Source organism: Triturus cristatus, chromosome 4_2, assembly GCF_964204655.1.
Source record: "Triturus cristatus chromosome 4_2, aTriCri1.1, whole genome shotgun sequence".
NCBI lineage: Eukaryota > Metazoa > Chordata > Amphibia > Caudata > Salamandridae > Triturus > Triturus cristatus.
In genome coordinates this window covers 527,303,107-527,375,195 of record NC_140586.1, presented here as the reverse complement: position 1 = coordinate 527,375,195, position 72,089 = coordinate 527,303,107, and positions in this window count along the sequence as shown.

The following is a 72,089-nucleotide window of genomic DNA, read 5'->3' as shown; positions in this document are numbered from 1 at the left end:
CTACTGCCACCCTCAGCCATAGGGGACCTGTTGCCCAGCACTACTGCCACCCCCACTCATAGGGCTTATGTTGCCCAGCACTCCTGCCACCCCCATCCATAGGGGACCTGTTGCCCATCACTACTGCCTCCCCCACCCATAGGGGACCTGTTGCCCATCACTACTGCCACCCCCAGTCATAGGGGACCTGTTGCCCATCACTACTGCCACCCCCACTCATAGGGCTTATGTTGCCCAGCACTCCTGCCACCCCCAGCCATAAGGGACCAGTTTCCCATCACTACTGCCACCCCCACTCATAGGGCTTATGTTGCCAATCACTCCTGCCACCCACAGCCATGGGGGACCTGTTGCCCATCACTACTGCCACCCCCACTCATAGGGCTTATGTTGCCCAGCACTACTGCCACCCCAACCATAGGGGACCTATTGCCCATCACTAATGCCACCCCCAGCCATAGGGGACCTGTTGCCCATCACTACTGCCACCCCCACTCATAGGGCTTATGTTGCCCAGCACTCCTGCCACCCCCATCCATACGGGACCTGTTGCCCATCACTACTGCCACCCCCACTCAGAGGGGACCTGGTGCCCATCACTACTGCCACCCCCAGCCATAGGGCTCATGTTGCCCATCACTACTGCCACCCCCACTCATAGGGCTTATGTTGTCCATCACTACTGCCACCCCCAGCCATAGGGGACCTGTTGCCCATCACTACTGCCACCCCCACTCATAGGGCTTATGTTGCTCATCACCCCTGCCAACCCCCCTCATAGGATGGGTGATGCGCCACACATCCATCATACTCCAATATTAGGTATGTCAGCAAAATACATCCCCCCTAACATCATGACAACAGTGTGTAGTCTGTGACAAATGCCCACAACAGTGATTATGACTTTGAACATACAATGTAACTAACAGCACATGTGTGACCAACAAATGAGTGTGCCCTACACAAGGCAAGCATCACTATAGCTCTGTGTCAATGTAAAAAGAACACCCCCTCACTGTGTAGAACAAAAGTTAAGTGTGGGCTTCCAAACTGCAGCAGATGTTGAGCATCGTGGTGATGGGGTCTAAACTCCCCCTCATTACAGTGACCAAAAGGTAAGTATCATCATGCTCAAAGCTGCAAATAACAAACAACATGTATGATCCCTGCTCCCAATACATTAAACACTTCTGGGGCGAAGTAGTGGTTGTGTCCCATTCCCACAGAGATGTGGTGAGGCTAACAGTGCTGTGAAAACATAACACACTCTCAGCCATGTGCAGACAGGCACCACACATGGGGGCTGACAATGCATACAGTGTACAATGACACAAGAGCAGAAGTGACCACCACAAAGCATACACACATCTCGAAAATAGACACACTAATCAAAACAACCTGTGTAGACTGTAGGTGTCAGCTCACAAACTCCCATTCCATGCCAGCAATGGCACCTAACAACCAGGATGAATGTGCACAATGATGTGGTATGACTCACAGGGACAGCAAGGAAAACCAAAGAGACATCATCCAGACAAAGGCCCACAACAGCAATACCAATGCACTGATGCAGATGCACAAACACAAACAGGCAACCCCACACTGCACATCTGACACAACATGTGTGTGTGTGTCTCAGTATCCCCAGGCAACTACACAACACATGAGGGGGGCTGAACCATAGTGACACAGATGTGGACACAGTGCCATACAAAAGTAAACCATCATTGGGACACCCTTAGTGGGCAATCAGGCATTGTGAGATGAGAGGGAGCACAACAGACACATGCGACACAAGCTTGAATGAACACCAACTAACACAGCAAAAGACTGACACACAACAGCACTACCCCCAGTGACCAGACATTTGGGTGACACAAGCATGCATGACACCTCCACTGTGATGACAAAGGCAGATGTCATACAAACTGGGAAACCGAGACATGTGTCCTGTTCCACAAACGTACATCACACATACACAAACACAAATCACTCAGCATGGCCCCTCATCCATGGACAAACGGGAGCTAGGGGACCATCCATGCAAACATGTACATCAGTCCACCCTCAACACCACACACCCTGAACTGCAACAATGTGCATCTGTGAAGCCCACATGGACAGGTGACATTGCACATGCACCCATGACAAACACAGGAATGTTGGGACGAACTAAGGTGCACAGACTCATCACACAAGGACAGTTTACAACCCTGGGGAATGACAGACATACTGCACAGTATGCAGTACATGGCCATGACATCAAAGCTCACGTAACCTTCAGAACACCTGACACAGTCCCAGGACAATGCAGAAGCCAAGTAGAACCACAAGGCACACATGCTGACACCTGCCAACATTGCAGCCCTGAACCTAACAAGTGGGAGCAGTCACATACACATGTCTCAATCACTGAAATATACCACATAGGGACAACTACATGATATTGCAAATAAACAAGTGCCTTGGGGACCCCTGACTGTGTCCCATCTGTGTCTGACAACATCATCACCACTCAGAACTGACAAATCCCACTGATGATACACCAATTAACAGTAGTGTGTCATGCACCCACACATCTGGTAGCCCATGGCAAAGTAGTGGGATGAACACAGTACCACCCAGCAAGCATCAACAACAGGAACATATCAAGGGAACACTGCCTGTGTATGAAAAGGGATGTGGACACACACACGTGCTCATACAACACACACCATGGGCCCAGGCTATGTCACGGGACAACACACTTCCTTGAGGGGACCCAACTCCTGTGGAAGCCCAGCTGTGCCAAACATATTCACAGCACATCTCAGTCATGTCAGCAGAACACTTGGTCAGTCAGCCATCAGTTACCACACAATGAAGGCTCTGGTCACAACAGCCTGGGTATGTGAGTCTCCCCTAAGTCATCTGCACATACTCAAAACATATGTCTAGCAAGTTGCACAGAGGACCCAGTTGCCCCTATACCAATGATGCCCACACCTGTAGGTCCAGTGGTGATGCGCACAAAGTCTGTGAAATTGACAAATTGGACAATGGGAAGCACATCATATGTGCATGGGTGCAAGCCAGAGATTTGACCATGCAAATGAAATGTTCACAGAGATGTCCACAAATAGTTGATCATGACACACCCAGGTAGCTGCAAAGGATGACATGGATACCCACTAGAATAGGATACATATCTCATGGACCACATGGAGTACCTCACATCAACACATCAGTATTCAACATTGGAAACCAAGCATTACAGGTGCAAGGGCATGTTAAACATCATCAACATAATGTACAGCTAAATCAAGTTCACAGGTGTAGGAGGTTATGATCTGCTTCACATGGGTACCCCACTTTTTGCTGGTGTTTCACTGTTTTTCGACTTTAGTCTGGCTGTGGCCCTGCTAATCAGGACCACAGCCTAGCTACTTCCTCTCTAAAATGGTTTCCATGTACATTAGGTACATATCTAATTGGATTCTGGAGTGCCTTCTAAGCCCCTAATATATGGTATACTATGTACCTAGGGCATAGGTACCTCAGAGGCCAACCAGGGACTGCAGCATGTATTATGCCACCCCTGGGAAGCACTCCAAAATGACACCACAGGTCTGCTACTGCAACCTGGGTAAGGGTGTGCTTGCACCCCTTACAGTGGTATAGGCTACCTATATCACTACCTTATACAGAAACATATAAACCCACAAGCCACTCCTATGGCAGGCCTTGACAATCCTGAAGGCAGAGTGCTTGGTTTTATGTGAGAGGGTGCCCAAGCATGAGATGAGCCCCTCTGCAGCCTTCGGAAATACTTCCGTATGGCTGTTCTGTGATACAGCCATACCATATACTCTTAAGTGCATTATAACCTCGCGGTAAATGCCAATTTTGGAATGGCTGGATCAAAACATGTCATGTTTGGTGTCAAACGCTTTGGAATACTACCCCCCCACCAGTTCTGGCGGCGGGGGTAGCATTCCACCCTTCTAGAGGGAGAGATATGTTCACACTGGCTAAACCCCTTTAAATCCTTTCAAAGGCCTGGCATCACAAAATGGATGCCACTGCCACAGACACGGGTCTGGCCTCTTGCTGCTGGGGTAAACCCTGGCAGGGGAGTCCTGGACAATAGGTTTCCTGTCACAGGGAGGTGTAACCACCTCCCCAGACAGGCTGATGTGTATTGGGGCAGGGTGGGTGCATTCAGTAAATGCTTTTGAGACACTGCCTGGGGCACACAAGGTGTCCCTGTGCATAGCCCGGTTCAAACTGGTTGCAGGGGCACTCAGCCCCTGCTCTGGCACGAAACTGGACAAAGGGGAAGGGGTGTAACCACCCCCACCCCAGGCCCACCCATAGGTGGAGTCTTAGAGGTAGTCCATCCCCTAAACCTATTATAAGTATAGGAACCCAGTCCCTAGGACTTTAGATTACCCAGGATGAACCTCTGAAACATATATCCTGGACCTTCGACTTTCTATCACGACTAGAAGACGGAAGAAATCTCCCTTGGGGTCAAGGAGTGACTCCCCTGCTTGGTAGGCACCAAAGAAGCAACTGACCAGTCTGCATTACTGAAGCTCCCGCTGGACGCCGAGGTCTCTGCATCACCAGAGGGAGATTTCCAGACTTCCCCGAGGCTACTCTGAGTCCACAGCAAAGCTGAGGCCCATGGCTATCGTGGGTAACGTGGAACTGTGACCCCTGGACACCGTGAACTTTTGCAGCAACACCACCTTCCTGGTCATCCTTGAAGTGGTGCTTTAGGCTCCGAGTAGCCCCAGCCTTGAGCACCTCCTGCACCGAAGATTGTTGGCCTCCACTCCAGGAGTGACCCGTGGGCCAGCTCCAAGTGTGACTGCTCGAGGCTCCTTCGCAATCACTAGCCCGTTGGCTAGCAGGTCCCCACGAAGGCAACTCCACTTTTACATGTGCTTTTCTGGTTGCTCCAGACTTGTGCTTACTTACCCTTGCTGGGTGAGTCCATCAGACCTTGGTGGTCGGCACCGCAGTCCTTTCTCTGATTTCCTGAGACTTGCCGTTGCCAAGGCTTGTTGGGTCCCTTCTGGTCACCGACACTGTAGCACTCGACAGACTTCGAGGGACAGCTTGAATCCGGCTCATGGAATTCGTCGACGCCTCCTGGACCTCGTGGCTGAAGAGTCAAGACACTCGACAACTCACCTGAAGCACCCGACATCTGTGGGCATTGGTCCATCCTGCCCTAGGTCACTGGCAAGGGACCCAGACACTGTCCCCTCTGCTTTCAGGTTCCTTACATCCTAGATCCAGGCTTGGATCTCTCCGGACACTTCTCTTCACGGCAGCAGCAGTTCTTTGCAGGCTTCCTTTGGAATCGACGACGCGTCCCGACACCAAAAGACACCTATGCACCCGCCTTCCCTGGGTGAGGTAACTCAAGTACTCTGGTACTCTCGAGGGTGCTAGCCCTAGAACTGTCTTTGTCCAAAAGGGTTCAGTCCTAGTTCGATTTGAAGTGTCCCTAATCTTTAAAATTCCAACCGCGACATTCCCCATAGAAAGTAATAGGAACCGGCCGTTGTGTTTCCACACTGCATACGGCTCCTGTGGGTCCCCGACGTCCCTACCTTGGGTGGTTCCTTGGGGTCCCAGCAATTCTAGAGGTGATAGGCCCCTTGCCTATCTCAGTCGTGGTTCTTATACCACTATTTTAGTATATGGTTTGGTACGCCCCTAGGGCCCAAACGTGTATTTGTGCTTTTACTGATGCTTAAACACTTGTAACTGTAGTACTTCGAACTCCAGTCTCATAAAGAGACTAGAGGGGTGTGATTTATCTTAAATACATATATTTTGAATATATACCTGGTGTGGTTGTCTTTTCATTTGATCATTCAAGAGATTATAGACTGGTAAAACAAGCTGCTTTACATTCCTTCAAGACTTAACCTGAAGGCTGCTCTCCATAGCTACCACTAGGATAGCTTTCACATAAGGTTGTCTTTAACCTATCACCATAAGGGGTTGTTTGGACTGATACAAGGTGCCCACTAGAACTAGTGGACAGCATATATCAGGCCACCTTCTCACAACAGGGATAAAGAAAAAATCTTTATTCAGCATATTAAAAGTTAAACGTCCGTTCAAACAAAAGGCCAATGGCCAGTCCATGTCCAAATGCCAAGGAGTGAACTAGAGTGACAAATTCAGTATATGAAAATCTAAACGTCTGTGCAAACAAAAGGCCAATGGCCAGTCCATGTCCAAATGCCAAGGAGTGAACTAGAGTGACAACTGTCACACCTTGCTTGCCTGCACTGCTAAGGACCGGGGTCATCCCCTCAGACGGGGATACATGGGGCAGGCCAGGCACCGCAGGGACAGGATCAGGATGCAGCAGAAGGAGGCAGTGAAGAGGTGGTGGATGCAGGCGAGACACTTGCAACTGCAGTGGACCTGACTGAAGTGGTGGGTGCAGTCACAACTGTCGAGCACAAGTCAGATGGGGTGGGTGCCGGCACAACTCCAGTGGGCAGGTCAGATGGAGTGGATTGGGTCCCCACTGCAGTGCCCAAGACAGACGGGGTGGTTGTGGACTCCAATGCAGTGCCTACATCCATGGGAGCGGAATGGGGTGCAGGTGAGTTCGGCAGGACAGGGGGGGACACGGTCCCCACATCAGTGGCACTAACCGTCTGACCAGGTGTGGAGGTGCAAGTGGTAGGGGGAGGGCCTTAGCATTTTTGGGATGGTGTATCTGTGGGTGGGGGAACTCGGGGCAGGGAGTGGCGGGGGAACCTCTGGAGTAGTGGCCTGGGGGATGGAGGGCGGAGACTTTGCCTTGGAGCTGCGTGGTGGCTCTTCCGGCTCCGGGGGACTTGCGGGTGGGGGTCTCAGTCTGACTGCACCTGGGATAGGGTGTCCGGGTGTGAGGGGCACTCCCCTCTGTGTGTGGGGACTTCCTCTTCCCCTTGTAATCAGGATCTGCTGGGTCGGTGGGGAAGAGGCCAAGGTCACAGAGGAAGAGCTTCTGGGGAGATGGGGTTGCAAGTGAGGCAAGGGAAGGGGGCTGGGAGGGAGAGGTTTCCGAGGACTGCAGAGTGGTTGTGGATGACTGTGTGTGTGTCTGCAAACCAGCCCCTGTGAGTGTGGTATCAGTCCCCTGCGCTTGCTTGTGTGCACGTCTAGACCTTGGTTTGGGTGTTTGTGTGCTGCCCATGTCTGTGGCTCTGTGAGAATGTGTAGGTGTTTGTGTGCTTGGTACAGGTAGACTGCTAGGAATCGTGGGTGGTGCAGAGGGGTAGGAGGGGTGCGGGACTGTTGGAGGAGGGACACTGCTGTCGTCAGGGAGGAGGCCATGGACTGATTGGTCCTCTGTAGGACAGACATGCCCGATGAAATTGTCTCCATGAACGACACCAGTTGCGTTAACAGACCTGTGTGTGCATGGAGGACCTTCAGCATCGACGTCTGCCCCACATGGATCTGTCAAAGTATGTCCACAGACTCCTCACTCAGGGCAGCAGGGGACAGAGGGGCAGGGGGTGTGGTGCCTGGCACAAAGGAGACATGCTCATGAACACGGGAGCCTACAGGGACCTCTGGGATGGGAGCCAATGGGAGGGTGGTGATGGTGGTGGTGGTTGCGGGGACAGCCTCACTAGCTGGGGTTTGGTGGCTGCTGACACCCGCCTCCACAAGGGAGTCATTCTCAGAGCTGCTGTGGCCCTCAGCTGGGCTTGATGGTGCTGATGACTCCTCTGTGTGGCTCCACTCGAACTCCGTGCCACTGAGTCCCCCCGACTCCTCCCCTTCTGTCCCTGTCAGGCTCTGTGGCTTCTCCTGGTCCGTAGAGCTGTCCCCTCCTGTGGCCGTGGATGTATCTGGATAGGAATAGGAAGTAAGAGAACAACATCAGTCACCTGCACTGACTGCACACACCACAGTGAGTACATCACATCACAGGGCAAGCCCTGGCATCATCAGCTGAACACAGCTCTAAGTGCCAACACTGTTTAGAATAAGCCAATTATCATTCTCAACATCAACCATGGCACACATATCCCTCCTTGACTTGCACACATATGTCTGTTGAATGTTGGATGCTAATACCCCAATGTGTCAACATGCACCACCCACACATTAGTTGGACATGCAAGTGAACATGTAGGAGTATGTCAAGATACACACAACACATCTCTTGCTACTGACTCAGTACAGGAGTCCGGATGAAGGGATGGGCAGAGAATCATTTCACATGTTTGTGATGCATGCCAGCAACACACACTATGATGTTCTCATGTCCTGATGGGCAATGCCACAATGGGGTGCATGGTGCACACTTGAACACAATGAAGGATCACTCATAGCAAGTTAAATGCCATGGCACTGGGATGCCTGGAAAGTCAGTCAACACTGTCTCCTGTCACAGGGGCAGGGCATCCAGACAACAACAATATGCACTGACTCACAATCCTAGCTCAGGGGTAAAGCTAACTCTGCAGATGACCGGCGCACTTGCCCATCCCCTGCAAACAACATATCCAGGACCCAGAAGACCCCACATCATGCAAATCAGACATATGAGTCTCTGTAAACACAACTCCCTGTACATTAACACATCACAGTCTGCCATGCATGTAACCCAGCTGCATGAAGGACACAGTTGCATACACCATTGTGCACTGTCAGATGATCACACACCTATATGTCACACAGGTCTTGTCTCTCAAAGTCACATCTCAGATGTCCTGCTGACCCTCTGAATCATGGACACCCCAGTTGTACGTAACAACCAGCCACACCATAATGACACAGAGGCAGACACCTGAGGGCACATGTCACTAAGCGTAACCTGCAATTTAATACACAGGAGTGGGATTACAGAGTGTTTCTAAATGCCCTTGAGGAGGCATGACTGTCCAGGTCTACGTGAAACAGTGTTTGGCCCTTGACAGTAGTCAGGTGGCTAAGCAAGTGTGACATACTTGATATACATAATCCTGAGGCCCCAAAATTGGAGTCCCCTGCTGCATGGGTTTGTTTGGAATACCCCAGCAACATGTGGCGAGTCAGACCAGCAATTGGAACACATCTCAAGGGCACACACAGATCACATGTCAGATCTCAGGCATTGGGCAAACAATTGACCCACCCATGAAACACACAACAGATGCTGTCCGGTAGATGAAGCATAGCTGACTGCAGGCACACAGTGCCCTAGTGACACAAGCAACAGACTGTAGGGGCCACACCTGTGGAACAGATGAGGAGGGTGCATCACACAATTGAGGGACCTGAGTAATGGACTACAAGAACTACGTAATGTGGAAGTGTGACCAGGCCAAAAGACTCCAATTTGCATGTCAGACATAGTACACAGATTAGGCATTGACTTACCCCCTTCCTGCTGCTGTCTGGCCTTTAGCTGCCTATCCAGGTCCGGGAAGACCACCCCCAGTATCCGGAGCATGTGAGGGGTTAGGGTCCGGTGTCCGCCCCTCCTGCGTGGAGGTGACAGCTTCAGCTGGACTCTAGCTATCTTCCGGGTCCAGCCCCGAAGGTCCTGCCACCTATTCTGGCAGTTGCGGATCCGGCGCTTGTAGACCCCCACCGAATGAACTGCCCAGGTGATGGTCAGCCATATCTCCTGCTTCTGGTGGGTATCATCCGGTGAGGATGACAAATTTAAAAGTCCATTAAAACACATGCCTCAGATTTGTGCTGGACACATTTGGATATACATGTCATCATCACAAAGGGAAATGAGTTACACAGGTAGTGCAACCATGGGGAAGGATAAATCTCCTGCACGTCTGACATGTTAACAATGCCTGGATAGTTTAAGCTTGCACTAATGCACTTTAGCAGCAGGACACCTGTTCATTACATGTACCTACACACTTTGGGGGATGAAAGTAGTCAGTGAGAATGCTTGCCACTGGTGTACACACTGCTAGTACTGCTAGTCAGACAACATGCATAATTAGGAAGGCAGTGGACTGCACACTCACCTGCTCCCCTGGTTTCCCATAGAGCTTGCTGTACTGCGGAAGGAGCCCATCCAGCAGGGCCTGGTTCTCCTCCTCAGTGAAGGCTGGGGCCCTCTCAAGAGTACGTGTGATAGCAGGAGCCAGAGGATGCAGAGACAGCAGCAGTGGTAGTAGGGATGTGGTCCAGGAGCATGTAGTGCAGGCAAGTAAGCTCCCTGAGGGCCAGCCAGCCTTATATCTGGGCTACAGAGACAGACTCTGTGCCATGTGTCCCCAGTGATAGGTCCAACACGGTTGCATTCTATGAATCTGGCCAATCCATGGAAATGTACGACTCGTATACGCCTTCCGCATCGTTCAAATCTTCACCTTAAGGAAACACTTGAAATTGCAACATTGTTGTAGGCATCCAACTGAATTTCCAGTGCACAACTCGTACAAGTTTTGAATCCGCATCCGTCTCCATGACAGTCCAGAGCCAATGGGTGCGCCCGGCTCGGTCAACTGACTGTACAACGTGTATTTTGAAAATACACACACACCCGCCTCCATTCGATTCAGTGGCCAAGGCGTACGCCTGTCTCTGACCATGCCTGCCCGACGCGTATGCATGATAGTCACCCGCGTCAGACCTCATTGCCGTCAATGACAAAGCGTACGCACGGCTCGGTCATGAACCGTGCAATGCGTACGTATTGTCACCTGCGTCGGACCTCATTGCAGTCAATGACAAAGCGTACGCACGGCTTGGTCATGAACCGTGCAATGCGTACGCATTGTCACCCGCGTCGGACCTCATTGCAGTCAATGAGAAAGCGTACGCATGGCTCGGTCATGAACCGTGCAATGCATAGGCATTGTCACCCGCGTCGGACCTCATTGCAGTCAATGACAAAGCGTACGCACGGCTCTGTCATGAACCGTGCAATGCGTACGCATTGTCACCCGCATCTGGCCTCATTGATGTGACTATTCGACAGATTCAACACACAGCTACTTGCCAGGGACACCTGTGTACACCTACCACACTACGGCATTGGCCACACAGTGTCCAATGGCATGTAAGGCTGCATTCCCTGGGTGTTTGGGGGGACCACATTTGGTTTGTTGGGTAGCACTTTTGTGCAGCCACTCCCAGGCTGTGCACGTGTACATGGGGGCAGAATCATTTGTGTGTCATGCACATTACCACTGTGATGTGCAATTGTACAGTAATGGGCATGAGTCACGGACACAGTTTCATGTTGGATATGTTTGGGGCATGTCACATACACCCTGAGTCCAGGGGCTGATGATATGTATGTCACAGTGAGACCTGTAGCCTCAATACTGATGTGCACCCACAGTCTGTGTTCATGTTGTGTCTCAGATGTGTCTGATCTAATGTGCCCAATGGGTGACAGTCTCCACATCCATGTGGTATATGCATAAACCTTGATGGTGTGTGTGTCTGTCTAAGAGACGTACATGTAGGACCTGCAGGAACAACAGTGGCCACTACCTGTGGGACTTACGCTTGCCTTGTGGTGTGTACGTGATACGCGATGTCCATGCCTGTGTCGATGTGGCAATACAGGGACCCTGGGTTTCTTCATGTCGAAGATCTGTGATGCCTGGGAGACATCAGGCCTCACTTGTCACTGTGGTGTGCGTTTGTAACATCACAACAGTACATAGATTGGGTGACACAGCCAGATGATTGGCCATTGCACTACATGGGACTCATGTGGACATGTGGAATTGAGATGTGAGGTGATGGTAATGTAGGTGACATATGTGTCCATGCCCAACAGCACACACCTCAGTACATTGTGTAATGTCATGATCTTTCATGTGATAATGAGCCTGGTCATGGCCACATGGGTGGATGAACTGACAATCTTCCTTTGTGCATCTCTGTTCTGCAGGGCACCAGCTGTCCATAGACCATTCCCAGACCTTGCGACCATGCAGGAACGCGACTGCATCAGACGGTATCGCTTCACCAGGCCACTGATTGAGGAGTTGGCGGAGCAGTTGGTGCCACATCTGTTACCTGGCCGGACATACCCTACAGCACTGACCCCAGATGTGAAGGTGATGGCAGCCCTGCACTTCTTTGCTACTGGTACCTTCCAGTACACTGTGGCTACTGCTGGTGGTATGTCGCAAACGATGTTTAGTCGGGTGCTACGCAATGTCTTGGAGGGAATGTTGCATTTCCTAGACCTGTACTTCAAGTTCCGGAGCCCAGCTAAACTCCCTGAAATAAAGGATGCCTTTTATACACTGGGGAGGATGCCGAACGTCATCGGCTCTATTGATGGGACACATGTGGCTCTGATACCAACACAGGCACATGAGCAGGCATACCGAAACAGGAAGCACTACCACTCCATCAATGCTCTGGTGGTATGTCTTGCTGACATGTCTATCACACATGTGTGTGAACGGTTCCCTGGTTCTCTGCACGATGCCTACATAATGAGGAGTAGTCGCATTGCAACGCTGATGTCATAGATGCCAGCTCAGCATGCCTGGCTTGTCGGTGTGTACTAACTGTTTCTCATTTTGTGTGTTTGTCTATGTTGTGTTCCGCACTCCTACAAAACTCAGCTACTTGTTCATTTTTGTGTGTGTAGGTGACTCCGTATACCCCAACATGCCGTGGCTGCTGACACCCCTCCGGAACCCTGTGACACCAGCCGAGATGCGCTACAATGAGGCACATGGCCGGAGCAGGAGGGTGATTGAGCGGACATTCGGCCTCCTGAAAAGCCCCTTTCGCTGACTGGACAAGACCGGAGGGGCCCTCCCCTATGAGCCTGCAAAGGTGTGCAAAATAATCCTTGTATGCTGCATGCTACACAACATGGCAGTGCGGAAGAAGGTGCCTCTCATCCAGGATGACGATGACCAACCTCTGGCACCTTTGGAGGATCCCAGCCTGGGCCAAGATGCCAGTGATGATGAGGATGAGGGTGACGTCCGCTCACAGCTCATCAACAACTTCTTCACCTGAATGTGAGTTTCCAGGGTTGTTATGTCAATGTATGGAGTTATCCTGGAATGTGTTGTGGCTGCTCTGTTGCTGTATGAGTGTGTCTGTGTGCCACTTGACTGGATAAGTGCAGTGATGTGTCCATTCAGGTGGTGTGTACTCCACAATAGGGTAGTACTGCTAACTTGTTTTGTGTAGGTTTCTTGCGACATGTTTTGTGCATGTGTATTGCATTTCTCTCCTGTTCTGCTGTGCTTTTGACTGTGTCTTGTGTCTGTCCTTCCCAGGGTACTTTGCCTGTTGTTTGGTCAACACCCAGAATCCAACATCAGTGTGGAAGTTGTCATTTCCCATCAACTGATGTACCACACATCCCTGGACTTCAATTCTCCAAAACTTTGTGAGCGTGTGTCCACTGTTACGTAGAATTACCTTGCAACTATTGTGGAATAAACATGTTGCTGATGTGTAATGAACCTGTGCTATGCTTTGTTATGTGCATTGTCTGTCTTCCCACATCTGACTGACATCTGCTTACCTCACCTGTGGACTTGTTACCACTGACTGGGTTTGGTGCTGTGTCTGTGCATGCCAATGTGTTTCAGGTCAACATCATTGTGTGGGAGGAGTAACATGGCCATGGTGAGTATGTGTTGTGGTGCCATAGTGGTATGTCTCCCTCACATGTGTCATATCACCATGACTCACCTAATGTTGGTCACATTGTTGCAGTATTTGGCATGCACTGTGTTGTGTAGCAGATCGACATCTCCATGACACATGACAAGTTGGAATCACAACAGAGGTAAGTATGGTGTACTGGTGAGTTTATTTTCAAACATGTGTGAGGAAAGTGCACAGGATGGTGGGTGCTGTACATTGGTTTTGGTATCCAAAGTTCACATTAGAGTTGGATGTGCTGGTAGATGAAATGTCCAGAGTAAAGTCCACAGTCATCTGCTACATTGGCCCAACATGAACCCTCCATGTCATGTGGGCGAGTTGTGTGCGATTGGACAAGGTGAACAAGTTGCGCACAAAGAACATTGTCCAGAACAGGTTCAGAGGCCCTGGGGGATGTACTGGGACATCTGCCTCTCACATGTCCTTCTTCGGACGACCCCTCTTCTTCCTGGGGGTGGGATCCTCAGGTGCAGGCCTCTGCGGTGCAGGGGACTCTCCGCCAGAGTCCTCCTCCCTCCCTGTGATGCTGGCAGATGGTGTTGCAACAGATGTTGTGACCACACAGGGAGGTGTGGACAGGTTTATGTTGATCTGGCAGAGGCATTGAAGTATGTCCCGATGCACCGCAGTAAGGGCATCCCACTTGGCCTCCATGCGGGCATGGTGGGCAGCCTGCTACTGTTGCATGTCCTTGAGGATCCCCACTACCTGGCCAAATCCTCCGGTGCTATCCTGGTACGCATCTATGATGCGTGCCAGTTGGGGGTCATCATGCAGTCCAGACCCCTCTGCAAGGCGTGCCCTCTGCCTCCCATCCCTCTCAGAACCCCTATCCACACGGGCAGGACCAGCGGCGAGACGCACAGGTGACACTGGGACCCCTTGGGTGGTGTTGCTGGTGGTCTTTGCTGTAGCTTCCAGGGGGTCCTGTGTCCCTGTGCTGTCGGTGTTCAGTGGCCTTGGTCTGTCTGTGTTGGCGGGGGTGCCCTGTTGGTTTCCAGATGCTGGAGGCAAGGCTACAGGGGGCGCAGATGTTGATGCTGCTGGTGCTGCCTAATGACTCACACCGGAGGGGCCAGGTTGGTCGTCGTCAAACGAAGAGGACAGAGACAGAGTCAAACCAGAGAGCTCAGTGTCTGCCAGAGTCTGGGACTGGGAATCCTCTTCATTTGGGAATGGGTGCCCAGCACCACCTGTGTTTGGAAGAGACACACAATGTGAGTTATGTTTCTACATGCATCAATGGTTCACAAACATGACATTTCCTATTTTACGAACAGATGCCGGCCTGTACACTGCTTTTTCCCAGCTTGTCACGGACAGAGTTTGATATTGCTGTTGCCCAGTTCCCAGCATGGCCTTGTGCTCCCCACAACAGAGCCCAGTGTCAGACATCCTGTCAGCCCATTCCCACTCCCTGTGAGGTGAGCATGGTTCAGTGTGAGCTTGCTGGGCCATGTGGGTGGGGAATGTCTGTGACTGCAACTCCCATCATGCTCCTGGCTACACCCCCTTTCCCAGCATGCCCATACTTCTTTCCTCTTGACTCTGCTTCCCTGTGGGGGGGGTGTGACAGCAATGGCAAGATGGCTGACTGTGAAGTCCAGGTGTTTGTTGGTGCCCAGTTCCCAGCATGGCCTTGTGCTCCCCGCAACAGAGCCCAGTGTCAGACATCCTGTCAGTCCCTTCCCACTCCCTGTGGGGCGAGTATGGTTCAGTTAGGACTTGCTGGGCCATGTGGGTGGGTGTAGATTGTCTGTGACTGCGACTCCCATCATACTCTTGGCTACACCCCCCTTCCCAGCATGCCCATACTTCCTCCCTCTTGACTCTGCTTTCTTGTGAGGGGGTGTGACAGCAATGGCAAGATGGCTGACTGTGAAGTCCTGGTGTTTGTTGTAGCCCATTTCCCAGCATGGCCTTGTGCTCCCCACAGCAGAGCCCAGTGTCAGACATCCTGTCAGTCCCTTCCCACTCCCTGTGGGGCAAGTATGGTTCAGTTAGGAGTTGCTGGGCCATGTGGGTTGGTGTAGATTGTCTGTGACTGCGACTCCCATCATACTCTTGGCTACACCCCCCTTCCCAGCATGCCCATACTTCCTCCCTTTTGACTCTGCTTCCCTGTGAGGGGGTGTGACAGCAATGGCAAGATGGCTGACTGTGAAGTCCTGGTGTTTGTTGTAGCCCATTTCCCAGCAGGGCCTTGTGCTCCCCACAACAGAGCCCAGTGTCAGACATCTTGTCAGTCCCTTCCCACTGCCTGTGAGGCGAGCATGGTTCAGTGTATGCTTACTGGGCCAAGTGGGTGGGTGTAGATTGTCTGTGATTGCGACTCCCATCATACTCTTGGCTATACCCCCCTTCCCAGCATGCCCATACTTCCTTCCTCTTGACTCTGCTTCCCTGTGAGGGGGTGCGACAGCAATGGCAAGATGGCTGACTGTGAAATCCTGGTATTTGTTTGGCTACAAGTCCAAAGAGAGCCCCTGTGCTTCACATAGCAGCTCCCAGTACGATGTATCTTTTGCTGATATTTCACAGAGGTGTGGGTCAATGCATTCTACCCGGTGAGTTGTGAGGAGTTTGTGTTGAGGGGTGTGTGTGTCTCCACATGCTGGTAAGTATGATCAGAGCTGTCAGTCCTCCTTCCCACCCGGCCAGACATCCCACCATGAAACGTGCTTCCAATGTGGGGCATGCATGATGTCTTTCAGGATGTCAGTCAGTGGTGTCCTGCTTCTGATTTGCGCACATACCCTATCAGGGCCTTGCGCTCCCCACAGCAGGAGCCAGTGTCACCATCTTGTCAGTCATTTTCCACTCCCTGTGATGTGGGCATGTTTCAGAAAGGTCTTGATGGGCCAATCAGGAGGGGGAGCATTATCTGTGACTACAGGCGCCATCATGCTTTTGGATACACTCACTTCACCTGCATCCCCACTAATCCTTCCTGTCAGTCAGCTGCACTGTGAGGTAGTGTGTTTGTGGTGGCAAACTGTCTGGCAGTGTCGATTTAGCTTTGTGCCACTGCCTTGCTCTATTTGTTTGTAGGTTGGTGCATGTCATGACACAGTTCCAAGTCACTATGAGATGGCAGGTATTGTGTTTGTCTGACTGGCATACACATCTTGGGATGATTATCTATTGGTTTGTGTAGCTTTGCTTGCAGGGCACACAATCTTGGGTATGTTGTTTGTGTACTCACCAGGCTCTGTTATGTTTGTTAGCCCATGGACGCTCTCTGGTGGTAGGATGTCCCGCACCTTCTCCTCCCAGGTCCTGAAGTAGACTGGTTTGGCAGGAGGGCCACCACCGGTGCACTGACTCAGGGCGTGATCTTTTTCGATGAGTTTCTTGACCCTCCTGCGCACGTCATACCACCTGTTCTGGATATCATCCTTTGTGCACCTTGCTGGTGCTTGAGCGTTCACCTTGTCCACAACCCTCGCCCACATCTTTGTATTCTGTGACATGGGGGTCGTTTGGACCAATGTACCAAACAAATGTGGCTCTACTCTGATGATCTCGTCTACCAGCACTTCTAACTCACTATCTGTGAACTTTGGATTCTTCTTTGGGGGCATGGTGATGGGTGGTGATGGTGAGGGATGTGTGTGTGAGGGTGCAAGTGAGGGTGGGTTGGTGTTGGATATGCTGGCTGTATGTGTGTGTGCTTTTGGATGAGGTGCTGATGGTGTGTGGGTTGTGTGATGGGTGAGTTGTGAGTGTGTCTGTGGTTGCTGGGTAATGGTGTTTGCTGCTGGCTGTGTCTCCTGTTTGCAAGGGATGATGGTAGTGATTGTAGTCCTTTATATAGTTGGAGCTGTGGGTGTGTCTTTGTCCCAGGTTTTTTTTATTTGATAATTATTGGCTTTGTCATTGCTTGTTTGGTTCTTTTTTTGTCTTTTTTCCTTTGGGTTTTGTAGGCATGAAGGAGACTTTCATTTGACGGATACGGACGCTGATTTTGTCTCATGCTGGCTTCTCCGCCTCGTTCGCGCTGCCTATCTTCTGTGTTTCATACGCGTCGGTCGCAAAGGTCTCTATTGCTTCTGGGCCCGGTTGTCTGTGCTGTTGGTCGTGCGGCTTGGTCTCCGTGCGAGTCGGTCTGGTTTTACACGCATTGCATCGTACTGCGCGGATCGGACATTGGGGGTACGGGTTGGTCGGGTTCATTCCGGGTTCGTGTCGGTCAGTGAAAATCGTGTCGGTTTTCCGTCCGGTTCACTATTTTCCCTACGGCTCAGTCGTACGGCTTGTATTCCGTACGTGTCGGTTGTAATTCACACGCGTTGCATCGTACTGCACGGGTCGTACGGCGTTGGTCCGTGTCTGTCGGTATCCGGTCCGGGTCCGTGTCGGTAGGTTTATTTTGCGGCCGGAATCGGAATCGGCCCCTTAATTATGATCAAAATTGATTTTCCTTCAATGGTCGCTACTTCTTAAAACTCCAGAAGTGTTGCCTGAATGTCAGTTTTCATTAATGTGCTGTATTGCTCATGGAGAGTCAAACCTTCGTTTACATTAATTCAATAACTTCAAAGAAAAGAGCAAGCATTGTTATCCGGATAGTTTTCTCAGATTTAGAAAGCAATGATTTTTAACTCCAATGGCCAGTCGTGTCTGAGGAGTGTCTTGGAGGACTATCCACAATCAGCCCTCTTATGAATATGAAAACACAGTACAATATGATAAAGCCCAAAAGAAATCTTCACCCACTCTTTCCCAAGCGCTGAATTCAGGTATGCTGTCCACAACCGTCACATGGGTAGTGGACGCTATTATGCAATGTACTGATTCCAATCATCGTCTTCCTAGATAGAAGGGCAAAGTACTCTTGAACAAAACATGTTATGCTGCCCACAACCCAAACAATGTGTATATAAGAAAAACTGCCGAAGACTCCCACCTGGGATTTGGCTAGCTCAGCTTCTGATTAGCACTGAGAACAGGAAACCTTTTTACCGCCATGAGACAGCGTGTCTCACAACGCAGCTATACTATGACTCCAAATTTCTTCTCAAACCACGATGCTCTGGCAGTATTTGAAATCTCCCCCAATGAAGGAGCACAAACCTTCCTGAACGGCTCTGTATTGCCTGCAACAAAAGCCTCTCCAAAAACACCGATAGAAGCCAGGCTAAGGTTCCACATGAAACTAATTATGTACACCGGCTGATGTGTAGGCCCTACCTATATATTCCATGATCCTCCTTAGTCAATCCACTCCTTCTCAAGCATCATAGGAATTGTAGTACTGTACTGTGAATTGGCAAAGGAATCAACTCCACAATTGCACTGACCGCTTTCACTTCCCTGTTACACCGCACAAAAGTATCGTTGTGTCCTGCTATGAAGGTGCTACTGGGGCTGAATCCTGACAACAGGTGAAATATATTGTTTAAAGGTTGTAACCTCAACCATTCTGTTAACTATTCTCGTTAGAGAAAGAATAAGTAGGGGACACCTTTCAATTTTGTTGTAAGGAATGGATTTTATGAGTAGCTTGTATGATGTCCCTGGGTCTGGCTTGATGGGGGTGCAGAGACTTATTATCGATGTATAAATATCGACTTGCACCAATATCGAGGTAAGAATATCGTGGGTCAGAAATATCGCCAGAAAATATATCGTGGTCAAGAATATCGATTGTTAGGTATGGCAAGTAATATCGATGTTTAAAATATCGAAGTGTTTTATATCGTGTGCAAAAATATCGTTGTTTAAAATATCGAAGTGTTTAATATCGTTTGCAAAAATATAGTTGTAAAAAATTAGCGAATTTTTATTAATGTTATGTATTTTAGTATATATTTTATATGTATGTGATGTGTTTTTTTTGCATAAGAATTGTTTATATATTTATTATATGTGTAAACATTTTAGTAGTTGGTACTTTTTTTATTAGAATTGTACGTTTTTAGCACCATAGCAGGTTGTCGGTTTATAGGGGAATAGGTGGGAAGTAATTTAATTATATTAAATGTATTGATTTTCTTTAGTAGTCATTACTTTTTTTTATTTGAATTTTGCGTTTTTAGCACCATAGCAGGTTGTCGGTTTATAGGGGAATAGGTGGGAAGTAATTTAATTATATTAAATGTATCGATTATTTTTAGTAGTCATTACTTTTTTTTTATTTGAATTTTGCGTTTTTAGCACCATAGCAGGTTGTCAGTTTATAGGGGAATAGGTGGGAAGTAATTTAATTATATTAAATGTATTGAATATTTTTAGTAGTCATTACTTTTTTTTAATTTGAATTTTGCGTTTTTACCACCGTAGCGGGTTGTGGGTTTATAGGGGAATAGGGTGGGAAGTAATTTAATTATATTAAATGTATTGAATATTTATTTATTTATTAATATTTGTTTAATTGAGATATTATAGTGTTACATGTGGAAAATAATTTTTTATGAATTAATTAATAATTTGTTGTTAATACTTTTTTATTAATTAATTGGCTATTAATTATGGTAATTGTGTAATTAATTTTAGGTGTGTGTTGTGATATGTATAGGTGTAAATGGTTGGAATTGTGGGAAGAAATGTATTTTTAATTTAAGATTTAATAATTAGTTGTTAAATAATTAATTAGTAATTAATTATGGTAATTGTGTAATTAGTTATGAGGTGTGTGTTGTGGTATGCATAGGTGTAAATGGTGGGATCTAATTTATTTTCAATCGACGATTTAATAATTAGTTGTTAATTAATTTTAAATAATTTAGTAATTAAATATGGTAATTGTGTAATTAGTTTTAGGTGTGTGTTGTGGTATGTGTAGGTGTAAGTGGTGGGAAGGGTGGAAAGTAATTTATTTTTAATTGATGATTTAATAATTAGTTGTTAATTAAGTTTAAATAATTAATTAGTAATTAATTATGGTCATTTTGAAAATAGTTTTAGGTGTGTGTTGTGGTGTTTATAGGTGTAAATGGTGGGAAGGGTAGGAAGTAATTTATTTTTAATTGATAAATTAATAATTAGTTAATTAATTTAAATCAATTATTTAGAAATTAAATATGGTAATTGTGTAGTTAATTTTAGGTGTGTGTTGTGGATATTATAGTGTTAAAGCATGTGTATTTAATGAATGTTTATTATTCTTATTAATAATATGTTTTAATTGATTATTAATTATGTTAATTATGGAAATAAGTTTAAATAAAACGTTTTAAGTGTTTTTTTTTATTGGTGTGGTGTTCTAGGGTAGGAAACAAAATAAATACATTGATGTTTTACATAATTTTGTTAATATTTGCTCCTTTTAAATAATAATTGTTTTTAAATGTATTTATTAATTTATTTTATATAACATTTGTAGCTTTTTGTTCTATGTAATTTATATTATAATATGTGTTTATTTGATATGTTTAATATATTTACATGTTTTAAAAAAAAATATTGTTTATCTATTCTTATGATTTTTTTAATAAAATTCTAGTGTTTAAATGTTATTAGTAATTTTGGTTTCTCTGCAATCCGGCACTTTCCCTACTGTTGCACTCTTTGGAGTGGGAATAGTAATTTTTGTTTCTCTGCTATCCAACATGTTCCCTACTGTTGCACTCACTAGAGTGGGGATAGTAATTTTTACCCTTCCGCTATCCAGCACTGTCCCTACTGTTGCACTCACTGGAGTGGGAATGGTAATTTTTACGCCTCTGCTATCCAGCACTTTCCCTACTGTTGCACTCATTGGAGTGGGAATAGTAATTTCTTCCCCACCGCTATCCAGCACTTTCCCTACTGTTGCACTCTTTGGAGTGGGAATAGTAATTTTTTCCTCTCCGCTATCCAACACTTTCCCTACTGTTTCTCTTCCTGGAGTGGAAATAGTAATTTTTCCCCCTCCGCTATCCAGCACTTTCCCTTCTGTTGCACTCACTGGAGTGGGAATAGTAATTTGTACCCCTCGGTTATCCAGCACTTTCCCTATTGTTGCACTCACTGGAGTGGGAATAGTAATTTTTACCCCTTCGCTATCCAGCACTTTCCCTACTGTTGCACTCATTGGAGAGGGAATAGTAATTTTTTCCTCTCCGCTATCCAACACTTTCCCTACTGTTTCTTTTACTGGAGTGGGAATAGTAATATTTACCCCTGCGCTATCCATCATTTACCCCACTGTTGCACTCACTAGAGTGGGAATAGTAATTTTCTACCCCTTTGCTATCCAAATTTTTCCCTATTGTTGCATTTTTTGTATATTTTAATTTTTTTAAATAATTTAATGTTTTAAATAATTATAGAATGTTTTTATTTAAAAAAATTGATATATATATTTACATTTTATATAATTTTAAAGTTTACAAATTAAATAAAGATAATATTTGAATATATATATATGTATAAAATATTATGTTTCTGTGTTTATATTTTTTTAAATTATGTTACTTGTAATATTTAGTAAAAATGTTTATTACATTTAATTTAGTTTGTTAAAAATAATATTATTTAATATATTTTATTGTGTTTGATATATATTTTTAATTCGATGTTTTTTACATCTATATTTTTTGCTTCGATATTTTTGTACTTACCTGTTTAAGTATAAGGAGTCGATATTTTTTCATTCTATATTTTTACTTCAATATTTAGAACATCGATGTTTGTCACATCGATATTCCATCAGTGTACCCTGATGGGAGCCTCTACGCCAGCGATACTGCTAGGTAAACCTATTTCTGGCACCTCACATAGGTATAAACCATGGGCACTGTGAAACCATGCTCCCATGAAGGTGTTTGCACATTTGGTTCTATGTGTGAGGGTGATATGGTGCAGGTCAGCTCTTGAGGAAGACAGTTGCATATATGAGTGGGTTTGGGTGGTGACCAACAGAGGATACAAGATGCCCTTTCACCAGGACTCTTGCATGGTAGTGACAGCAGAGCAGGTCTTCAAAGGGAGCAGGCTAACAAGGATTTCCCAGCCTTTTTGTTGGAATAACTCAACTATATAATAAAAAAACACACTGCCTATAAGTGGTACAAGGAACCTGCAGCCGTGGTAAAACCTTTTGCAGATACTTCAGCAGTGTTCTATCATTGCTGCGTAAAAGATTTCCATTCAAACAAATATGACAGCAGCATGGTACTGAGGGTCTTCAATAGCCCTGGCATTCTGATTAACAGAGAGAACAGGATGTTTGACAGATTTGTGCAAACCTAAATGTTAGCCTTGTAAAATGGCCTGGCATTGAAAGCTTTTTTGAAAGTAGTCAACAAACACAAATTGCTGTTGTGAAGTACTTAAATAACTCCTCATTACCGCTTAAAATGCCCAGAGCTTGTTGCTATGTGGTATTTTTAGAATACTGCAGGGTAAACCCATTAAGTACAGGCATTATGACATGCTCTCTCCCTACAATCACATTTCTGGCTTCCTTTTCCGGAAAACTTCGGGTCCAGTGTCTTGAACCTCATCCTAATTGTGCCCTTGTAGTTGTGAAAGAACAAGTATTATATTGGCCTGGGCAGAATTTTAATCAAGCCACAGTAATCAGAATAACTTTGGTAATTATGCATTACTCTCTGATTCAGAGTTAAGAATAATTACGCCATTACTCCTGCTCGAGTGACGAATAGTAATTTGGGGGAAAATCCTTCAGCAAAAGCACATTTAGGGGCCGATTCCATTCCTGGGAAAAGGCTGTACAAATCGTTGTACGGAGCGTTTTCTCCGTACGACTCGTACCCGGTAAACTGTCCGTACAAATTAGGAAGTACGATTTGTACAGAAAGGCTATTTCCGTACGTTTCGTACAAAAGACCGTACAGGTAAAAAAAACACACAGATACCATGGTCCACCTCATGACCATCATACAAAAACATTTCTCTGAACCCTAACACATTACCAGAACACCAACTCCAGGAGCCTCAGCACCAACATCAAGTACCTGAAATGCAATAGTGTTGAAAGTAAAAATAAAGGCTTTATTCAGCACTAAATAAAAACAACGAAAAATAGACTATGTACAGAGGCCAATGGCCAGTCCATATTTCAAGTCCAAGGGGGGACGTAGGGGACCGCGTCTACCCCTAGCTTGCCTGCACACAGGAACCTCAAGGTTTGTCGACCGGGGGGGGGCATCATCTGTGGCAGTACCAGGCACCGCATGGACAGGAGGGGGAAGGGTAGGTGTTGCGGGTGCAGGGGGGTATGTCTCCACCACAGGGGGTGGGGCAGCGCCAAAGGTGGAGGTGAGCTCGGCGCTGCACACCGCTGCCAGTGCCTCCATCCGAACACCTGCACCTGAGGATTCCCCAGGGTCAACAGAGGGTGTGGTGGGTGAGGGATAAGGTGCAGCGCTCTTGGGGGAGGGGGTCGACCTGTGGGGGACTCAACTCCCGTGCCCGGGGACTTCCTCACCCGATTGTGGGGTGGTCGCTCAGTGAGAGCAAGGTCCAGCTCACCCATAAAGATCTCCTTGGGTGAGAGTTTAGCAGGGGAGCCAAGGGGAGTGGTTTTGGAGGAACAGGGTTGTGAGGAGTGCGGACTGCGACTGTGGCTGCATGTATGTTGTCTGACCCCATACCCTGTGGGTGTGACTACATCCCCCTGAGTGTGCATGCCAGGAGGTGTGCGCTTTGCCTTACTTGGGGGTGTGCTGGCTGTGTCTGGTGGGGTGCGTGCCTGTGACTGTCTGTGTGTGCATTGGACAGGCATGGGAGAGGGAAGTGTGGATGGGTCTGGGGTAGGGGGGACGGAGCGCTGCAGGAGACTAACTGCTGCCATCAGGGAAGAGTCCATGGACTGCAGAATCCTGCGTTGGTCAGACATCATTCCTGACATGCCCTCCATGAACGACACCATCTGTGTGAGCAGTTTAGTCTGTCCATGGAGGACATTCAGCACCGATGCCTGCCCAACCTGCAACTGCCGCAGTATGTCCACAAACTCTTCACTGAGGGTAGCAGGGGTGACAGGGGCAGGGGGGGTGGTGCCTGGGCCGAAGGAGACATGGTGAGCCTCTGCACGGACAGAAGGGACGGGAGCAACTGGGAGGGCGGAGATGGTAACGGAGGAGGCGGGGACAGATGTGGGGATGCTGCCTGGTGGTGTTGCAGCCTCCGCCTCCCCCAGGAGGTCAGCGTCGGACCCATTGGTCTCGTAGCTAGTATCGTGTCCAGACAAGTCCTCTGACTGACTCCCCTCGCCCTCCGTGCCACTGTCTCCTCCTGACTCTACAGCACTGGTGGCACTGTCGCTGGGTCCCTCCTCCTGGTCCGTGCAGGTGTCTCCCTCCGTTGCGGATGATGATGCTGTGGGCAAGGAGAAGAAACCGAAATGCATCAGTCACCTGTATACATCTGACACATGCGCACAAAAACAATTGGTCACAGTGCGTATCAGGCAATGCATCATGAGTAACAGCTAGATTACTCCGCACATATGTAAGCCCGGTACTGACCAGTTGGTAGACCCACTATGCCACTTGGACACAAGGAAAAAAAGAACACACCAGGCCACAACTTGAATGAGAAATACACTGAGAAGCTAGTGTCTGTGAACCGGTGAGCACAGCAATACAATGAAGTCATGCCACCTCTTGTTTACCCTGAAAGAAACAATAGTGGTGCACCCAACGTAAACTGACACACCTCAATACTCAAGGTGTCACCACACTCAGAGACCTGTAAGTACTTTGGAACACAAAACGAAAAAATGTTGGTACCTTTGAGGTTCTGTAATTCTCGAGTCTGACTCCATTTTGTTCTGTGCCACCATTTCGTGTTGCCCTCACGTAGGCCTGTGAAGGTAGCCTGGCGAATAAAGTGGCCTGGCTTTCTTAGTTCATGTATACATTAACTAGGTTTCTTTTTGACTCTAAATGAACTGTAAGAAACTGACCTCTGCACCTGAAACTGACCCCGCAAAGCCAATTTCCCTGATCGATCTTTGTCTGAGATTGCCAATCAATGTTCAGGACATCGTTAACTTTTAGTTTCCTTGCACATGCCTTATCTTGTTCAGCATCTGTTACCGTTTCTTTTTTTATGTTTCTTCATTACCTGGGTTATGCTTTCAATTATCGGTTTGTCCGGCTTGTGGAGATTGAATTTGGGACATTCCTAATAATTAACTTTTGGGTTGGGATACTGTAAATTGAGTTTTTGTTAAGTGACACTTTGTTTGAAAATGTACCTTATTGGCTAAAATTTTGTGCAGTGGGTGTACATTTATAATGTGAATATTGGGTATAAAAGGAGACGTCTTGCCTTAGTAAAATGAGCAGTCTCCTGAGAATTTACACCGTGATGTATTTCTAGGATCACTGTTACTAGCTGCAGCTAATAAACTTGGTCTCTGATGCCATCCAGAAGTATTCCGTGTCTCTGTATACCAAGACAGGTGAACTCAAAGATCTTAGGCGTGCCCCTGACGCCGCTGGGTTAAACCCCGGTTCTTCAACTGGCGCCCAATGTGGGGTGACTTCAGCGGTACTGGTCCAAGCCCGAAGATTGTGAGGAGTCCCGTGAGGAAATTCTGGAGGACGGCCGCCACTTCATCGACCCCTGCATGCCGACGTGGACCGAAGGTTTTTTTCTGCGAGGCTTCCCCTTTCCGACGGCTGCAAAGGACTGCTGCCTTGACTGTCGCCCTGTCTTGGACCCTCTTGTGATGATTTGTAAGGCGAGACGTTAGACGGTCTTCTGGTGGCGTGACAGACATTTTGGTTAAGTATAAGTGGGTCGCTCCCACGACTTTGTTTTGTTTCTTGGTTTTGATTCGGCCATTGCAATAGTCGAAGCCGGGGGGTTCGTATATTTGCGAGTGTATCATTTTTGATAACCCCTTGAAGTTTGAAGCAAGACTAGTGAGCTAAAAGATGCCTGGTTTTAGCAAATTTAGGAAATGGTTTTGTTGTAGTTGTAATAGGGATTCCCGATTGGAGGACTCGTGTCCGATACCTTTGGTTGGAACTCCAACTTATGAGCTCTATTCAAAGCATTGTGTAGGTCCCATTACCTTTAATGAAGTATGGGTCCGTTATACAAGGAAAGATGGTGTTTTACGATGGCCCCAACATGGTAGTTTTGAATCAGATGTTTCAGATAACCTAGAAGTTGCGCTATTTAAGAAGAAAGCCCGGTCGGCGATGTTTGACTCTTTCCGCCTTTGGCGTAAGGAAGCCAAACAGCGAGAAATTAAGCAAGCTAAGAGAGATAGGAAGGAAAGGAATATATCGGTAATGCAAGCTGCTAGGCAGTTTAAGGAAGATGAAGAAGATCATGCGATTGAAGTGTCAGATAGACAACATTGCATGACCATTGACAAATGTTACCCGGCTTTGCCACCTCCCCTTTCAAATGTGACTGTAGACCCTGAAAAGGATCCTTTGATGTCACATTTACTGAGATTACCACCCCCTTATGTGCAGGGTGCTGCTGCACCTCCGTTACCTCCAGTTGTTGCACCCCTTGTTGTCGTTCAACCCCCTGTTGTTGTTCAGCCACCCGTTGCTTCACAGGTGGTTCTTCCTCCCCCGACGCAGCCCCCTCCAGGGCCGCCAGCCTTGCCACCAGCCTTGCCTCAAACTCCTTTGCCTTACACTCCTTTATCTTTGACTTCTCTTATTTGTGTCCCTACGTCTCTGTCACCCCAAAACACTTTGTCTCCTGTCCTCATGTCAACTTCTTCTCCTTCTGCTCGGCAACGAATGACTGAGACTGTCACTAGTCCTTTGTCTCCTTTCTTTGGGTCACTGAATATGACCCCTGTTTCTGAACGTAAGCAGAGACGTAGTCAGCTCCCTGGTCCCGAAGAGCGGGCAGTGTTAGATCTCCTTGCTCGTAGATGGGTTTCGAATACCTCCAAGTACAGTCCACAAGTGGATATGGATATCTTCCTACAGTGGGAGGCACCAAAACAAAGGTATGTTTTTGATGTCATGTGTACCTTCCTTCGTCAGGAGTGGGAAGATAATGAGTTGGATTCAATTCCACGGGAATTGCTTAATGTTCAGTCTGAATTTGCTAAAGGGACGATAGTGGGTTCCGATGGTGAGGAAGCGGTAGAGACACTACTCACTTTTAGGACTAGACTTCCACCTCAGTCATTGTTCAAACCTGACCCTTCTATTAGGAGAAAAGTGAAGCTGTATCCTATGAGAGAGGTTCCCCCTGTATGGAGAGAGGCAGTTGTGGCTGATGCGACTCATGGTATTGCGGCTGCACAGGCTCATTTTCAGCGAGTGTGGGTGCATGTACCTTGGAAGAGAGCTGAGGTCCTGGCTCTTAAGCAGACTTTGCCTGACCCCCATAAAAATCCTGCTGGTTATTATTAGGGGTGGGCAGAATTTGCGGAAGCGACCTTCGCAAATTATCGCGAAAATGTTAAAAATCTCCGCAAACACGCGGAAATATCGCGAAGATGTAGAAGTTATTTTCCCGCCCGTTCGCGGTATTTTCTGCGTGGTCGCGGCTCGCCAACTTACCCATGCGGTTGCTCGCGGGCGTGGCCTCCTTGTTTTCACTCTTCTCGTGGTGCATGATCGCGAGAAGAAAGACGTGATTGCGCGACACATGACGTTACTGCGGGCGCGAACTGTCGCGAGACAGCGCAAATGGCCACCAACAATCCAACATCTCGTGGAGAACGCGACCGGATCGGGAAAACTTGTCGGCGAACGCGGGGATTCAGGTAAGGCGATCGCGCGCGCGAGAATGTATTATTTTACAGCGCGAGCAAGAAACAAATTATCGCTAAGCTGCGGAATGCGGAAAGTTTGACATTTTCGCGCTCTCCACGGAACGCGAAAATGTCAAATTATCGCAATTTCCGCGAGCGGAACGGAAATTTAGCCCAGGCCTAGTTATTATAAGGAGTTGTCTCAGCCAGTTGATGCGTGTGTTATGAATTTAGCTGACATAGATATGTTGATGGGTAATGTAGTTCCTCAACCCTTGTGGGAGTAGATCCGTCACGAGGATCACGCGCCAGAGTTAGGAGATACGTGGGTTAATATTACTGCTGCAGATGGTCGGCAGGTAGGAGGTGCCAAACCTGAACCCTTAGTTGCAGAACTACCTGGTAGGATTATTAATTTAATGAAAACTATGATGCCTCCTCTGCGGGTGAATTGGGACAAGTTAGCAGCATGCAAACAAAAGAAAGACGAGAGTGTGTCTGATTTCTTCACTAGGTTTGAGGAAACATTCATTGATCATAGTGGTCAGGATATGAGTACAGAAGGTGGTCAGAGGTTGTTTGTAGATAAGTTTGTTTTTAATTTACTTCCTGAACTTTCTAATAAGTTAAAGGACTCTGAGAGTTCATGGGCTGTTTCTTCTTCGGCTCAGATATTGGCTACTGTACAATACTATGAGAATAGAGATAAAGATGAGAAGGATAAAGTAGAGAAGAAGACTAGAGAATTAAAAACAAAAGTTCTTCTGCAGCAGGCTTATCCGCCTCGCCCTAATCAGCGTCAGTTTCAGCAACCTTTCCAGTTTCAGCAACCCCCACAGTTTCAGAAACTGTTGCAGAAGCCCGAGTCTTTTGCTTTGCGACTCCCGCTAGGCCCTAATCAGTGTGCTTATTGTAAAGAAGAAGGTCACTTCAAGAATAGTTGCCCGATCTTGCTATAGCGTGCGAATGGTATGTCTGGTCTGAGAGGTCGTGGTGGTTTCCAACAAGTACCTAGTGGTAGGGGACGTGGTACGTTTCCCCAGAATGAACGTTCCTTTTCCCCTCAGAATTCTATGAATTATTTTGACCAACAGAATGTTCCGAACGTCCAGTCCGCTCAGTACTACACTGATGATTATTATGTTGGAAGTGAGAGTGCTGGTTTTAATGATAGTTAGGACAGCCATGGACAAAGGGAGGGAGTAGTGTCAGTTCCAGAAGACCAGAGTGGACCTTATGTTGAAGTGATTACATCAGGTGTGGCAGAACCTTTTCTTTTGGATACTGGTGCAGCAAAGAGTTCTATCATGCACTCTAAACTCCCCGGCGCACCTTTGTCTGGCTTGACCAATGTTTCAGTAGGATTTTCTGGCGCCCTAGTTCGTAATCCGGTTTCTTGTCCTTTGCCCCTTTCTATTGGTCCATGTGAATTGTAGGCTCCCCTTATTCTAACGACGGGCTGTGGCGAGAATCTGTTGGGTTTGGACTTGTTGAAAAGATTGCATGCGACATTACATTGTTCTCCTTCGGGAGTACATCTTACGGTGGGTAAGAAAGTGATTTCCCCGATGTATCTGTCTAAGGATCGCCTTCCACTGGAACTGCGTTCTCTCCCTGATACACTTTGGGCTACAGGTCCCAATGATGTTGGTCTCTTGCAGATTCCACCCTATGTTGTTACCCTTAAGTTGAATGCTAAATTACCTCGCATTCCCCAGTACAAAATTTCCAGTGATGGCTAAAGAGCTCTTTTAGCGATTTTCTATGATTTGGTTGAGAAAGGTGTGGTTGAAGAAACGAGAGGTAATGTGTGTAACAGTCCTGTTCTGCCTGTCCTTAAGTGTACTTACTCTTCTCAGTCATCTGTGTATCGGTTTGTGATCGACCTTCGAGAGGTCAATAAGATCGTTGTGCCACAGTTTCCTGTTGTCCCGGACATTACTGCTTTATGGACTATAATCCCTGCCTCAGCTGCTTGGTTTTCTGTTATTGATCTGAAGAACGCTTTCTTCAGTATTCCGATTGCTGAAGAAAGTAGAGATATTTTTGGCTTCTCTTTAGGAGGCCGCAGTTTCCGGTTTAAGCGCGCTCCTCAAGGTTATTGTGAGAGTCCCTCCATTTACAGTCAGGCTTTGAAAACTCAGCTTGATACTCTTGCATTGCCTTCTGGTGTTACTCTTATCCAGTATGTTGATGATCTATTGGTTGCTGCTGATGATGAAGAGATTTGTAAAGAAGTTACTCTTTCTTTGTTGCCACACCTGTCTGACCTTCATCATAAAGTGTCACCTTCGAAGTTGCAGTATTGCCGCCAAGAAGTGACCTACTTAGGTCATCTCTTGTCGAAGGAGGGAAGGCGATTGACCCGAGAGCGTATTCAAGCGATTGCCCAAATGACTGTGCCATGCACACAGAGAGAGGTGCGTGCCTTCTTAGGTATCACCTCGTATTGTAGACAGTGGATTCCAAATTTTTCTTTGCTAGCGAAACCTTTGTTGGCACTAACTCTTAAGGACACACCACACCCTCTTCCTTGGTCTGATGAATGTCAGAAGAGTTTTTCCGAATTGCGTGATGCATTGTGTTCTGCTCAAGTGTTGGGTACCCCCGACTACAGTAAACCTTTTACACTTTACGTACACGAGAGAGAAGGTTGTGCGTTGTCAGTGTTGCCGCAACACTTTGGAGACAAGCAGCGCCCATGTGCGTATTTTTCAGCTACTTTAGATCCGGTAGCTAGGGCGTTGCCTAGTTGGCTAAGAGCTCTAGCGGCAGCGGCTGTTTCTATCCGACAGTCTGCTGGTTTGGTATTGGATAAATAAGAACAACAAGAGAGCGAGGAAAAGACAGACTTGTCCTCTTCCCCAAAACAATATGGTCAAACAAAATGGACAAGTTTCATGACTTAAAGCAAATCTTTTTGGCTGTCATTGTGGGAAACAAATTAGAAAGGAGAGAGAGCACAACTGCTGTGTAGGAAACCCCTCACCCACCTACCTAGTAGGTGGCATGCTTCATCATCGGGGCCCAACTGGATTGTCTAGCACAATCCAGTTGTGCTACAACGCCTGAGATACAGCGGAGCAGGGTTATGAGCAGTGAGTGAGGTGCTATGTGAAGTGATATAAGAGTTAAAAAAGTCTCAGGGAGATGCCCTTTTGAAAAAACTTTAATTTTAAGGGTCCCAGGACTAGTGTAAAAGGATAGAAGAGGATATCGTTAGGAATGTAATTTTCCTGGTATCCTTAGAAACTGAGGTCAACTAGTTTCAGCCTTCGTTATAGTTCTAGAGGCTTTCGTCAGGACCAATTGAAATAAAAATAAATTTAAGTGTATGGCCGTCAAAAATATATGTAGGCCAAGTGTAATTATCAGCACACACCCTAAAGTGTGCTGTGAGTGTGGTGAAGAAATACTCACAGTAACTTCGTTCGAGGTTACCTGTAAATGAAGAGTTAATTTAGTGGTGGGGAGCAGTTGTAAACCATGCATATAGACTAGATGCATGCTCCTTTCGATTAAAAGGCTAGTGAAATATGACTAGACTACTAAGGTGAGGGTGTACGAACACTATAGAGGCTTGCGTGGCTACAATGTGCCCCACGGGATCCGTAAGTGAGTGATTATTGTAGTATCGGGGCACATGGTGCACATAATCGTTATTCATTTTTGCGTGTCTATAGCGCGATCATACCCATGTTGTGTATATGGAGTTGTGACTGTGCAAGTATAGAGGACACTAATAGCTGATGTGCTAGAGTAATCATGTGCACGTGCAGTTTTAAAATGAGCTGATAATATGGTGGTAAATATCAACAATATTGTGTCCGCTGTGAGTGTCGTTCAGCAGACAGTCCTTCGTGCTTAACATTAAAAGACAAACAACGTGACAGACAACACGGAACATAAAAGTACAGTCTCACATGAGTAGAGAGGCAGTGAAACCTCTGGAGTTAGAACGCCGTATGATTCTCCGTTTGCCTTAAGTGGAGAATGAAGGGCAAGGAGAGTGTAAGCGCGCCCTTAATGAGAGGCAAAAGAGGTTAAAGCAGCAAGGTATTCAGGGACTAGCCTGGTCCATGGTGGACCGCTAAATACTCACAGTTTGAAGGGAGAACAGGTCTGAAGTACCTAGGGCGGCGCTCGGATCCGCTTGTTCAGCGCCGATGGACGCGTGGGGCGTGGTTATGAAGGGTAAAGAACAGGAAGTAGCGTACTGACGCTGGGGAGACTAGAGCGTCTACAGTGTGCATGGAAATAGAAGAAAAACTCGGTGTCCCGTGTTGCGGAGCACCGAGTAAGTGAAATTGACATTTTAATTTGTAAAAATGTCAAAGGTATGAAGAGAGCCAACTAAGGGAAATAACCAGCTATGGAAAGTGGAAGGGAATTCTAAACGGCTAAATATGCCTAAGAAATAGGCATATAAAGTATAAGAGATAGACGTCACATACGGTGTCCCGTGTGCGGGGCCACGAGTGAGTGTAAATAGCATTTTAAATTGAAAATGTGAAATAACGAGGAATTCTAACTATGCCCAAGTGATAGGTTGGGGAGTAAAAAGACATTCATGTGGGGCTACAGGCATATATAATGCGTATACTTGACAGGGGGTTGCAGGCTGCCACTTGAAGATGAATGTTAATGTAGGAAGTGGCGGTGATGGTGATAAATCACAAAAAGGCTACAGAGCGATCAATGTCGATGTATGCTGTTCCAGGGGACATTATCGTTAAGTCCTGAAATGTGGGTTGAAAGTCTGTAGACCCAGCGCTGTTCTTTCTCGAAGAGACGTTCTTGGATATCAGTTGGGCTAGGGTCTAGTTGTTCAATGACTACCCATGACAAAACCTACGATTCACACACACTATAAGCAATACCAAAATCACCTTCCTAGACCTGGAAATTGAAGCAAAAGGTGGAGTACTGATGACTAAAACCCACTTCAAACCAACAGCAAAAAACTCTCTTCTACAATTCCAGAGTTTCCACCCTAGACCTCTAAGGGACAACCTACCGTTCGGCCAATATCTCAGATTGCGCCGTAACTGCAGTGATCTAAAAGATTTTAAACACCAATCAGAAGATCTAACTAAAAAGCTTCAAAATCGTGGATACCCAAATAAAGTTATCCAAAAAGCACAAAAAAGAGCCCGTAACCAAAACCGGGAAGGTCTCTTGGAACCCAAGCAGAATCAATCTACGACCTTACCACTCACATGCGTAACCACCTTCAATACCATTTCTAACCAAGTTGCTAAATTGATTCAAAGCAATTGGAAAATTGTCACTTCAGGCAAACTACAATGGGAAAAACCTCTATTTTCATACAAGAGGTCGCATAATCTCAGAGACAGCCTAGTACCGACCAGGCCAAAAAAAACACTGAACATGCCCAGCACAGTTCTGAATGCATGGGGACTCCCGGAAATTACAGGCCACTATCCTTGTGGCAACTGTAGCATTTGTCATCTTACTGAAACCACTAAAACACTCAACCTTGAACATGACAAAGTCTGGACAATCAAGAAACATACCAACTGTAATTCGGCTAACGTCATCTACCTCATCACATGCCCATGTAACTTGCGCTATGTTGGTATGACCACCAGAAAGGTCAAAACCAGAATCTGCGAGCATCGCAGCAACATCCGCTGCAAACGCAGCACCACCAAACTCACTGATCACTACCTGGCCAAGGGACACACCACCAATGACATGTCATGGGTAGTCATTGAACAACTAGACCCTAGCCCAACTGATATCCAAGAACGTCTCTTCGAGAAAGAACAGCGCTGGGTCTACAGACTTTCAACCCACATTTCAGGACTTAACGATAATGTCCCCTGGAACAGCATACATCGACATTGATCGCTCTGTAGCCTTTTTGTGATTTATCACCATCACCGCCACTTCCTACATTAACATTCATCTTCAAGTGGCAGCCTGCAACCCCCTGTCAAGTATACGCATTATATATGCCTGTAGCCCCACATGAATGTCTTTTTACTCCCCAACCTATCACTTGGGCATAGTTAGAATTCCTCGTTATTTCACATTTTCAATTTAAAATGCTATTTACACTCACTCGTGGCCCCGCACACGGGACACCGTATGTGACGTCTATCTCTTATACTTTATATGCCTATTTCTTAGGCATATTTAGCCGTTTAGAATTCCCTTCCACTTTCCATAGCTGGTTATTTCCCTTAGTTGGCTCTCTTCATACCTTTGACATTTTTACAAATTAAAATGTCAATTTCACTTACTCGGTGCTCCGCAACACGGGACACCGAGTTTTTCTTCTATTTCCATGCACACTGTAGACGCTCTAGTCTCCCCAGCGTCAGTACGCTACTTCCTGTTCTTTACCCTTCATAACCACGCCCCACGCGTCCATCGGCGCTGAACAAGCGGATCCGAGCGCCGCCCTAGGTACTTCAGACCTGTTCTCCCTTCAAACTGTGAGTATTTAGCGGTCCACCATGGACCAGGCTAGTCCCTGAATACCTTGCTGCTTTAACCTCTTTTGCCTCTCATTAAGGGCGCGCTTACACTCTCCTTGCCCTTCATTCTCCACTTAAGGCAAACGGAGAATCATACGGCGTTCTAACTCCAGAGGTTTCACTGCCTCTCTACTCATGTGAGACTGTACTTTTATGTTCCGTGTTGTCTGTCACGTTGTTTGTCTTTTAATGTTAAGCACGAAGGACTGTCTGCTGAACGACACTCACAGCGGACACAATATTGTTGATATTTACCACCATATTATCAGCTCATTTTAAAACTGCACGTGCACATGATTACTCTAGCACATCAGCTATTAGTGTCCTCTATACTTGCACAGTCACAACTCCATATACACAACATGGGTATGATCGCGCTATAGACACGCAAAAATGAATAACGATTATGTGCACCATGTGCCCCGATACTACAATAATCACTCACTTACGGATCCCGTGGGGCACATTGTAGCCACGCAAGCCTCTATAGTGTTCGTACACCCTCACCTTAGTAGTCTAGTCATATTTCACTAGCCTTTTAATCGAAAGGAGCATGCATCTAGTCTATATGCATGGTTTACAACTGCTCCCCACCACTAAATTAACTCTTCATTTACAGGTAACCTCGAACGAAGTTACTGTGAGTATTTCTTCACCACACTCACAGCACACTTTAGGGTGTGTGCTGATAATTACACTTGGCCTACATATATTTTTGACGGCCATACACTTAAATTTATTTTTATTTCAATTGGTCCTGACGAAAGCCTCTAGAACTATAACGAAGGCTGAAACTAGTTGACCTCAGTTTCTAAGGATACCAGGAAAATTACATTCCTAACGATATCCTCTTCTATCCTTTTACACTAGTCCTGGGACCCTTAAAATTAAAGTTTTTTCAAAAGGGCATCTCCCTGAGACTTTTTTAACTCTTATATCACTTCACATAGCACCTCACTCACTGCTCATAACCCTGCTCCGCTGTATCTCAGGCGTTGTAGCACAACTGGATTGTGCTAGACAATCCAGTTGGGCCCCGATGATGAAGCATGCCACCTACTAGGTAGGTGGGTGAGGGGTTTCCTACACAGCAGTTGTGCTCTCTCTCCTTTCTAATTTGTTTCCCACAATGACAGCCAAAAAGATTTGCTTTAAGTCATGAAACTTGTCCATTTTGTTTGACCATATTGTTTTGGGGAAGAGGACAAGTCTGTCTTTTCCTCGCTCTCTTGTTGTTCTTATTTATCATTACAGCGCACAGCTGTGAGAGCCAATCTTTTATCATTTTTTGCTCCCTTCTTTTTTATAAGTACAAACTACAGCTTCAGACACACTATGGCTGAAAATGCAGGACTCACTTTCACTGATGAAGATGTTAATAACATCTTAGCAGCTACTCCTCTGTTAGCAGACTTCAATGTGGCACAAACAATCTCTCAGAGTGCAGACTGGGAAAATCTCTCTGAGAAAAAAAGAACACGTATCAGAACCATTCTACACGGGGTTATATTGACGGAATATCTACGCTCCAATACAGCCCCTAAAGGTCTAATAGTAACCAATGCGCCACGCATCTTCCTAGACGATGCTGCATTTCGTAGAGACTGGGCACAAATTGCATGGCACTGCACAAGAGATTGGATAATCCTGATCATTCAAACAGCTAAGAGACTTTCAGATGCGATCCTTATAGACATCCAGGCAACTGAACAACACTTCAAAACCACGTTGACATCGTACAAGAAAAGATTAGACGAGGTCAATAAAGAAATAGCAGATTACAAAGAAGAGCTAACACAATCCAAGATCCAACAATTTCAAAAAGATTTAAAAAAAATTTTCATACGTTAAAACTTACCCTTATTCTGACGCCGACTACAAAACCCCTACGAGATCCAACCACTCTATGTCTTCGGACGAAGGCTCCTCAATACACAGTGGTGGCACCAACGAGAGCTCAGGATCAGAGAAAAACTACTACACAAATAGACAACGGGCAAGAGGCAGAGGAAGAAACACACACTGGCAACAACCATGGCCTAATATGCACCCAGGAATGGTACCTAATTACCCGGCTCCTTTCCCTCCCATGACTCAACCAATGTTCTACGGCTGGAACCCACAATTCCAACAACCCCAACCCCAATTTGGCAACCCCAACCAACGGTTTCCTTTTTTAGGATCAGGCCAGAGGGGACGCGGAAGACGCCAACGAGGAAACCAAGTACATTGGGAAGACAACCAGAACCCAAGTGCCAACACACGCAGCAGAACGAAGGAACCCCAGCCGAGCACAAGCAGAACTTAATAACCAATCTTTCAAGCCATACTCTCACTACAGCGGAGGAAGAGGTCCTCAATAGAGGTCTTGGTTTTTCACCCACAGCGAAACTCGATAAATTCAAATTACACTGTGAATTATCAGAATTTTTTCGCAAGCTTAAACTTAAGGCTTTTTTTGAAAACTCACCCAATCAGGAATCACAACAAGAAGCAAAAGGAGACACCACCCTTAAATTGAAATCAACTTTTATTCCTCCTCCTCACACCACACCAGCCGAACTCATCGCATTCGAACAAGCGATATACAAAGGCATAGAAAACACTCAGGAGAACAAAGTATTTAACAATACTACAACCCAACAGTTTAATGCCATCCGGAGTCTCAAAAACAACAGAGACATCATCATCAAACCGGCGGACAAAGGAGGGGGGATAGTTATCCAAAATCGGGATGCCTACCATCTAGAATGCACGCGCCTCCTAGATGATCAAAAGAACTACAAAATACTGAACGAGGATCCAACTACCAGAATCAAGACCAAAATTGACATCATGGTTCATGAAGCAGAATCTAATGGCTACATTAGCAAACAAGAGGCATTATTCCTTACCTCAGGTGGTAAAACCATTCCATACTTCTACACCATCCCTAAAATACATAAAAACAAAACACCACCACCGGGCAGACCTATTGTTTCTGGAATTGGCTCATTACTTGAACCCCTGTCTCGCTTCGTTGATTTCTATCTACAGCCTCTAGTACAGTCGACTCCTGCATACCTAAAAGACACTAAAGACTTACTGAGCCAAATTAACAACTTAGAATTCAACCCTACTACTTCCATCCTAGTAAGTCTGGATGTTGAGAGCCTCTATACTAGCCTACCTCAAGATGACACCCTAGAGGTGCTCCGCACCTCCCTTGACAAAACAATCTGGGAGTATAACACCCCAAAATCATTCATAATGGAATGTGCGGAAATAGCCCTCAAAGATAATTTTTTCGAATATGAAGGCACCATATTCCTACAACAGTACGGGACTTCCATGGGGAGCACCTTCGCTCCTAGTGTAGCGGGGCTCTACGTGTCAAACTTTGAAGAACTACACATCCTCAACCCTCAATCCATTTACCATCAAGACATCACTTTCTATAAAAGATACATCGACGATGTACTCTTAATCTGGACAAGTAATAACCAAAGACTCAACGACTTCCTGAATTGGATTAACACATTAGACCAAAACCTACGATTCACACACACTATAAGCAATACCAAAATCACCTTCCTAGACCTGGAAATTGAAGCAAAAGGTGGAGTACTGATGACTAAAACCCACTTCAAACCAACAGCAAAAAACTCTCTTCTACAATTCCAGAGTTTCCACCCTAGACCTCTAAGGGACAACCTACCGTTCGGCCAATATCTCAGATTGCGCCGTAACTGCAGTGATCTAAAAGATTTTAAACACCAATCAGAAGATCTAACTAAAAAGCTTCAAAATCGTGGATACCCAAATAAAGTTATCCAAAAAGCACAAAAAAGAGCCCGTAACCAAAACCGGGAAGGTCTCTTGGAACCCAAGCAGAATCAATCTACGACCTTACCACTCACATGCGTAACCACCTTCAATACCATTTCTAACCAAGTTGCTAAATTGATTCAAAGCAATTGGAAAATTGTTACTTCAGGCAAACTACAATGGGAAAAACCTCTATTTTCATACAAGAGGTCGCATAATCTCAGAGACAGCCTAGTACCGACCAGGCCAAAAAAAACACTGAACATGCCCAGCACAGTTCTGAATGCATGGGGACTCCCGGAAATTACAGGCCACTATCCTTGTGGCAACTGTAGCATTTGTCATCTTACTGAAACCACTAAAACACTCAACCTTGAACATGACAAAGTCTGGACAATCAAGAAACATACCAACTGTAATTCGGCTAACGTCATCTACCTCATCACATGCCCATGTAACTTGCGCTATGTTGGTATGACCACCAGAAAGGTCAAAACCAGAATCTGCGAGCATCGCAGCAACATCCGCTGCAAACGCAGCACCACCAAACTCACTGATCACTACCTGGCCAAGGGACACACCACCAATGACATGTCATGGGTAGTCATTGAACAACTAGACCCTAGCCCAACTGATATCCAAGAACGTCTCTTCGAGAAAGAACAGCGCTGGGTCTACAGACTTTCAACCCACATTTCAGGACTTAACGATAATGTCCCCTGGAACAGCATACATCGACATTGATCGCTCTGTAGCCTTTTTGTGATTTATCACCATCACCGCCACTTCCTACATTAACATTCATCTTCAAGTGGCAGCCTGCAACCCCCTGTCAAGTATACGCATTATATATGCCTGTAGCCCCACATGAATGTCTTTTTACTCCCCAACCTATCACTTGGGCATAGTTAGAATTCCTCGTTATTTCACATTTTCAATTTAAAATGCTATTTACACTCACTCGTGGCCCCGCACACGGGACACCGTATGTGACGTCTATCTCTTATACTTTATATGCCTATTTCTTAGGCATATTTAGCCGTTTAGAATTCCCTTCCACTTTCCATAGCTGGTTATTTCCCTTAGTTGGCTCTCTTCATACCTTTGACATTTTTACAAATTAAAATGTCAATTTCACTTACTCGGTGCTCCGCAACACGGGACACCGAGTTTTTCTTCTATTTCCATGCACACTGTAGACGCTCTAGTCTCCCCAGCGTCAGTACGCTACTTCCTGTTCTTTACCCTTCATAACCACGCCCCACGCGTCCATCGGCGCTGAACAAGCGGATCCGAGCGCCGCCCTAGGTACTTCAGACCTGTTCTCCCTTCAAACTGTGAGTATTTAGCGGTCCACCATGGACCAGGCTAGTCCCTGAATACCTTGCTGCTTTAACCTCTTTTGCCTCTCATTAAGGGCGCGCTTACACTCTCCTTGCCCTTCATTCTCCACTTAAGGCAAACGGAGAATCATACGGCGTTCTAACTCCAGAGGTTTCACTGCCTCTCTACTCATGTGAGACTGTACTTTTATGTTCCGTGTTGTCTGTCACGTTGTTTGTCTTTTAATGTTAAGCACGAAGGACTGTCTGCTGAACGACACTCACAGCGGACACAATATTGTTGATATTTACCACCATATTATCAGCTCATTTTAAAACTGCACGTGCACATGATTACTCTAGCACATCAGCTATTAGTGTCCTCTATACTTGCACAGTCACAACTCCATATACACAACATGGGTATGATCGCGCTATAGACACGCAAAAATGAATAACGATTATGTGCACCATGTGCCCCGATACTACAATAATCACTCACTTACGGATCCCGTGGGGCACATTGTAGCCACGCAAGCCTCTATAGTGTTCGTACACCCTCACCTTAGTAGTCTAGTCATATTTCACTAGCCTTTTAATCGAAAGGAGCATGCATCTAGTCTATATGCATGGTTTACAACTGCTCCCCACCACTAAATTAACTCTTCATTTACAGGTAACCTCGAACGAAGTTACTGTGAGTATTTCTTCACCACACTCACAGCACACTTTAGGGTGTGTGCTGATAATTACAGTTGGCCTACATATATTTTTGACGGCCATACACTTAAATTTATTTTTATTTCAATTGGTCCTGACGAAAGCCTCTAGAACTATAACGAAGGCTGAAACTAGTTGACCTCAGTTTCTAAGGATACCAGGAAAATTACATTCCTAACGATATCCTCTTCTATCCTTTTACACTAGTCCTGGGACCCTTAAAATTAAAGTTTTTTCAAAAGGGCATCTCCCTGAGACTTTTTTAACTCTTATATCACTTCACATAGCACCTCACTCACTGCTCATAACCCTGCTCCGCTGTATCTCAGGCGTTGTAGCACAACTGGATTGTGCTAGACAATCCAGTTGGGCCCCGATGATGAAGCATGCCACCTACTAGGTAGGTGGGTGAGGGGTTTCCTACACAGCAGTTGTGCTCTCTCTCCTTTCTAATTTGTTTCCCACAATGACAGCCAAAAAGATTTGCTTTAAGTCATGAAACTTGTCCATTTTGTTTGGTATTGGATAATACATTGATTGTGATGGTCCCACATGCAGTGGATACCCTATTGAATAGAACAAAGACTCAACATCTTACCGGTGCGCGTTTGTCAGGTTATGAGTTGACGCTTTTGGCTAGCCATGTGCACATCAAGCGGTGCAACACATTGAATCCAGCTACATTGTTGCCGATTTTTGAAGAGACAGATGCTCAGGAACAGCATGACTGTTTTCTCTGGACAGAGGAAGAAACGAAGGGTAGAGTTGATCTGAAAGATACTCCTCTTTCGAATCCTGATGGTACCCTATGGGTAGATGGTTCGTGCTTTAAGCTTCCGAATGAAGAGACGACTGCAGCATATGCTGTCACAACTTTGCACACGATTGTTGAAACAGCACGTATTGCACAGAATTCAGCACAAGCAGCGGAGTTGATAGCATTGACTAGAGCGTGTGTGTTATCAAAAGGAAAGAGAGTGAATGTTTATACTGATAGCCAATACGCATTTGGCGTGGCTCACAGTTTTGGTCGCTTGTGGAAAGAGAGAGGATTTCTTACTTCCCATGGTACGAAAATTCAGCATGGACAATTAGTGAGTGAACTTCTTGAATCACTTACTTTGCCGACCCAAATTGCGATAGTGAAGTGTAGTGCGCATTAGAAGGTTACGGATGATGTTGGTCAAGGGAATTCGTTTGCAGATGAAGTAGCGAGAGAAACGGCGAAAGATGTGACTAGTCGGATGTATGTTGCAGGTCCTGCCAGATGGGTTGTAGAAGGAGGAATGTGTGAAGATACAACAGAAAATGTGAAGATGATTCAGGCAGAAGCTACTGAGAAAGAATTGAGTATGTGGAGAGAGAGTACGGGAATGCTGGATTCAACAGGCTGTTGGGTTGAGTTGTCAGAGCACCAGCGATGGTTGTTGCTGGGTGGAGAAGTGTGGCTCACTGGTTAGAGGAGGCAGACCTGGAAGCAGAGGTCAGCCCGGGACCAGGGTTCAATTCCCGGCTCGGCTGGGTCTTGAGTCCATAAAATGTCCATGGACTCGATAATTCTCGCTCCAGTGCATACTCGATTCATGGGTTCACACTCTGCGACTCTGGGCAATAGCTTGCTTAATCTCCACAATGGCCCTTCACGGCGGGATGCCTGGCTTTCACCTTGCGGATGCCCTGCCGGGTTATCTCACAGGGGAATACCAGGACGGGTTCCCTAAGCAAGCGCTTAGAGACCGCTTGGTGATTTGCGCAATATAAATTCCTGCACATTTACATTTACATTTACATGTGCTTCCGGTGGTTACTATGGCTCATGGGTTGGCTCACATTAGTTCAAAAGGGATATGTAAGTTGTTGGCTCCGGTATGGCAGAATGGTGGAATTCCTAAGTGTGCTGAGAATTTGGTTAAACACTGCATGATTTGCTTGATGCATAATCCTGGAAAGGGAACCCCAACTCCAGCGCGTCATTTTGCTCCTCCAACGTATCCGTTCGAGGTGCTGCAGATAGACTATATTCATATGGAAAGATGCGATAACTTGAAGTATGTCCTTGTAGTTGTTTGTGCCTTTTCCAGATGGATAGAGGCCTACCCCCTAAAGGATTATACTGCCTTGTCTACAGCCAAGGTTTTGCTCAAAGAATTCTTTCCCAGATATGGCTTGCCGAGGATGGTATGGAGTGATAATGGAAGTGAAATCGTGGGTCAGATTATGAAGAAAGTATGTGCGGGTCTGGGTATTAAACAGAAATTCCATGCTGCAAATCACCCCCAGTCAGCAGGCCTGGTCGAGTGCTATAATGGCACTCTGAAGCTGAAGTTGGCCAAGGTGCAAGCGAGCTCTGGTCTTACATGGCCCGATGCCTTACCATTGGCACTTTTGTCCACGAGAACGACAGTACATTCTCGCGTGGGACTCAGCCCATACGAGATTGTTTTTGGACGCCCGGCGAATGTCTGGGGTGTGCCGAGGCCTAAGAAGTACAGTGATATCGAGTACCCTATGTTGGTTGACTACTTACATGATTTGACTGCTAAATTGCGTGTTCTTCACTAACAGGTCCATGACACTTTGCCTTCAGTTTCTGTAGACGCAGGCCACACGATTCAACCTGGCGACTGGGTTCTAACCAAGAATTTCCAGAGGTCAAAGAACTTGGAACCAAGATGGACCGGTCCATACCAAGTCCTGTTATCAACTCGGACTGCTATTAAGGTGTTCGGCAAGAAAAACTGGGTACATGGTACCCATTGTAAGAAGATACCTTTGCCCTTACCGTATGATAAGTGGGTCCGGGAAGGTGTTGCCGATTCCGAGAGTGAAAGGGTTCTAAGATTTGTACCTTTTAGCGATGCACATCTGGAATGGACTCAGTCAGAACGTGCGGATGATAAAGTCTTGCAAGAAGCTGTGCCGCCGTGTTTGAGACTTGATACTACGCACCCAGAGACACTCTTTCAGGATCAAACTGTGCCTGGTAAAGAACGCTACAACTTAAGGTCTAAAAAGGACAAATAAAATTTGAATTTTTTTGTGAATTACACTCTTTCAGACAAGCGACTATTTTTCTTTTTCGAACCACCATCCGGGTTCAGCTGCAGGGTCACGGTATAAGAACTTAAGGGGTGGCCCGCGTATTGACGAAAGGTCTGCGGTTCTAGGGACGTCTAGGACGCCTGGACGCACACTTGAGTGAAGAAGGAAAATTGCCGCGAGCAGCACTTTAGAGGATGGAGTCTGTTGTAACTGAAAGAGATGTTGAGAGAATAAATCTTAAGATAAGATTTTGTACATTGATACATAGCAAATGTTTTATAATATTGTGCTTTTTGATGTTTTTAAGTATCACATTAGCTTGTGTGGGTTGGACTGTCTATGCTACACAACAGACATCTGCACCCACCTATGATTTCTTTCGCTACTGTTTCTTTGCACCAGTTTTATACGTTGCCTGAACATGAACAGACAAGGAGATCAGAATTTGTCAACAACTCGTTTATACAGTTGTTGCATCAGCATCAGTTAGTAGTAAATACCACTAATTGTTGGGTTTGTGGTCTTATGACTCATACGATAGATAAGGGTATGCCATATTTGGTTTTGAAGTTTTCTTTTAATGGGTCTGTGTGGGCTTTTCAGACCATGTTTGTTAGAAATGAGGGGGCTCTGGATGACGCGGGTGTGAACCCACAACAAGCAGGGACCCTTTACTTCTTGTCAGGGCGAAGGATGACTCCCCAGAATAACCCCTGCTCACCCTCTAGGTGCGTGGCGCGAGCAGTCTAGGCTAAGTCTCAGGCGCAGACGGTTAAGCAAATGCAATTACACATACAGTAAACCCCTTGCATGCACCACAAATGGACACCAATCAGGAAGTATATAAAAATAAGCTTTTATGTAGATTCAGCAGATTCCATACAAGGCCCAGTAACGTTGAACTGATGGGGCCACAATTCTTGGAAATACAGTAAAGTTCTCTTTGTTTACGGAAAGTTCTTTAGGCGGCCACAAGGTAACTGTAGGCCTCAGCGCACTTCGTGCTGAGGCAGCGCCCAGGAAGCACACAGCAGATGACAAGGAAATAAGAACGTTGCGGACCCTGGATCCGATGCGAGCTCGCGGTCGAGTTCGTAAGTACAGTACCTTGTTTCTTGACGCAAAGGCGGGTGCGGGATTTCAGCGGCTCTTCGACAGAAGAGCGAGGCGGCGTCCGGGGCTTCCACACTTTACGATGGGGGTCTGATCTTCAGGCTCACGACAAGAGCGGGGTGTTGCAGGTGGCGGGTGAACAAAGCGGGGCAGTCGGGCACGCAGATACGTCTGGGCCGTCCGAGGCTTGGAGATGCTCACAAACGCCGATTCCGGCGGGAGGGTGAAGGTGCGCAGCGAGCCTCCAACGAGCGAGGTGACAGGGGCAGCCCAGCACAGCGTAGGGGGAGCGGCTCCGATCGAGCGAGATTCTTCCCAAGGCGGGGGCGGCTAAGCAGTCCTGGTCACGGCTCAGGGAGGGACTGGGGCACGAGGGTCACAGCTCCGGCGAGGGAAAGGACACCACAGTCCAGCAGCAGGCGAGTGAAGATCAGGTAGAGCCCAATGGTCCTGGAGCTCAGTTCAGGGGGCAAGCTCAGTTCCAAGCCCTTGGAGATCGTTTTGGAAAAGCACAAGTCTTGAAAGTAAAAGTAAAGTAAAAGTCTTCAGCAACAGTTTCTCTTCTCTCCTTTGGCAGCAAGGTCACCACTGCAGGCCAATCCCCCAGGATAGGGACAGTCTTCCTCCTACAGCTTCCCCGGTGCCTCCTCCTCAGGCAGAGATTCTTCTTGGTCAAAAGCGGATCTAGTTTCTCAGGAGCAGGGCTCCTCCATTTATACAGCAAATCTTTTGTTCTCCCAGGCCAGGGGGGCCCTTGCCTAGTTCAGTCCGGTTTCTGAGCACTTTGTTTACGCGATGCAGGCTTCTCCTTTCAGAGTGCAGGGCAGAGTCCTCAGACGCTCCACAGGGGCGGAGCCGGCAATGAGGTGGCAGAGTACTGTCCTATTCAGAGCCTAGGAGCACTCCTCCCACCCATCTACCTGTCGATCGTCCTATTCACCACCAGGCTACCTAGCCCTGCCCTTCTGGGTTCCCCCAGCCCTGTCACTCACACCAGCCAGACATCAGATACACATCACGCAGAGGCGGGCTGTAATGTTTAGGCAAGCAAAGGCCAGCTTTCTAAAAGCGGCATTTGCAAACCTGAAATATTAAAATAAACCTTACGAAAAGATGTACCTTATTATTCCGAGTTCAGGCATACTAAACTCGATCTTCTACCATGTTCCCTGGGTCGGTTAGGATCATAGGGTGTAATAATCCAGGCCGCCCATACTGGCCTATGAGAACAGGATAGCCTTGCAGTAGTGAACAACAAGATGGCGGTAATTCACTACCAGGACATGCCACGCATCTAGGCGTGTCCTACCTTATGCTCACAACGCACCCTGCCCGTGGGCCTACCAGAGGGGTGACTAACATGCAGCTAAGGGAAGGTTTTAGGGACCGGCAAGTGTGGGCACTTGCCAGTCAGCATGTCAGTACCAGACTGCACGCAGGTTCTGCGATGGCAGACCTTAGACGTATTTTACCGGCCGCTTCTGTGGGTGGCACAACCCGTGCTGCAAGCCCACCAGCGGTGTTTGCATTTACATGCCCTGGCGCTCCTGGCGCTCTTTACTGGGGTCTGATAGTAAACCAAACAATCCAATCATGGAATCCAACCAACATATACAATTTACAAAGGGAGCACTCGCACCGCGACACTGGTTGGCAGTGGCACAGCGCGCTGAGCGGCCAACACCATAAAAACACATGAGGCACAGCGACAAAAAGAGGAAGGGAGACTCACGCCAAGGTGCCAGGTCTAACAATGTTTATCTATGCAAATGAGGTACGCCCCTTACGTCCCCTTAAAGATAACTCGAGCAATAGTGCCTTGATAAAGGGGAATAGTAGCTATAATTCGAGATATTGATGCATATAAAGCTATCCCTAAGGATGTGGTGCAGGCTTACATTGGTTAGAACATGACTGGATATAGTACCAGTTTGACAGAGAAGGGGAGACGAAAAAGGTCTCCCCCTATTTGGATTGTACCCCACCGAGGCCACTTTTGTTTTCAAGGTAATGGTCGGAATCCGAAAGCTCAGCTAGGTAAGAGTGTGTGTGCTCAAACCTATGTCTATTCATCTCGGACTTCTCCACCGTTTGTGCCAGCTAAAGGCACATGTTTTGTTTGTCATGACAGAGCCTACACATGGTTGCCACCTGATTTTTCAGGAACGTGTTATTTGGTGTTTCTACTTCCCCCTACATACACTACTGCTTCAGACTATCATAGAACGAGATATGGTAGAGGTGTCTTCAATAAGGAAGATACCGCAGCACACGAAGTAGGAGATTTCTTCAAGGGCTTCTTGCCCTTTTGGGGTCCTATGATCAATAGTAGGCATATTCGACAGCTTGTCCGCGTTGTTGAAGCTACTATTAATGAGACAGCAGGTGCTCTTAGTAATATTACAGCTGAGCTTCAAGCGGACCGCCTTATGACTTTGCAGAACTGTATGGTATTAGACATCATACTTGCAGATCGAGGAGGAGTATGTAAATTGATTGGATCCAGTTGCTGTGTTTACATACCAGATAATGCCCCTACAGTGTACCGAGCCATCTCTAGGTTGTATAAAATCTCTGAGTCTATCCATGTAGACGAAGGAGACTGGTCATTGACGGGATGGTTTTGGGGACTGCTGTCCAAATGGGGCTGGAAGATTTTGACATTCCTTGGTATGGTTTTAACCATCCTTTTCTCTTGTTGTCTTTGCATCCAGTGTGGTCCCGCCATTTGTAGTCTTTGTGCTACTATGTGTGTTCGGAGACCTGTTCCGAGAGAAGTAGAGAATAATAAGATGATGCTACAGCAACACCTTGATGACCTAATGAATATCGACATAGACCTAGATTCAGATTAACATGAGTCTTAGGTTATTGCCTACGTAATGGCAAAAGGAGGGTCTGAGGTCCTGTAATTCTCGAGTCTGACTCCATTTTGTTCTGTGCCACCATTTCGTGTTGCCCTCACGTAGGCCTGTGAATGTAGCCTGGCGAATAAAGTGGCCTGGCTTTCTTAGTTCATGTATACATTAACTAGGTTTCTTTTTGACTCTGAAATGAACTGTAAGAAACTGACCTCTGCACCTGAAACTGACCCTGCAAAGCCAATTTCCCTGATCGATCTTTGTCTGAGATTGCCAATCAATGTTCAGGACATCGTTAACTTTTAGTTTCCTTGCACATGCCTTATCTTGTTCAGCATCTGTTACCGTTTCTTTTTTTATGTTTCTTCATTACATGGGTTATGCTTTCAATTATAGGTTTGTCCGGCTTGTGGAGATTGAATTTGGGACATTCTTAATAATTAACTTTTGGGTTGGGATACTGTAAATTGAGTTTTTGTTATGTGACACTTTGTTTGAAAATGTACCTTATTGGCTAGAATTTTGTGCAGTGGGTGTACATTTATAATGTGCATATTGGGTATAAAAGGAGACGTCTCGCCTTAGTAAAATGAGCAGCCTCCTGAGAATTTACACCGTGATGTATTTCTAGGATCACTGTTACTAGCTGCAGCTAATAAACTTGGTCTCTGATGCCATCCAGAAGTATTCCGTGTCTCTGTATACCAAGACAGGTGAACTCGAAGATCTTAGGCGTGCCCCTGACGCCGCTGGGTTAAACCCCAGTTCTTCACCTTGAGACTCTCAATACTTTACACAATCAACATGTTTGGAATGTGCTAATTCGCCATTTCGCAAAAAGAACACTCATGTGCCTGCATGAAATATGTCTCACAAGGCAGTGCACACAAAACTACATTTACACTGTCATTGAAGAAGCTGGCACCTTATCTAAGAAGCCACTGTTAGAAATAAATGGTGTTGCAGAAAGTACATATACATGGGCCCACGGAGGTCTGGATGTCTTGAGACTTGTTAGTTTGTATCACCAACAACAAAGGAGTCTCACAAAATCCAGACCACTGTGGGAACATGTATATGGAGAATCTGCAACACCATTTAATTCTAACAGTGGCTTCTTTACAAAGGTGCCAGCGTGTTCCATGAAAGTGGAACTGTCGTTTGGTTTGCACTTCCTTGGGAGACATCTTTCATGCAGGCACATCAGTGTTCTCAGCACAAATCATCAAATTACCACATTTAAAACATGAAGAACTGTTGACAAGTACTGTGAGTGCCAAGGTACAATTTTTTTAGAGTAACAACTTGAATTATGTCAGTTGTCACATGGCCATCCGTCACCTGATTACACAGGTGGCTACACATATGACCTACTGCCTGTCATCTGGAGTGGCACCAATGTCCACACCCAGGACAATGCATAAGCTACTGCGCCTGCAATTGGGTTGTTAATAAGCATAGCTGTACTGTGGAGACACCCTCATGGCAAGCCAGAATGTCCACACAGATGTCAGCACACAAAGTTCAAACTGAGTTGCATCTGAACCACACACAGGTGCCAAAAATGTATGAGCAGGAATCATGTTTTAGAAAAAATGACACAGGTTGCAAAGCACGAACATCAAGCACTGGCCAGCATCACAGGGGCACTGCACGGGGATTCTGTGTACAGCCAATTCTCACACACAGGTCAAACCTGGCAAGGAAAAATCAGGGGTGCCCATGTATGCCTCTCCCGCACAACCACCCATACCTGAGTCAATGTGATTGATACAGATCAAGAAGTGACACCTCTTATTCAGGGTAACAAAAACTGTGCAGCAAAAATTGCAACATTTACATAACATCACCTCCTGGGGCTGTCAACACATATTTGTGACAAACAACCAGCAACAGATTTTTGTGAATAGCCACACAGGCACTGCCCAGTGTGAGTATGCACAAGCAAAATGGTGTATCCCTGTCCAGTGGACACATGTAGCACACATTAGAAAAATACAAACTAGGCCAGGGACCAATGCCACAGGGGCAGACCTATGCTGAACCCACAGAGAATGTGCACAGTGTTGGATGACACACATGATTAGGAGGCCAGGGTGTCTCAGGGGACTGTAGTGGTCACACTGCTCCGTGTTCCTGGAATGAGCTGACTGTACCATGAGCAACCGTCATGGCACTATGCATATCTCACATTCATGCACATCATGTCTGATGCCACAACATTGGTCATGCATGCTGCAAGGGTGTTCATTTGAAACCTCACACACCTATGTTGAGAATCATCATCAGTGCCAAAAAATATGGACCCCCAACATAGTGAACAGGTCATGGCACAGGCAAGGTACCAACACAAGATACAGACCACCCTCCCACATGATGCAGAAAGCAATGTGCACTTAGATTTACTGGAACCTTAGATGACCATGTGCAAATGTGATTACACACAGACCAGGGGACATATTTCAAGGAGGGGAAGGGATGAAAAAGAGCACCAGGTGACATTGGGGAACAGAAAATGCACTGCACATATAAACTCTGGGAGTGTATCCAGGCTACAGGGCACTTCCAAAAGCTGGTGACACATAACACAACAAACAGCCATATACCTACCCCCTCGTTGCTACAGTCTATCCGGTAACTGCCTATCGAGGTCAGGGAATACCACCGCCAGGACAAGGCTCATGTGGGGGGTCAGGCGTCAGCGCCTGGCGTGGGGGCGAGGAGAGTCGATCCCCAGCTGGACCTGGGCGATCCGCCGGGTCCAGCACCGGATGTCCTGCCACCTTTTGCGGACCTGGGGCAGGCTCCGACTACGCTTCCCCGCTGATCTCACGGCCCTGACGATGTCCCTCCAGATCTCCCCCTTCTCGTAGGCAGTTACCTGTCAGGATGACAAAGTGACACAACATCAATACACCTGCTCCATGTCCCAGAGACACACATTTGAACATCTTTAAAATGTTGAACAGGGCATAGGATGCTGACAGGAATTGCATCATTCACAATAAGAAATTGGCCCCCAATGCACTACATGGCATTGAAAGTCAACAGGTGGCATGAGGGGTACGACACACTAACTGATCATGGCACACACTCTGCAGCACATGCAACAGCAGGCTGATGGCCAGCACGTGTCAAGCAGTCACATGTCCCACTCCACTGACGCACCCTCAGCAGACTAAACAGACACACCCAGGCACAGGTCACTCGCCTGTCAGTCACAACAGCAGATACAACCCTCACTCTGCACATGTGCCACTTGCCAGTGGGTTGTCACAGGTGTCGTGCCAGCTCTGCAAGTCAGACACACAGCACGGCTTACTTGTCACATCAGATGGGTAGATCTGTTGCCTCCTCCATGCAGCTGTGGTGCAACACTTCACATAGACACTCACCCACATGACAAGGAACATTCACACACAACAATGTCCATGAGGTCGTACACATCATTTGGACACTCTCACCACAGGTCCACTCAACTCATACACATCTGTGGGTACAGTCACCTGTCACACCGGGGGGACCACTGAATCGCCTCAGGACAATAGGAAAAAAGCCACCAAGGAGTTCCCAGGCTGAATGTGTCATGCACTATGCAGTGAATGTCACAGTAAGCACAATGCAAGTGAGGAGGGCACACAATGACTACCTCATGCTCTGCATGAGAGACATAAGCACGTCCCCCCCTGGGACCCACTCTAAACAACATTGCATGTCTGTCACACCTGGACACAATGCCAGAAGTGACAGTCACACAACAGGTGCATAGGGAAAGGTAGTGGAGTCAGCACTCACCTGCTCCCCTGGTCTCCCATACAGCTTGGGGTACTGTGGGAGGAGGACGTCCAGCAACGCCCCATTCTCCTCCAGGGTGAATGGCTGGGCCCTCTCCACAGTATGTGACATGGTCCAGAGGAAGCAGAGACAGCAGCAGTGTGGTTGACTTGAAAGTTGTGCAGGCAAGTGCCCTCTCATGGGTTCTGGCTGCCTTATATCTGTCTTGCTGAGGGGCATTCATTTTGAGGAGTACATAGTGATTGGTCAGACACATTTGCATCGTACGTTTACTCCAATCCCTTTAAACATACACCTATGACACGCATTCGCATCGTTCAAATTTTGAGCATCATGTCAAGTCAACAACCACTTTGCAACATTGTATTGTGGCCAACTGACTGTTCCAGGACACCTGATGGACACATTTCAACTGAAAACTCAGTATCCATGACAACCAGCATGCATTTAGGGCCTAATACTTGTCCCTTATGTGTCTCCTATGTAATTTTGAAATCCACACACAGGTACGGTGTGTTTCACACGTACCCCTACGGCACAAGTACAATGGTGAAACGAAGCGTACACACGCGATGATTGCGGGTGTACGGTGCGTTTCACATGTACCACTACGGCACAAGTACAATAGTGAAACGAAGCGTACACACGCGATGATTGTGGGTGTGCGGTGCGTTTCACACGTACCCTTACGGCACAAGTACAATAGTGAAACGAAGCGTACACACGCGATGATTGCGGGTGTACGGTGCGTTTCACACGTACCCCTACGGCACAAGTACAAAGGTGAAACGAAGCGTACATACGCGATGATTGCGGGTGTACGGTGCGTTTCACACCTACCCCTACGGCACAAGTACAATGGTGAAACAAAGCATACACACGCAATGATTGCGGGTGTACGGTGCATTTCACACTCATCCCTATGGCACAAGTACAATGGTGAAACAAAGCATACACACGTGATGATTGCGGGTGTACGGTGCGTTTCACATGTACCCCTACGGCACAAGTACAATGGTGAAACGAAGCGTACATACACGATGATTGCGGGTGTACAGTGCATTTCACAAGTACCCCTACGGCACAAGTACAATGGTGAAACAAAGCGTACCCACGTGATGATTTCGAGTGTACGGTGCGTTTCACACGTACCCCTACGGCACAAGTACAATGGTGAAACGAAGCGTACACACACGATGATTGTGGGTGTGCGGTGCGTTTCACACGTACGCTAAAGGCACAAGTACAATGGTAAAACAAAGCGTACACATGCGATGATTGTGGGTGTACGGTGCGTTTCACACGTACCCCTACGGCACAAGTACAATGGTGAAACGAAGCGTACACACTCGATGATTGCGGGTGTACGGTGCGTTTCACATGTACCCCTACGGCACAAGTACAATAGTGAAACGAAGCGTACACACGCGATGATTGCGGGTGTACGGTGCGTTTCACATGTACCACTACGGCACAAGTACAATAGTGAAACGAAGCGTACACACGCGATGATTGTGGGTGTACGGTGCGTTTCACATGTACCCTTATGGCACGAGTACAATAGTGAAACGAAGCGTACACACGTGATGATTGCGGGTGTATGGTGCGTTTCACACGTACTCCTACGGCACAAGTACAATGGTGAAACGAAGCGTACATACGCGATGATTGCGGGTGTACGGTGCATTTCACATGTACCACTACGGCACAAGTACAATAGTGAAACGAAGCGTACACACACGATGATTGTGGGTGTACGGTGCGTTTCACACGTACCCTTACGGCACAAGTACAATAGTTAAACGAAGCGTACACACGAGATGATTGCGGGTGTACGGTGCGTTTCACACGTACCCCTACGGCACAAGTACAATGGTGAAAAGAAGCGTACACACGCAATGATTACGGGTGTACGGTGCGTTTCACACTTATCCCTATGGCACAAGTACAATGGTGAAACAAAGCGTACACGCGTGATGATTGCGGGTATACGGTGCGTTTCACACGTACCCCTACGGCACAAGTACAATGGTGAAACGAAGCATACATACACGATGATTGCGGGTATACGGTGCATTTCACACGTACCCCTACAGCACAAGTACAATGGTGAAACAAAGCGTACACACGCGATGATTTCGAGTGTACAGTGCGTTTCACACGTACCCCTACGGCACAAGTACAATGGTGAAACGAAGCGTACACACGCGATGATTGCGGGTGTACGGTGCGTTTCACACGTACGCTAAAGGCACAAGTACAATGGTAAAACAAAGCGTACACACGCGATGATTGTGGGTGTATGGTGCGTTTCACACGTACCCCTACGGCACAAGTACAATGGTGAAACGAAGCGTACACACGCGATGATTGCGAGTGTACGGTGCATTTCAAACATACCCCTACGGCACAAGTACAATAGTGAAACGAAGCGTACACACGCGATGATTGCGGGTGTACGGTGCGTTTCACACGTACCCCTATGGCACAAGTACAATAGTGAAATGAAGCGTACACACGCGATGATTGTGGGTGTACGGTGCATTTCACACACTTACAATGGTAATACAGGCGTACACATGCCAGTGATGGAGGGCTACGAGTCGCACAAGGATGTCCATCAAGGACTTGTCATTGCATACTTTCATGTGCAGGCCCTAGGTGTGTCAGCCAGTGATATTGCACATGTCATCTCATCTAGTTGCACAATTGATGTGTGATGACCTGTGTACACATGTCATGTGTGATGGGGCACTTTGTGTCACACATCACCTTGACACTTGCCACATGTGTGTCTCTAGTCCAACTGTGTCATGCACAGAAGCAGTGGGATAGTACAGTCATCACCACCCACACCTGTCTCCTGATGCCAGGGACAGGGACACTCTCTCAACTGACATGTCACGATCAGCGTGCCCCTATGTGACTATGTCAGGTGTGTGTCATGTGTTCCCATGAGCTTGCTGTTAGTGTTCCGTCAACTGCATCTGCTGTTGGTGCATCCAACATGGGTCTGTGTGGAGATGGGCATGGCACACATCTACGCACACCATGCCACATGTGGATTCCCACGGCTGTTGGGTCTGTGTGCATCGGACATCATATTTTCCCAGGCATACATGTCTGCATAGTCTCAATGGCTGTGTTTAATTGTTGTCACGTGTACTCCTTCATCTCAATGTGTGTCATATGTACATTTGACATTCCATGTGACCTGTGCGTGTGCCATGCAGTCAACTGTCTGGATGAGATGACATCCTTCCAATGCAGCTATGTGGATGTGTGTCACTCCGGTGATATCTCTGGCTGTTCACTCAGACTTGCCCCCAGCTCATTTCAGGGCCTGTCATGTAGACTTGACAATCAACAGGTGTATCTGGCTTTTCGTAGGAGTGCCAGCAAGGTGGCATATGTGTCCTGGATGTATTGCACACACCAGACTCCATAGTTACCTGATGTGTAGTAGCAGTTTAGCATGTGCTATGTTCATTGACATTGATGTTGGCAGACTCTCAATCTTCATGATTCCTAACAATGTCTTGCAGGGCACCGCCTGTCCCAAGAACAATGCCAGACTTGGCTGCCATGAGGGAATGTGCCTGCATCCGACGTTACAGATTCACTCAACAGTTGATTGAGGACTTGACCGACAGGCTGGCATCACACCTCCAACCATGACACAGGTATCCTACTGCGCTGACCCCAAAGATGAAGGTGATGGCAGCCCTACATTTTTTTGCCACAGGTACGTTTCAATTGACCATAGCTGATGTTGGTGGGATGTCACAGACAATGTTCAGCCGTGTCCTGCGTGATGTTTTGGCAGCCATGTTGAAGCACCTTGATGAATTCATCAAATTTCCTACTCCTGAGAAGTTGACAGATGTCAAGGGTGATTTCTATGCCCTGGGAGGGATGCCCCATGTCATTGGGTCCATTGATGGGACACATGCGGCTTTGGTACCACCACAGGCACAGGAGCAAGCCTATCGCAACCGTAAACATTACCACTCAATAAATGCCCTTGTGGTGTGTCTTGCTAACATGCTGATTTCCCATGTCTGTGCACGTTTTCCAGGATCAGCACATGATGCCTACATCATGAGGCGTAGCAGGGTGCCACAAATGATGCTGCGGCTGCACAACGAACGAGCATGTCTTGTTGGTGGTTATACTCTGTTGGTCCTGTGTGTTGCGGTATCTTTGGCTCTTACGGCATCTCCTGACCCACTTATTTACATGATTTTTCCATGTAGGGGACTCTGGATATCCCAACATGCCATGGCTAATGACACCTCTCCGCAACCCAAGAACAGCTACAGATCACAGGTACAACAATGCACACGGGCAGACCAGGCAAGTGATTGAGAGGACGTTTGGCCTCCTGAAGAGCCAATTCCGGTGCCTTGACAAGACAGGCGGGTCCCTCCCATATGCACCGGAGAAGGTGTGCAAAATCTTCATTGTGTGCTGCATGCTGCACAACATGGCCGTTGAGAAGGCAGTGCCACTCATCCTTGATCCTGATGAGGAGCAACACCCACCCGTGGAGGTTTCAGGGCTTGGTCACGAGGCAAGTGATGAGGCGGAGGATGATATCCGGAGTCAGCTCATACACAACTTCTTCTCATAATGGTGAGTCACTGGGTATGAGTGTGCAAGCTTGTAGCATTGAGTGGCATGTGTTGCAATGTGTGTGTCCAGCTGACTGAATGCAAAGTGACTTTGATGTGTGTACTGATGTGTCACTCGAGTGATGATGTCATGCCACACAGTTTTGCGGAGAGACTTTCTCTGAAATTTGCATGTGTCCAACATTGTTCATGTTTCGCAACTGACCATGTGTGCAGAGAAATTTGTTTTAGGTGACTTCTTGTGTGTCTGTCATTCCCAGGTTTTTTGCGCCTGTTGTCTGCTCGTGTCATCATTGTCCTCCTGCTATTCCTCATGAGGATTGCAACGTGTGCTGAATCAGCGTTCCATGCACGGACATGTGGAAATGTCAGTTTGGGTAAGGATTGCAGCAAGGCTTTTTGGTGGTGGTACGGGTTGGCAATGTGTGGGGACTGCTTCTGTGCATGTTGTGGTACCATGCATACATGTCTTCTCACCATGGAGCATATAACATGTAGCACCACTCCCATGACATGATAGTCACCTTTCTTGACAGTCATCTGTAGTGGAGTGTGGAGTCTGATGAAGGCATCAATGTGCGTAAACCTTGCCTCTGAAACATTGCTGATGCTACGGGTGGACATTGTGTGGGACATCACAACAACTGGCTCTATGGTGATTTGCAGCATCACCGTGTGCAGCAGGATGTGTTTGGCTCATCCCCTTGACTTGTGTGCCAGTTCATTGGGATTTACAACATCCGTGTTGTGAAGGGGGGGGTCCAGCATATGTCCCACATGTTCTGTCAACTGACCTGTGAGTCTGTTCATATGGATGCATTTCCCTTTGTGTGAGTTTGTGCAATAAAGGTTTTCTGCACAATCCAAAGTGCCTCATCTCTGTCACTGCATATCTCTTGCCAGTTTGCATGCGTCATCTATGGCATAATTATCAAAGATTGAGCATATGGGTGTATGTGTACTTCGGCAACATGCATGCATTTCTTCATGGCTAATAATCTCTATTGTGCATGAAGTACCTGGTTGTGTATGTATTTGTGCAGGTTGCTTCCCACGACGGGACGTCAACGCCTGCTGACGGTGTGTCTCCTGTGCACAGCTCCACATTTTGTTGCCTGATCCTGTGGCCGTCATTTTTGTTTATTCTTCATACATTTACTCTGAGTGACCCATGAGTAACCTGACACTCCTTCCTTTACATACACCTGTTGCACTGTACCTTTCTGACCTTCTTGTCTTTGTGTGCTACTTTTTGCATAGTTTCTCACCCCTTCCGCCTGCTGCTGCCTCACCTGCGGCACCGCCCCACCGAGTGCCCTGATTCGGCAACCCACACGCCTACAAAATGCTCCACCCTTCCCCCTCCACCCATTCTAAATGCAGCCAGCAGCTTGTCTGTGCCACTGTTGCACCAACGCCGTGTCAAAGGCAGGACCGTCTGCGCCTGTAACGTGCACAGTGCACGACCCTCTGGTCCTTGCATGACCCACGTCACACAACAGGCTCATGCTGCAGCCACCCTCCAAGCAATGTCCTCCAGACAATCAACTGCCTGTTATCACGCAACCTCTAAGCGCACACACGACACCTTTGCATGCTGAGTGTGCAACTCCAACTGCCTACACAGAGCTGCCCCGCCTACCAGACCCTGTCAGAACAACCAGGTCATGTGCCTCCTACTCCACACCCGCTCCGTCCACAAGCATGCCATTGGACTCTGTTACCTCCTCAACACAACGGCCCCGCACATCACCTTCATGACAGTAACCTGGTCAAAAGTATTCTCAGCACACAACTTCTTCATTGCCATCTCAGACGGATACAAGATCACCCGCAGGGACGGCAACAACAATCCCGGAGGATGAATTGCAATTTATTCCCAAGTACACCCTCAGAGTCACAAATCCGGTTTTGCTCCAACCACCTGGCAACCCTCAGAGTAACCCTCATCTACAGATCTCCAGGCCTACATCCACAATTCCGCAAAGCCATCAACACGTACATCTGCACGCACGCCCTCACCTCCACAGGCTACATGTGGCTGGGGGCTAGTAACTTCTTGCTGGAGGAGAACCACACCACCATTCAACATTGGTCCATCAACATTTGCATCCACATCTCCGACAAGTAACACACTGCCCCACACCCTGCTACCGATCCCCCAAAGATGCTTGATGTAAGTCACCACAGACAAGCTGTGTGGGACACTCGAACCAACACCACCGCCACACCCTGCAACCTCACACAGTGGATCAGCTACTGATCCAACAATCTTGCCACACTGACGGACTTTCCTGTGAAGCACAACAACAGTTAAGCCACCTGGGACAAGGCAGACCTACTGGACTCATACAGATCGAGCCGGACTCTTGTGCAAACCTTGCAACACAAAGTACCTTCATTTACCTTACAGCCCTGGAAAACGCCACACACAGCCATCACCATATCATCAGCAAGGACAAGTGGAGATCCTTCAGATAGGGCAGAGGCACCAAAACACACGACATCAAGGAGCTCATCAGCATTGTGAGTGAACTGACAGCAGATTTCCAACCAAAAGACACCCCACTCTTGCAAGGCAGATCACATCCCTTGCAACTTTCTACCACTGCAAGCTCATGGCCATACACAACAGCCTTGGCACACAGAGGCAGACTGCACAATTATCCGCGTGACAAACACCCCTCAGGTTCTGGACTCCCGTCAGCAACAAATACACCACCTGGCTCATGTGCACCATCCACTCTGGCTCTCCATCAGGCCCCTTCCAACACAACATCTCAACCACATCATTCCCCATCCTTGAAGCCCACGTCCAGGGCGTCCTGAATGTCTCATTTGAGTTTGCCACATTCCATGGGAGCTGGAGGCATGCAGAGACCCAGGCCCTTCTTCAACAACGGATGGCAGTACCGCAGGATCTCCTGGAACATCACCCTGCTTCCCTACCCAGCAAATGTCATCAGGAAGACACTCAACGAGCAACTGGCATACTTCCTCCGAGCAAACAGCTCCAGGCAACCGGCACCAGAACATCTTCCACAGTAATCACACCACTGCAACCGTCATCATTGCCACCACCAACGACAACTTAGCGCTACTCAACAATGGTGAGACCAACCACACTGTCAGCTCACACATCTCCAACACTGGTATCCAGAGGAGGGCCCAGGATTAAATCACCAATTAGCTCACCAGCAAGGCCCAGGGAGTCGGCCTCCACCCTGTAGCTTGTAGTACACTGGGGTCATGTGGCCCATGCCCCAGGGGTAATCTCTCAGCATGACGATCTTCAATGTCTCCATGACCCCCCTCTCCACCATCACACGCGCACACGACCTCATCATCATCTTGTATGCCATTGACACCCAGCTGCTCCTCAACCTCACCAAAGACCCAGCCATTGCCAGATCCAACCTTCAAGAAGGCATGAGATCCGTTGACGAATGGCTGGCCATCAGCCACCTGAGGCTGGACTTCGACAGGACTGAGGTCATCATCTGAGGATTGTCCCCTTATGGCTGGGTCAACTCCTTGTGTCCCATCGGCCTGGGCACTGCACCAGCACCCAGTGGCCACGCACGCAAACTGGTGTTCATCATGGACTCATCGCTAACAATTACCATGCAACTGAACACCATCTGTACCTCATGCTGCAACACCCTCTGCATGCTGCAAATGATCCACAGATAGATCCACTCCAAGGCAAGGCAGACCGTCCCCCAGGTCCACAACACCAGCCGGGTCAACTACAGCAAAGCTGTCTACGGAGGAACAACAGCAAAACTGCCGGAGAAGTTGTCCACATCCAGGGTGCATCCGCACACCTCATCTTCAACATCCCCCGCCCCAGCCACATCACTGTCCACCTGAGATAGCTAGAATGGCTCACTGTCTGCTGCAGGATCACCTTCAGACTCCTGAACCGCACTCAGGAGCCAGTCCACAACCCCAGACCCAAAACCGACCTTGGATGTCTGTCATCCAACACCCTGTTGGCCCAACTTTGTGCAGCCCACCTTGCCCTGGCCACCATTCATCACATTCATAGAACAACTGCATGCAGGAGATAGTTCTCCCACCTCGCAAAACAGACCTGGGACTCCCTCCACGGGCACCTCAACATGACCCATGACCTCCACACCTTCATGATACTCTGGCAAATTGGTCTGTCTGATCAGTATTGCAAGCCCCCCTCAGCAGCTTGAGGCCATCACGGGTGAGGATTGGGCTCCATGTCTGTATTTGGTGATACATTGTGACCCATGTGTGTCCTCGACTGGACTCAGATCCAAGTGTATGGATGGCTGGAGTTAGTTCCACACTCAGGCATACTTTGACATATCCCCACACGTATGTTGTGAACTCATGCTAAATGATTGCAACATAAAATTACAATTATAAATATTTTTATTATAGGTCTGGGGCGTGATTTGTGCACAGAAAAAGGTGCAATACAGGGACCATAGAATCCAAAGTTCACAGGGGGAGATGGGATCCTTGGCATTTGAAGTCATCAGAGTCCAGGCCACAGTGTTTGGCATCATTGGTCAGACTGTGACCAGCAACGGCAGATGATGTCAGTCAATGAGGTGATGCTGTCGCACATGGAGGCCAGGTGCCACGCCAGGTGACCTGGGAGATGTGGATGGTCCGCTGCCTCTCACGGTCTTTTCTATCAACAACCCACCTTCCTCCGGGGACCCTCAGATGCAGGCCTTGAGGATGCTTGGGACGCTCCGTCGGACAAATCCTCCTCCTCCTCCCTCCCTGTGGCTGTTGGTGGTCTTCATCTGGTGGCACAGGGAGGGCTGCCCATGTTGTCGGCGATCCGACGAAGTGAATGGCTTATGTCCCTTTGCACTGCCAGGAGCTCAGCCAGTCTTGCCTCCATCCGTCCTTGGTGTTCTTGTTGACTGGCGTGTTGCTCGGCCTGCTGGTTCTTCATCTCTGTGAGGGTCACCACTACCTGGCTAAACTCCCTGGTGTCACGCCGGTATGCATCCATGATGTTGTCTATGTGTGACATACCGGTCCCTTCAGCTGGCTGGTCAGGTTCTCGCCTCCACCTGCCTCCACTCCCACCACCCCTGCCCACATGAGCCTGGGCTGCCGTTGTGGGCACATCGGTTCTACGGGACCCCTGAGGGATGGCAGTGGCAGTGTTGTCTGCCTCCTCCTGGGTGCCTGGCGCACCTTGTCCCTCCTGGTCAGACTGGCTCAGGTGTTCACTGCGGGCAGGGCTCCTCGGTGTCTCCTGGGATGTGGCAGGAATGGGGGTGGTGGTTGGCACAGATGTTCCTGAACCAGCTGCTGCAGGGGCTTGGACACCAGAGGGTCCAGGTCGGTCGGGGTCATCCACGGAGTGTTGAGAGGCGTCGCTGCCGGTGGGATCATATTCCTCCCGAGCCTGGGACTGTGATTGTTCACCCCCATTGTTGGGGGGAGAATCATCACGTTGCCCTGTGTGTGAGAGACAGACAATGTTAATGCTGTTTCATGCAACATCCATGTTTCATACACATTCAAGTTGGCACTGTTCCTCCAAGTAGTTGTATGTGCCTAGCATTTTCCGCAATGTTCACTTGTGGATGGGTATGTTGCGGGGGAAAGATTGATATGTTCTCCTGAGTCTTTGACATGTAGATTTTTGGCTTGGATGCTTCTTCGGCTATGTATTGGTGTTGTTGTGTTACATGTCCATTGTGACAGTGGGTAAATCTATTGCCTGTCCCGCGGGTGTCTGCTTGTGTAAGGGGTGTGTGTGACAGGGCCTGCTGGTGGGTGTAGTGTGATTTGGCACTGGGGCTCCCAGGTGATGTAGCTGTCCCCCCATGGAGCATGCTGCCATGACAGTGAGTGTGAGTTCCTGTCCTAGATATCTGACCTTGTTGTCTTGGTGTTTGTGTTTGCACTGGTCACAGGAGGGCCTTGTGCTGCCTACACCCGGGCCAAGTGTCAGCTATCTTGTCAGTACTTTCCCAATCCCTGTGAATTGCGCATGGTGCATGGGTATGTACCTGGGCCATATGGGATGAGGGCAATTTAGTCTGATTTGGAGTTCAACAATGCGTTTTGTGACACCCACCCTCCCAGAATACGGGACATCCATTCTTGGGTTGGTGCTTCGTGTAGCATGGGACACAGCATGGCCTTGGTTTCTCAATGGGGCATACATATGTTATTGGCATTAGAGTTGTTTTTGACTGTGGTTGTGGCCGGTGAGGGCTTGGGGGTAGTGGCGTGCATTTTGTGTAGTTGGGGTGTGGATGCCATTACCCCCATGTTACGTAAGTTGTTTGTGTACTCACCAGGCTCTGGAAGTCCTTGAAGTCCATGTACTCCCACCGGCGGAAGCAGGGCCATCACCTTCTCCTCCCAGGGATGGAAATGTACTGGTCTGCGGGGCCCAACCCCTCCAGTGATGTTGCTCTGGGTGTAGTCGTCATTCATTTTTCGCTTGACCGCCCTCCGCAGATCGTACCACCTGGCTTGGCATTCAGTCCTGGTCCTTCTGATGGGTGCAACAGTATTCACCCTATCGACGATCCTCTGCCACAGGCGTGATTTTTCGGCTATGCTGGTCTGTCTGACCAATGTTCCAAACAGCTGTGGGTCTACTCTGATGACTTCATTGACAAGGATCTCCAGCTCCTCCCTTGTGAACTTTGGATTCTTGTCTGTGGGCATGGTGGGGGGTGAGGGTGTGGATGGTTGTAGGTGTGTGGGTGTGAATGTGAAGTTGTGGGTCTGAATATGAAGAGGGGGTATGTGTGAAGGAGGTTGTTTGAAGGTGTATATGTTAAGGTGGATGGGTGCAGCTGTTGGTGTATGCTCTCTAGCTGCAGTGAGTCTGTTGCAAAGGCTCATGGTTTGTGTGTGTGGGCCCTTTTTATTGGTCCATTTGTGGGTGGGGCTCCGTTTGAATTTTTGGTGGGTGTGTTATAAGGGGTGGTTGTGAGTTTGCCCCTCTGTTTGCCTGTTTGGATGTGGCCAGGTCAGTGATTTCCATGTTTTGTGCATTGTAGGCGTGTTTTGTGGTGTTTTACGAGTCAAATAGACCCTCCTTGTGCTGTTTTACATTGCCTATGTACGGTGCGTACATACGCGATGTTGTTGTGAGGTGCGTACATACGCGATGTTGGGGTACACAACGTACATATGCGATGATGTTGTGTGAGGTTCGTATATACGTGATGATGTTGTTGTGGGGTGAGTACATACGCGATGTTGGGGTACGCACCATACATACGCGATTATGTTGTTGTGAGGTACGTACATACGTGAGGATGTTGTTGTGGGGTGCATACATACGCGATGTTGGGGTATGCACCGTACATACGCGATGATGTTGTTGTGGGATGCGTACATACGCGATGTTGGGGTACGCACCGTACATACGCGACAATGTTGTGAGGTGCGGACATACGCGATGTTGGAGTACGCACCGTACATACGCGATGATGTTGTTGTGAGGTGCGTACATATGCGATGTTGGTGTACGCACCGTACATACGCAATGATGTTGCTGTGGGGTGCGTACATATGCATTGTTGGGGTACGCACCATACATACACGATGATGTTGTTGTGGGGTGTGTACATACGCGATGTTGGGGTACGCACCGTATATACGCGATGATGTTGTTGTGGGATGCGTACATAGGCGATGTTGGGGTACGCACCGTACATACGCGATGATGTTGTTGTGAGGTGCGTACATACGCGATGTTGGGGTACGCACCGTACATACGCGATGATGTTGTTGTGAGGTGCGTACATACGCAATGTTGGTGTACGCACCGTACATACGCGATGATGTTGTTGTGGGGTGCGTACATACGTGATGTTGGGGTACGTGCCGTACATACGCGATGATGTTGTTGTAAGGTGTGTACATACGCGATGTTGTTGTATGGTGCGTACATATGCATGGGGGGCCTGTACAACTCGTACCCCTGTATGACTCGCACCCCGGGAACTACGTTTCCCAGGATACGAGTCATACAAAGTTTGCTTTGTAGCGGGTAAAGTCATTCCCCGTGTACGGGACGATTTCCATACGAATACTAAACCCGAAAGCCGGTCTGGATCGTGCTTGTACGGTCGGACTGTATTTTTAGGCTTCGTACAGAAAAGCGTCCGGGTCTGTCTCGTACAACTTCTCCCGATCGAATTCGTACGGATCGGGCCGATCCTTATGTATTTTCCAGTACGAATCGTACTTCACGGGTGGGACGGGACTTGTACGATTCGTACGGGAAAAATTACGGATGCGAGTCGTGCGGAAAAAATAAATACAGGATCGGAATCGGCCCCTTAGTGAGCACAAGCAGCTGTTTGCACTCACTCACTATCTAAGTTCTGCTGCATTTGGCACTATTTCTTGGTACAAGAAATATCCTTTCATCCATTTTGGGTTTGAGGGTGCATTTTGCGCTAAGACAATCAAACTAAATGCTGGTTGTAAGTTGGGGGTAAATCATACCGCAAGAGCATATTAGGTCCTGTCAATAGTGTATACCTGCCCAGAGTTGTTATTAACTCCCACAGTAATGCTACCTGTTGCTGTTAACCCACCCTGCATATTCGTATTGCTCTTTCATAGGAGGCAAACAATTTGTCAATGTTGTGCTCCACAACACAATACCATTAGGAAAGCGAGGGATGTTTGGCCCCCCCGTAGACACCTCACTGTTGCTGCCACCATCTTTACCGAACATCATTCCAGCCTGGCCTTATTTTCCTCCAAGTTCCAATTTATTTTCTTCTAGTGCCAGTTTCTTTTCCTCTAGGTCTAAGGCTTCCATTTTGGTTGCAGCTCCCTTGCTGTTAGCCTGTGACTGAGATCCAACTTGCAGATGGCCATGTCAGAGGTGCTTGTGCGGGTAGAACCCACTTCACTTCCATCCCTGGATGACACACCAAAGAACTCATGTTGGGACATGTTATCACCTTCTCCTTCATCCTCTGAAGTTCTCTTTTATTCCGAAGAGACCTGCACTTAGCATGCTACCTCCCAGGCCCTGAAGCCCTTCCCAAAATCCGCCTTCTTGGCATTATTGCCCAGCTTCGGCTTACTTCTTAGCAAAGGGCCTTCATATCCACCACTGTGAGAATTTTCAAAGTAGCCAGATCTAAGCCAATGTTCCCATAGAATTTTAAAAAATGGAAAAATTGGATAACAAATAATTTGCAACTTCTTGTCCTCACCCTGCAAGGGCAAAATGTAATTTTACAGTGGAATTCACTCCCAGCAACAATGCCAACTACTATGGGGTCGATTCCGGCCGCAAAACGAACCGACTGACACGGACCCAGACCGAATACCAACCGACACGGACCAGCGCTGTACGACCTGTGCAGTACGATAAAACGCGTGTGAATAACAACCGACACGTATGGAATACCAGCCGTACGACCGAGCCGTAGGGAAAATAGTGATCCGGACGGAAAACCGACGCAATTATCACCGACCGACACGAACCCGGAATGAAGCCGACCGACCCGTACCTGCGATGTACGATTTGCGCAGTACGATGCAATGCGTGTAAAACCAGAGAGACTCACACGGAGACCAAGCTGCACGACCGACACGCACAGACAACCCGGCACACAAGCAATAGAGACCGCCACGACCGACGCGTAACAAACACAGAAGATAGGCAGCGTGAACGAGGCCGAGAAGCCCGCACGAGACAACAGCACCATCCGTTTCCGTCACATGAACGTCTCCTTCATGCCTACAAAACACAAAGGAAAAAAGACAAAAAAAGGACCAAACAAGCGATGACAAAGCCAATAAATACCACAAAGAAAACATGGGACAAAGACACACCCATCCCTCCAACTATATAAAGGACTACAATCACTACCATCATCCCTTGCAAACAGGAGGCACAGCCAGCAGCAAACACCAGTACACAGCAACCACAGACACACTCACAACTCACCCATCACACAACTAACACACCATCAGCACCTCATACAAAAGCACACACACATACACACAGCAAAACCAACACCAACCCACCATCACTTGCACCCTCACACACACATCACTCACCACCACCACCCATCACCATGCCTCCAAAGAAGAATCCAAAGTTCACAGATAGTGAGTTAGAAGTGCTGGTAGACGAGATCATCAGAGTAGAGCCACATTTGTTTGGTACATTGGTCCAAAGGACCCCCATGTCACAGAAAACCAAGATGTGGGTGAGGATTGTGGACAAGGTGAACGCCCAAGCACCAGCAAGGCGCACCAAGGACGATATCCAGAACAGGTGGTATGACATGCGCAGGAGGGTCACGAAACTCATCGAAAAAGATCATGCCCTGAGTCAGTGCATGGGCGGTGGCCCTCCTGCCAAACCAGTCTACTCCAGGACCTGGGAGGAGAAGGTGCGGGACATCCTACCACCAGAGAGCGTCCATGGCCTAACAGACATACCAGAGCCTGGTGAGTACACAAACAACATACCCAAGATTGTGTGGCAAGGGGACAGAGAAACCATGCACCGCAAGCAAAGCTACACTAACCAATAGATAATCAGCCCAAGATGTTTATGCCAGTCAAACAAACACAATACCTGCCATCTCATAGTGACTGGGAACTGTGTCATGACATGCACCAACCTACCAACAAATAGAGCAAGCCAGTGGCACAAAGCCAAATAGACCCTGCCAGACAGTTTGCCACCACAAACACACCACCTCACAGTGCAGCTGACTGTCAGGAAGGAATAGTGGGGACGCAGGTGAAGTGAGTGTAGCCAAAAGCATGATGGGGCCTGTAGTCACAGATAATGCTCCCCCTCCTGATTGGCCCATCAAGACCTCCCTTAAACATGCCCACATCACAGGGAATGGAAAATGACTGACAATATGGCTGACACTGGCTCCTGCTGTGGGGAGCACAAGGCCCTGCTAGGGCTTGTGTGAAAATCAGAAGCAGGACACCACTGACTGACATCCTGAAAGACAACTTGCACGCCCTACAATGGAAGCACCTTTCATGATGGGAAGGAGGACTGACAGCCCTGACCATACTTATCAGCATGGGGAGACAACCCCCCCTCAACACAAACTCCACACAACTCACCAGGTACAATGCATTGACACATACCTCATTGAAATATCAGCAAAAGAGATCCCGTTCTGGGTGCTGCTGTGTAAAGCACAGGGGTTCACTTTGGACTTGTAGCCAAACAAACACCAGGATTTCAGTCAGCCATCTTGCCATTGCTGTCACACCCCCTCACAGGGAAACAGAGTTAAGAGGGAGGAAGCATGGACATGCTGGGAAGGGGGGTGTAGCCAAGAGCATGATGGTAGTTGCAGTCTCAGACAATCCCAGCCACCCACATGGCCCAGCAAGCTCACACTGACCCATGCTCGCCTCACAGGGAGTGGGAAGGGACTGACAATATGTCTGACATTGGGCTCTGTTGTGGGGAGCACAAGGCCATGCTGGGAACTGGGCACCAACAAACACCAGGACTTCACAGTCAGCAATCTAGCCATTGCCGTCACACCCCCTCACAGGGAAGCAGAGTCAAGAGGGAGGAAGTATGTGCATGCTGGGAAGGGGGGCGTAGCCAAGAGTATGATGGGACTCGCAGTCACAGACAACCTACACCCACCCACATGGCCCAGCAAGATCAAACTGAACCATACTTGCCTCACAGGGAGTGAGAAGGGACTGACAAGATGTCTGACACTGGGCTCTGTTGTGGGGAGCTCAAGGCCATGCTGGGAAATGGCCAACAACAATATTAAAGTCTGTCCGTGACAAGCTGGGAAAAAGCAGTGTACAGGCTGGCATCTGTTCGAAAAGTAGAAAATGTCATGTTTGTGAACCAACGATGCATGTAGAAACATAAATCACATTGTGTGTCTCATCCAAACACCGGTGGTGCTGGGCACCCAGCACCAAATGATGAGGATACCCAGTCCCAGACTCAGGTGGACACTGAGTTCTCTGGTCTGACTCTCTCACTCTCCTCTTCGGATGACGACGACCAACCTGGCCCCTCCGGTGTGAGCCATCATGCAGCACCAGCAGCATCAACATCTGCCCCCCCTGTACCCACGCCTCCGGCATCTGGACACTGACAGGGCACCCCCGCCAACACAGACAGACCAAGGCCAATCAATACCCACAGCACAGGGACACAGGACCCCCCCGGAAGCTACAGCAAACACCACCAGCAACACCACCCAAGGGGTCCCAGTGTCACCTGTGCGTTCCGCCGCTGGTCCTGCCCATGTGGAGAGGGGTGCTGGGAGGGGGGGAGGCACAGGGCGTGCCTTGCAGAGGGGTCTGGACTGCATGATGACCCCCACCTGACACGCATCTTGGATGCGTACCAGGATAGCACCGGAGGATTTGGCCAGGTAGTGGGGATCCTCAAGGACATGCAACACGAGCAGGTTGCCCACCATGCCCGCATGGAGGCCAAGTGGGATGCCCTTACTGCGGTGCATCGGGACATACTACAATGCCGCCGCCAGATCAACACAAACCTGTCCACACACCCCTGTGTGCCCACAACATCTGTCGCAACACCATCTGCCAGCACCACAGGGAGGGAGGAGGACTCTGGCGGAGAGTCCCCTGTACCATAGAGGCCTGCACATGAGGATCCCCCACCCCGGAAGAAGAGGGGTCGTCCAAAGAAGGACATGTGAGAGGCAGATGTCCCAGCACATCCCCCAGGGCCTCTAAACCTGTTCTGGACAATGTCCTTTGTGCGCAACCCGTTCACCTTATCCAATCGCACACAACTTGCCCACATGACATGGAGGGATCATGTTGGGCCAATGTATCAGATGACTGTGGACTTTACTCTGGACATTTCATCTACCAGCACTTCCAACTCCAATGTGAACTTTGGATTTCCAAACCAATGTACAGCACCCACCATCCTGTGCACTTCCCTCACACATGTTTGTAAATAAACTCACCAGTACACCATACTTGCCTCTGTTGTGATTCCAACTTGTCATGTTCAGGGAGATGTCGACACAGTGCATGCCAAATACTGCAACAATGTGATCAAAGTAAGGTGAGTCATGGGGATGTGACACATGTGAGGGAGATACACCACTATGGCAACACAAACCATACTCACCATGGCCATGTTACTCATCACACACAATGAAGTTGACCTGAAACTCATTGGCATGCACAGACACAACACCAACCCCAGTCAGTGGTAACAAGTCCACAAGTGAGGTAAGCAGATGTCAGTCAGATTTGTGAAGACTGACAACGCACATAACAAAGCGTATCACAGGTTTATTACACATCAGCAACACATTTATTCCACACTAGTTGCATGGTAATTCTACGAAACAGTGGACACACGCTCCCAATGTGTTGGAGAATGGAAGTCCAGGGATGTGTGGTACATCAGTTGATGGGAATTGGCAACTTCCACACTGGTGTTGGCTTCTGGGTGTTGGGGGTCAGTGTGGACCACACAACAGGCAAAGTACCCTGGGAAGGACAGACAAGATACAGTCAAAAGCACAGAAGAATAGGAGAGAAATGCAACACACATGCACAAAACATGTTGCAAGACACCTACACAAACACTAGTTAGCAGTACCACCCTATTGTGGAGTACACACCACCTGAATGTACACATCACAGCACACATCCAGTCAAGTGGCACACAGACACATTCCAGGCTACCTCCATACATTCACATAACAACCCTGGAAACTCATATTCAGGCGACGAAGTTGTTGATGACCTGTGAGCGGACGTCACCATCATCTTCATCATCACTGGCATCTTGGCCCAGGCCGGGATCCTCCACAGGTGCCGGACATTGGTCATCATCCTGGATGAGAGGCACCTCCTTTCGCACCGCCATGTTGTGTAGCATGCAGCAGACAAGGATTATTTTGCACACCATTGCAAGATCATATGGGAGGGCCCCTCCGGTCTTGACCAGGCAGCAAAAGCGGCTTTTCAGGAGGCCGAATGTCCGCTCAATCACCCTCCTGCTCCAACCATGTGCCTCATTGTAGCGCGGCTCGGCTGGTGTCACAGGGTTCCTGGGGGGTGTCAGCAACCGCCGCATGTTGGGGTATCCGGAGTCACCTACACACACAAAAATGAACAAGTAGCTGAGTTTTGTAGGAGTGCGGAATACAACATTGACAAACACACACAATGAGAAACAGTCAGTACACACCAACAAGCCAGGCATGCTGAGCTGGCATCTGTGACATCAGCATTGCAATGCGACTACTCCTCATATTGTAGGCATCGTGCGCAGAACCAGGCAACCATGCACACACATGTGTGATCGACATGTCAGCAAGACAGACCACCAGAGCATTGATCAAATGGTAGTGCTTCCTGTTACGGTATGCCTGCTCATGTGCCTGTGGTGGTATCAGGGCAACATGTGTCCCATCAATAGATCTGATGACGTTCGGCATCCTCCCCAGTGTATAAAAGGCATCCTTTATTTCAGGGAGTTCAGCTAGGCTTGGGAACTTGATATACAGGTCGAGGAATTGCAACATCCCCTCCAAGACATTATTCAGCACATCGTTTGCGACATCTCACCATCAGTAGCCACAGTGTACTGGAAGGTACCAGTAGCAAAGAAGTGCAGGGCTGCCATCAGCTTCACCTCTGGGGTCAGTGCTGTAGGGTATGTCCGCCCAGGTAGCAGATGTGGCACCAACTGTTCCACCAACTCCGCAATCAGTGGCCTGGTGAAGCGGTACCGTCTGATGCAGTCGCGTTCTTGCATGGTTGCAAGGTCTGGGAACGGCTGATGGACAGCTGGTGCCCTGCAGTACAGAGATGCACAAAGGAAGATTGTCAGTACATCCACCCATGTGGCCATGACCACGATAAATATTACATGCTAGTACATGACATTACACAAGGTACTGAGGTGTGTGCTGTTGGTCATGGACACATATGACACCTACAAGACCACCACCTCACATCTCAATTCCACATGTCCACATGAGTCCAATGTAGTGCAATGGCCAATCATCTGGCTGTGTCACCCAACCTATGTGCTGCTGCAACGTTCCAAACACACACCACAGTGACAATTGAGGCCTCAGGTCTCCCAGACATCACAGATCCTTGCCATGCAGAAACCCAGGCTCCCTGTATTGCCACATCAACACAGCAATGGACATGGCGTAGCACGTACACACCACAAGGAAAGCGTAAGTCCCACAGGTAGTGGCCACTGTTGTTCCTGCCGGCCCTACATGTAAGTCTCTTAGACACACACCCCATCAAGGTTGATGCATATACCACATGGATGTGGAGGCTGTCACCCATTGGGAACATTTGATCAGACACATCTGAGACACAACATGCACACAGACTGTGTGTGCACATCAGTATTGTGGCTACAGGTCTCACTGTGACGTACATGCCATCACCCCAGGACTCAGGGTGTATGTGACCTGTCCTAAACATATCCAACCTGACACTGTGGCCGTGACTCATGCCCATTACTGTCCAACTGCACATCACAGTGGTAATGTGCACAACACACAAAGGATTCTGCCCCCATGTACACGTGCACAGCCTGGGAGTGGCTGCACAAAGTGCCATGCAAAAAAACAGATGTGGCCCCCCCAAACACCCAGGGAATGCAGCCTTACATGCCACGGGACACTGTGTGGCCAATGCTGTAGTGTGGTAGGTGCACAGGTGTCCCTGGCCAGTATATGTGTGTTGCATCCGTATAATAGTCACACTAATGAGGTCCGACGAGGGTGACATTGCGTACGCATTGCACGGGTTATGTCCGAGCTGTGCGTATGCTTTGTCAATGAATGAAATTAGGTCCGACGCGGGTGACACTGCGTATGCATTGCACGGGTCATGTCCGAGCCATGCGTACGCTTTGTCTTTGAATGCAATGAGGTCCGACGCGGGTGACACTGCGTACGCATTGCACGGGTCATGTCCGAGCCGTGCGTACGCTTTGTCATTGAATGCAATGAGGTCCGACA